This window comes from Aegilops tauschii, chromosome 2 (genome assembly GCF_002575655.3).
Source record: "Aegilops tauschii subsp. strangulata cultivar AL8/78 chromosome 2, Aet v6.0, whole genome shotgun sequence".
In the NCBI taxonomy this organism is placed as follows: domain Eukaryota; kingdom Viridiplantae; phylum Streptophyta; class Magnoliopsida; order Poales; family Poaceae; genus Aegilops; species Aegilops tauschii.
In genome coordinates, this window is record NC_053036.3 from 580028220 (window position 1) to 580099057 (window position 70838).

The 70838-nt window shown below is 46.0% G+C and overlaps 3 protein-coding genes and 1 long non-coding RNA gene across 6 annotated transcripts; 1 reads left to right on the forward strand and 3 right to left on the reverse strand.

Moving 5' to 3' along the window:
- Nucleotides 1-7971: 7971 nt before the first annotated feature.
- On the forward strand, nt 7972-11079 carry LOC109736830 (uncharacterized). Of its 3 annotated transcripts, none has more exons than XR_006670633.2 (4): nt 7972-9810; nt 9966-10055; nt 10132-10206; nt 10408-11079. It is a non-coding gene; the product is annotated as an uncharacterized lncRNA (long non-coding RNA). The 3 variants fall into 3 exon arrangements; XR_012203361.1 differs by having other exon boundaries at nt 7980-9810; nt 10329-11079; XR_002226473.4 differs by having other exon boundaries at nt 8012-9810; nt 10668-11079.
- A 5698-nt stretch (nt 11080-16777) lies between these two features.
- On the reverse strand, nt 16778-20721 carry LOC109736829 (zinc finger BED domain-containing protein RICESLEEPER 2). The gene is made up of 3 exons (XM_020296050.4): nt 20576-20721; nt 19772-20119; nt 16778-19431 (listed from the first exon to the last, which is right to left on the reverse strand). Exons 1-3 carry the CDS (start codon nt 20604-20606, stop codon nt 17183-17185), a joined length of 2628 nt encoding a protein of 875 aa, XP_020151639.3. The 5' UTR covers nt 20607-20721; the 3' UTR covers nt 16778-17182.
- A 1347-nt stretch (nt 20722-22068) lies between these two features.
- On the reverse strand, nt 22069-28475 carry LOC109736828 (methylmalonate-semialdehyde dehydrogenase [acylating], mitochondrial). Its single transcript, XM_020296049.4, has 19 exons — nt 28216-28475; nt 28047-28132; nt 27871-27945; nt 27602-27763; nt 27393-27471; nt 26786-26940; nt 26521-26584; nt 26020-26099; nt 25655-25720; nt 25029-25079; nt 24777-24928; nt 24584-24674; nt 23546-23626; nt 23394-23471; nt 23222-23257; nt 23103-23146; nt 22944-23022; nt 22525-22615; nt 22069-22427 (listed from the first exon to the last, which is right to left on the reverse strand). Exons 1-19 carry the CDS (start codon nt 28241-28243, stop codon nt 22321-22323), a joined length of 1605 nt encoding a protein of 534 aa, XP_020151638.1. The 5' UTR covers nt 28244-28475; the 3' UTR covers nt 22069-22320.
- Nucleotides 28476-32467: 3992 nt separating this feature from the next.
- Nucleotides 32468-36885, reverse strand: LOC109736827 (probable inactive histone-lysine N-methyltransferase SUVR2). The gene is made up of 8 exons (XM_020296048.4): nt 36450-36885; nt 35860-36334; nt 34208-35229; nt 33835-34100; nt 33648-33714; nt 33486-33536; nt 32914-33013; nt 32468-32805 (listed from the first exon to the last, which is right to left on the reverse strand). The coding sequence occupies exons 1-8, from the start codon at nt 36636-36638 to the stop codon at nt 32762-32764; spliced, it is 2214 nt and encodes a 737-aa protein (XP_020151637.1). The 5' UTR covers nt 36639-36885; the 3' UTR covers nt 32468-32761.
- Nucleotides 36886-70838: the final 33953 nt, after the last annotated feature.

Genomic DNA, 70838 nt, shown 5'->3' on the forward strand with positions numbered 1-70838 from the left:
TTACTCATATGGTCACTGCCAGAAGCCCGGCGCCAAGCTTAAAGACGGTGGGCCAAAGATGGGCTTAAGACCCGGAGATGGCTTAAGGCTCGTAGATACAACCGTTATTATGGTAGAACTTGTAGTGTAAGGCAAGAATAGTTGAGAGTCCGAGCCGGACACTCTTATGAGCCGGCCGGGACTCTGAGAGCTGCTGGGCGTCAGCCTCCCTATATAAAGGGACGACCCGGCAGCGGTTTAGGGACAAGTACAATCTCATCGAAAGCCAGGGATAGCGGTTTAAGCTCCCTGGTGATCGTAACCCTAATCAATACCACCTCAAACTGGACGTAGGCTTTTACCTTCACCGTAAGGGTCGAACCAGTATAAACCCTCGTGTTCTTCCTAGCTGCGATGGCTCCACGACTAAGTCCTAGCTCAAGGACATCTGCCGTGACAATTCCACGACACAAACCCTTCTAATAGGATGATCTAGTGTGCGTCAAGCCATCAGCAACAAAAAGGAACCCCAAAAGACCAACCTGCCAAAAACAGAATTGCAAATCTTTTACAACAATGACTCATAGAGCAAGCAACTGACAATGAAGGGACCAATAAGAGAAGCAATCATAATGTCCAAGGAGAAAAAGTGCACTCCAGGAGAGAAGGAACCGCACACAAACTCATAGAAGAGCAATCTGATAAAGAACTATAATAGGAAATCCGAAGAACAAAGTGCTTGCTAGAAGCATTTTTCTACATGAGCATTTTAAAAGTTGTCTTAGGTACTGACATGGCACCGGGCTAAGCTATCTAGAAGCGATAGATGATGGCGAGTAGAGAATTTGCAGAAGAGAAGAGCAAAAAATGCAATTACACCACCAAGGAAGCCAAGTAGTACCTGTTGCATGTTTCCTATCTGTTCATTTTACAGTCTTTGAGAAGTTTCACTGCCAATTTCACATGAACTAAAGCTTGCATATGCATACTAAGATTAATTTTGCCTCACACGTTGAAAGAACATGCGGTGCCCCCATGTTTGGTTTTGGTAATTAATGACAATCTCTATGGACTAATGGTTGCCTTGAGTTATATTTGAAGGGTTTGTCCATAGGCTTTTCTTGGGGTCCATTTGTTGGTTTCAAGGAGAGTTTGTGATGACCAAGGTGCTATTAAGGAATTATCCGAAGATTGGCCTTGTGAGTGTTGAGCTTATTGCAAGCATGTCTTGAAGAAGAAGTGTGTGTGATCATTCATGTTTACCTTCAAGACATCATCCAAATGAAGAGAGTTGGAAAGATTCAAGGTTGATCAAGACTAAGTCAAAGAGTGAATCAAGTTGATCAACTCACAAAGCGTAGAAGATGTACCGAGAGGGATCAAGCGATCCCATGGTATGGTAAGCATTGTCAATTACGCTTTGTGTACTAACCCATGATCTTCGTGAGAGTTCTTTGTGGGGTTAGGTTGCGGTGTGCAAGTTCAAGTGAAGCATCATGAAGAGATCAAATGCTTGAAGCCTGTCGTCCATTGTGGTGACAATGGACTTGTGAAGATGTGCGGAAGAGTGGCTCACCCATAGTGGAGTATGGGGGAGCAATCAACTAGTCTTCATCGAGCCAACGCAACCAAGAAAGGTGGTCCAACTTGAGGGAGTCAAGATCGTCATCATCTAGCTCAAGTGGACCATGTGCAAGGCAAAGGTTTGCCCTTGATAGGTTTTCTATTTTACAGGTCTCATGATGGTAGTTGGGAGACCGGGTTATAGGATCGATTGTCGTACTATCAAGGGGGGCTCTCAATGAGTAGCTTGATCGTATCATTCGTAGAGAGCTCAAACCATTGCATCCTTGCATCATCTTTCTTGGTTCTTGTTTGCTTCTCTTTGTGAGTTTTGGAGCTTTTGGTCATCTTGTTGACAAGCTCGAGTTCATCGAAAACGGAGTTCACTTGCATCTTCTATGATGTTTTCGATGTTGGAGGTTATGTCTGTTCTTCTCTGTTTTGATGCTACTCATCGTCTTGTTTCCAACAAGCTTGAGTTTGCTCAATTCGGAGCTCATATACAGAAGTTATGGCAGTTTTGGTTTTCCGTGGAGTATACTTGTTTTCGTGGAAGTGGCTTTAGGATGGCGCCAGTGGTAGTACCGCTGGGCCGGAGCGGCAGTACCGCGTATCGCCATAAGCGGTAGTACCGCTGTCCCACAGCGGTAGTACCGCCCATGGCCATAAGCGGTAGTACGTCTCCGGTTCCGCGCTGGTACCGCCTCGACTCGAGACGTGGTTTTCTCGTGTCAGGTTTAGCGGCAGTAGGAGCGGTAGTACCGCGGCTACCACCGCCCCTAGTGCCGCTCAATGGCCCTCCTCTCTGTTCCTTCTCCCTGTGCTAGTGGTAGGCGTTGTGCGCGGTCCCAGCGGTAGTACCGCTGGGCCAAGCGGCAGTACCGCTGCGGCCAACGGTAGTACCGCTGGCTCCAGTGGTAGTGCCGCTCATACGGCTCTGCCTCGCCCTCTGTTTTGCTCCGCTCTCCGTGTTCTACCGCCCGGACGGTAGTACCGCTCCCCTGAGCGGTAGTACCGCTCGTGCGCGGACTGAGCACATAACGGTTGGATTCGGGAGCCCCTATAAAAGGGGGTCTTCTTCCCCATTCAACCTTATCCTTTGAGCTCGTGTTCTTCCCCCATTGTTGACCTTCTTCGAGCTTGCTAACTCTCAATCCCTCCATGGATTCTTACTAGTTTTTGAGGGAAAAGAGAGAGGAGATCTAGATCCACATTTCCACCAATCACTTTCTCCTCTATGTGAGGGGAACCCCTTGGATCTAGATCTTGGAGTTCTTGGTGTTCTCCTTCTTGTTCTTCCTCTCATTTTCCTCCCTCGCATTAGTTGCTTCGGTGGGATTTGAGAGAGAAGGACTTGGGCACTCTGTGTGCCCTTACCATTGCATTTGGTGCATCGGTTTGAGTTCTCCACGGTGATACGTGGAAGTTACAAGTTGAGAAGCTTATTACTCTTGGGTGCTTGGTACCCTTGAGCTTGTTCCTCTTGGGTGCTTGGGCGCCCTAGACGGTTGGTGGTGTTCGGAGCTCAATCATTGTGGTGCAAAGCTCCGGGCAAGCGTCGGGGTCTCCAATTAGGTTGTGGAGATCGCCCCGAGCAATTTGACGGGTACCGGTGACCACCCCCAAGGGTTGCCAAAGTGTACGGGTTCGGTGACCGCCCCCAAGGGTTGCCATTTGTACGGTTCGGTGACCGCCCTCAAGGGTCCCTTAGTGGAATCACGGCATCTTGCATTGTGCGAGGGCGTGAGGAGATTACGGTGGCCCTAGTGGCTTCTTGGGGAGCATTGTGCCTCCACACTGCTCCAAACGGAGATTAGCATCCGCAAGGGTGTGAACTTCGGGATACATCGTCGTCTCCGCGTGCCTCGGTTATCTCTTACCCGAGCTCTTTACTTATGCACTTTACTTTGTAATAGCCATATTGTTTCTTGTCACATATCTTGCTATCACCTAGTAGTTTTTCTTGCTTAGCATAAGTTGTTGGTGCACATAGGTGAGCCTAGTTGTTGTAGGTTTTGTGCTTGACAAATTAACCGCTAGGATTATTCCGCACTTGTTTAAGCCTAAACCGTAATTATTTTAAAGCGCCTATTCACTCCCCCCCGCCCCTCTAGGTGACATCCTCGATCTTTCACACGTCATAACTAATATCAGTAACTAAAGAAAGTATGATACTTACCAAGGGAAAACCATGTGGGGAAAAACCTTGGGAGGTACCTCAGAATCTCTAAGGCTGCCAGGGAAAATAGAAACTTGCAGACAGCTTTGTCCTTCCATAGGGTGGTTCAAGATGATGGAGGCTGATGTTTATTTTGTTTTTTAGCTTCATACACCTAGGCAAAGTCTAGTGTATGTGCGGCACCTGATGTGAACCTATGATTTGTTTTCTGGCTCCTAATAGATATGACAGCGCTCGTGTCAATTATTATTTTTTAAAGAAAGAAAAAAAGAGCCAAATTATCCATATAGCCAATGTACTCAAGTCGAAGCACTCATGTTAACAATGTCAAAAGGATATCCATATACAGAAAACTGATATTACAATTATCAAAAGATAATAATAATATCTGGCAGCTAGTCAGGATTTAGGGCTAACAAAAATATCAAGTTAAGTTCATGGGAAAAGGTCAATTAAGAGTTGAATGCAAATATTAATAAAATGTCAGAAATGTAGCTACTTTACATGGTTACTCTTGACAGATCAGAACATACTAAACTCCATGGCATACCTCAGCCGACCATGCAAGGAAGGCACGCAATGGACAGCCAGTGTCCAATAGGAAGGCACACCATAGAACTTTAGATTTATTCAGTTTCTACAGTTTTTTAGAACACAAGGAAAGAAAGGGCCAGCACAACGGTAACTGCCTAGAGCATAAAAGACAACAGGCTGCACATATGTTGCAATCAAATACATGTAAATATTTAAAATGCATGGATAAACAAATGGTGGCCTGAAGTACTGTTAGGAGCTAGGAGACTGATAGATCAAGAGCAATGTATTTAAACACACCATTCATCTATTGCATCCAATAAGTTAAGAACATGTAAGCAGGCATGCAGAGGCGAAAAAGTGTAACTACTCTAGATTGGAATTTGAAATAAACTTGATCAGATTCATCCGCGTGAAGGAGGGTAAAATGGACCTGCTTTGACTAATGACCTGTCGAAATGGATGTAGGTGCAGAGGTTGATCCGTTGCTGAGGCGATCCGAACAGGTTTCTTCGCGTTGATCTGATCGGTGGCCTTTGTGCGCCTGGAAGCAAAATCTGTTCTGAATGACATAGGTAGGTTATCCAACTGGGAGCGAGTAGGTTGTTCATTACTTAAGCACAACAAAATTTAGAGAAAGGAACACATAGTGGCATGCTAGCATCATTGTCAGACTGAATTCCTTTAGCTCACCACCTAAGATAAAGACATACTGCAAGACCTATGATTCCATCTTTACATAAATTGAGAGACATATACCTATGACAAAACTACAAGCTCTACATTCGAGATGAATGCTCAGAGTTTCTTCAAGTTCATCGCAATTCTTTTGAATACGAATAAGAGAAACTTTTTGCACTCTTTTTTTAAATGAATAAAAGAACTCGTGTCATTCGATAGAACAGAACCTAAATAGTCAAATTTGATTGGTACTTACACTTTTCAGTTTCCAGAGTCCATGTTCTGGACAACATTGTCACAATGGATGCTCAGACCATCTCCCTTTATCGGTCAGCAGAACGGATTTTCAGATGTGGGCCTCTTCATGCCTGCTCCACTACTGCTGTTGCCACCTTGTGCTGGTCAGACCTAAACTATGCTACAAAAAATACAAAAAATAACACGTATTAACAGAGCAAGCTCCAAAAATCTACAGCAGGAAAATATAGATGATCAGAGCATTGAATCAAAGTGGATTTTGCTGCCGCGCCGCGGTTCGGTCAGAAGGCAACGGTAGACGTACAGATGAACTGGATCTCCGCCGTCGCTTCATGGTTAGTTGCTGCAACTGCCTCTGACTCCTCATGAATTTGGCTACAAGGTCACGCCTGATAGGGAAGTCCCAGCTTCACATTACCACTGTCAGGCTTTACTCACACCAGAAAAACTAGTGCCATTTACAAGGACTAAAGCATAACCCATTTCTCCGGTATCCTGATAACCTTGCAGTCTATTTGCTTTAGCTCTCGCGTCTTCATATGTCGACGCAGCTCTGCATAACACGCTAAGTTACCCTTCTGTATCCATGTAAAAATTAGACAATATCATGGTAATAAGAGACCTACTCGATGGTAAAACATCGCTCATATAATAAGTATGAACAGACACCAAAGAATGCATCCTTTTAAATATCCTTTTAAATAATTCCGAGGGCATCATGACTATTGCAAAGGCATGTACAAATAAAGACATGGCTAAGAGGAATGAATGTGACTTTCGGGATGTGAGAAATAAGGGCAGCATCTTCCGCATGGCATCTCTTGACCAGAAATAAGGGCAACAACGAGAACAACGAAATAAGAGTTCACGTGTCCACCTCGAGACTTGATTCACTTGGAAAAGAAACTGAATAAAATGGAGGTAAGAACTGGATAGGGCAAAAAAGATGGTACCAGTGATTGTCAACGTTGGCGAGGTTGCAGAGGTGTAACCACTGGGCTGCTCTCATCAGGCCACCCAAACCCTATCCATGAAAATATACAAAGTGTTAGAGAATTTAGATGCTAGACCCGCTTGTTGATATAGAGTACTACAAGCTTTACAATCTTATCCTTCTTAATCAATCATCAGCCAAAATAGCAGAAGACCAAACATCATTATTTATAAGCTTGGAACAGATTAGATAAAACCGAAGTGCAAAAGGATTATCCATGAAAATGCAATACAAGTTGCAAAATAGTGAAAATAGTGTGAAGAAATACATGCCTTCCTGTGCTGCTTGCCCTCCTCACCTGCCTGCTCCTTCTGGTGTCACCGGCATCCTACCCCTCCCTTGCAGCTCACCGCATCGTGACAGGAGCGCCACCTGGAGCTTTGCGCCCACCGCTCCTTGCCCCGTAGCTGGCCTCTCCTCCACCCAACAATGTGTGTGCTGCCGCATGGAGCTCCAGCCTCGCCCCTCCTCTCCTCCCCATCGACCTCAATAAGCAAACACAATGCACCGAAGGAGAAAGAGAAAACAATTTTATATGGATCCTGCAAAAGAAAGAAAAATAAGAACCCAAGAACACATAAGCGAGAGTACGTACAGGAGGGCACGAGGACGATGGAGACCATTGGTCGGAGTTGCCGCAGGTGACCAAAGCGGCGCTGGAGAAGGCGCAGGCAGCGGCGGCGGCACATCCGAGGAAGCAGCGCTAGAAGGTCAAGCAGCTTGTAGCAAAGTGGCGCTGGAGAAGGCGCAGGCAGCAACGCCGGCAGACCCGAGGAAGCAGCGCTAGAAGGTCAAGCAGCTTGTAGCAGGCGCCCTGACCGCCCCTACCGTGCGGTGCTGTTGATGGCCGCGTGGACGGACGACTGGAAGAATGCAAGGTGGAGGGGCTAGCATGGGGAGGAGCAGCTGTACGGGTCGACGGCGGCAACATGGGGGAGAGAGGACGAGGAGGAGGAGGAGGAGGCGGCGGCGGCGGCGGCTAGGAGGGAGGCAAGCAGGGGTGGAACGAGGGGAAAAGCAGGTCGCGTGAGTGCTAGGTTTTTATCTTGTCGATTGACAATCTTCCCTCTCTCTCACGCAGAAACCAGCCCAATTAAAGTGCATGGTGGGTCTGCGGGCAAACAAGGCCCACTCGTCATGCAGACAGAAGTGAAACACCCAGGTAAAGAGAAAGGGACTGTCAAGGTTTCGACACCACGGTAAAAGGTACAACGGGTACCAGATCGTGCGAAGGAGAAGGGCCGCTCGACGCAGATGGCCCAGGTTAGCGGGTAGTCTAGCGGTGTTTATATGTTCAATGTTGACACTATTGTCGAAAAGATGAAGGATTTATGTAAAGGTAATGGTCGCTGCGCCCCTGTGGATTTTTGTTATATGAAGAAACTAGTGTTGCTATTGTAGAAAACAAAGTTAGCCAAATCTCAACGGCTGGCTTCATAACGTCTCACCAGATTCAGATTTAGCAAACTTTAGTTGGGTTGCACTGTCATGTAACATAAAAATTGTTGCATCGGCACATCCAAATGCTCATAATGCATTAAGTTATATTTTCATGAATAGTGATAATGGCACACCAGTTAACACAAATGCTCACTTAAATAACAAAGCAAGGTTCTTAGCTCTAAGAACATCAGTATGGCAATTTCAGCAGACCAACATCAAGCAACCTTTTCAGCCTACCATTAGTGAACTTTGGACTTCCAGTGGAAATTCCAGTGAAAAGCAGCTGGAGATATGCAGATCATTGTACTCTTTCCAAGACTAAATTGTCCAGCCAAGAGAAAAAATAGCTTTCATGTATTAATTATGTTATAAATCTTCTACTCCCTCTGTTCCAAAATGTAAGTCATTAAACGAAATCCTAGTCAAATTTTTTTAGGCTACGAAATTCCTGGAGTTTCCAAATTTGCCCTCGCTCGCGACAAGAACAGATCACCTCTGACGGGTCGCGGACAGCTCACCCTCTTCCTCGCTCGCCTTCTTCCTCTCGTATCCACCGCCGTCGGCGTCTTCCTCACTGCGCCCCACCACGTTGCTGCCGCCGCCGCCTTGCTCCCGCATGCCTTGTATCCCTCCTCTATTCCACTGCCGCGCTACCACCTCAGTAGGTTCCGTGGAGAAGATGGTGAGGCCAAGGTCAGATTTTTCTGGCCATGGGCGGCGGATCTGCAAGCGGCAGAGCTGGATCCTTCGCTTCTTCGCCCCCCACCCTTATGGATTTACAACATCCATCCTTTACTCTGTCCGTGTCATTGTTGTTTACCCCTGGGAGTGTTTTTAACTTGAAAATCTCTGGTGAACTACCATTTGGAGTACATTTGCTTGCTCTATTAATTTTCTTGGATTACTCCATCTTGCTCTGTTAAGTACTCCATCTTGCTCTGTACAGTACATAGTCAAAGCTACTCCAACAGTACATAGTCAAAATTACTCCAACAAGATTGCTTGGAGTATTTAACAAGATTTAACTTGTCAACATTAACAGTATTTTTCAGTAAGTATTCTGTACATGCAAGTGTTCTGAACATGCTTCTGAATATTTCCAGATTCTGAACATGCAAGAAAATCTGCAGGAGTAAACAAGTTCTTTCAGTAGATATTGCAAGTGTTTGTTCTGAACATGTACTCTTACTGAAGATATTGCAAGTGTTTGTTCTGAACATGTACTCTTACTGAAGATATTGCAAGTGTTTGTTCTGAACATGTACTCTTACTGAAGATATTGCAAGTGTTTGTTCTGAACATGTACTCTTACTGAAGATATTGCAAGTGTTCTGAACATGTACTCTTACTTTGCTTGGAGTAATTAACTGGACATCTTGGAGTACTCCAATCATGAATTATTTGCAGAAATTCAGTGAAGTACTGTACTCGAGTGTGCATTAATTACATAAACTTGCTTGCTGTTAACTGTTGTAGCATTAGGAGTAGTTTTACTGCAGTACTGCTTGAACTACTGCAAGCATTAGGAGTACTGTAAATGGAGTGCTTGCATTAGGAGTAGCAAGTGCAGCAGTAGCCCTAAATCCAGTAGCTGCAATAATGAAACCTTTTCAAACAAAAATGATCATACAAATGGAGTAAAAATAACTTTTCAGTTAATTTAAATTAACTGAAGCTTTTCCAGTTAATTAAAATGAACTGAAACCTTTTCTGTTAATTAGGGAGGACAACAGTAGTATAGCACTGCAGCAGGAGTACTTTGTTTTAGAGTATTAACTGAAACTTCTTCAGTTAATTAGGAGTAGTAAGCAAGCTGATTTCCAGTACCAATTCCTTAGATTTAAATTAACTGGAGTAGTGTAGCACTTGCTCTCTCTTCTTCTCTTGTAGTAGAGGAAGAGGAGCAGCAGACATGATGAGATGCAGAGATAGTTCATCATGCCCATCACTTTGTTCAAGTGCCATGTATGTTCTTCAGAGAACATGGCTAATATTATGGGCTGCCACATTGGTCAGCTAACTTTGATCGATCAGCATTTTGCAGTTAGGTGAGTGATAATCCGCTTGTTGTGATTATGCAGCTGCAGCCTGTCTTCCTTGAACATGGGTGAAGCATATTTTTTGGATATACTCCCAAAAATATCATTGGTGTATTACTCAAAAGGAGATGGTTCATAAGGTCAGGCAGATACACGAAGCATATTTTGATCTTATGGGTGTATCTTGCAGTTTATCTAGCTAAAATTGGCTTCATATATAGGAGTACTTTGCTGCAGCACTTGTATCAAGCTGTTTCCTACTCCGATTTCCTGACATTTTCTTAATGTGGGCTAGGTGGTTATGACAATGAAGACAAGGTTGCCAGGGCTTATGATCTGTCTGCTCTGAAATATTGGGGGGCCATCGACGCACACCAATTTCCCGGTATGCATGACAACATGACTTGGTTCATGGAAACTAAAACTGTCGATGTGCATTTTCTTAATGTAAAGTACTCCAGATTAGTGGAAAATTATTGAGAGGTGGAGGAGATGTAAAGCATGACAAGGCAGGAATTCGTTGCACACTTGAGAAGGTAAAAAAAAGAAGGAGCCATTTTTCAGTCTATGATTTTTCAGTTTAGGTAAAAAAAATAGTCTGTTTTCAGTAGCTGTCTCTGATGATCCTTTAATGAGAAAAAGAACATGTGTACTCCAGATGACAGCATTTTCAGTCTAAGTACTCCAGGCAGAGGTTCTTTCAGAATTTTATTTAAAGTAAATCGGCGTGTCAACAGGATGGCAGAGGTTCTTTCAAAATTTACAGAATCGATTTGTGCTTCAAGATGACAGCAGGTTCTTTCAGAATTTTCTTTATTTTAAACAGCTCTCAAAATAGTATTGCTCCATCAGTAGAATCAGAATTTTCTTTATCTTAAAATCAGATTATGATTCAAAAAAATTCTTTATCCTAAACAACAGAGAGAGGAGATGACCATCATATTGTTTGTGCTTGCAGTGTTTCAGTCTATGATCATCAAATTGTTTGTGCTTGCAGTTATCTCCTGGAGTTAGTTTCAGCAGAGAGAGGAGATGAACCTGGGCAGCAGCCGAGCCTCAACCTGGGTGCGGGCGAGGAAGAGCCCAGCACCAGGTTGCCTCCACCTGGGCGCGCGCGGGCCAGGAGGAGCCCCTGGGCGTGGAGGAGGAGCGCCTGGGCGTGCGAGGACGCAGATGGAGGTGGACTGGAGCGCCTGGCCGGAGGCGGGGCGGGGCGGAGGCGGAGGTGGAGGGTGGGGCGGAGGTAGAAGACTAGGACCAGGGGTATTAACTGTTAGAGTTATAATATAGGTCATGTACCCCTTTGTATTTATCCCGTTGTATAAGGGGTTTCCTGCATATGTTCCACACCTGTACATGTATATATATCGGCCTATGGCCTCATGGGAATATAAGTTGCTTATTCCAAACATGGTATTAGAGCTTTAGGTCTCTTTTTTCGCACGTGCAACTCGTGCTACGATCCAATCCCGTCGCCGCCGTGTTTTCTCCCTCCCGCTCGAAGGCTCGCAGCTGTCGTCGCTCCCTCCCTCCCGCTCGAAGTCCCCGTCGCTGCTGCTCTCCTCCCGATCGGCCGCCGCCTCTCCTCCCGATCGAGTGGATCGCCAGGCTGGGCTGGGTTGCTGCTCTCCTCCCGATCGGCCGCCGCCTCTCCTCCCGATCGAGTGGATTGCCAGTCTGGGCTGGGCTACGGCTCTCCTCCCGATCGGCCGCTGCTGTGTGGTTCGCCAGGCTGGGCTGGGCCGCTCCCTCTCCTCCCGATCTTGTTCTGTCCAGGATCCATCCCGTCCCCAGCTGCCCTTCTCGCCGGTTTCCCGTGCCAGATCCCGCTCCCAGCCGCCGTCCTCGTCCGGCTTCCTGCTGACTTCGGATCTTTGCCAAATAAAATAAAAAATGTCTGCTGCATCGGGCTATGTTGCTGCCCCTCGCTGTCCGGTGATCTCCGATGGTACCAACTACACTGAGTTCGCTGGCTTCATGCGCATTCACATGCGTGGCATTCGTCTCTGGGGTGTTCTTTCTGGCGAGGTCTGCTGTCCGCCACGTCCGGTCCCTCCGGTGGCCCCCACTCCGCCGACTCCACTGGTTCTTCCTACGGACGCTACTCAGGCCGCCAAGAATGCGGCTAAGCTTGCTGATGAGACTGCTGATCGTGCTTATGATGAGAGGGTTTTGGCTTATGAGGAGGCTCTCCAGACTTATCATGGTGCTTTGTCTGTTTACACCCAGTGGCTTGATGATGATGCTCGTGCCGCAGCTGTTCTCACTGCTAGTGTTCTGCCTCAGTTTGCTTCTGAGTTTCTGGGTCTTCCTACTGTCTTTCAGATGTGGACCTGTCTTCGTCAGCGCTATGAGCCCTCTGGTGATGCCTTATACCTTTCTGTGGTTCGTCAGGAGCATGCTCTTCAGCAGGGTGACTCTACTGTTGATGACTTTTATGCACAGAGTTCTGCTATCTGGCGCCAGCTTGATTCTCTCCGCAGTGCTGGTTGTCGTACTTGCCCCTGCTGCCAGGCTGTCCAGGCCAACTTGGAGTTTCATCGCGTCTACGAGTTCATGTCTCGTCTCCGTAAGGAGTTTGAGCCCCGGCGTGCTCAGTTGTTTGCTCGTGGCCGTATTTCTCTCATGGAGGCGCTTTCAGAGATTCGTGCAGAGGAGACTCGCTTACGTGGTGCTGGTTTGCTGGAGGTTCCCTCTGTGCTCGCTACTCGGGTTTCTTCCACTCCACCTGCTGCACCGCCCCATTCTCGCTCGAGTGCTCCGCCGCTCTTGCCCACTCCTTCTGGAGGCTCAGGTCGCCCCCGTTCACATTGTGACTACTGCAACAATGATGGTCATATTGAGTCCCAGTGCTACACAAAGCGGAAACACCTGCGCAAGGCGCGATCATCCTCCTCAGGGACTTCGTCATCTCCCTCGACAGCTTCAGCCATTGCTTTGACTGAGCAGGATATTTTGAGACTTAAGCGTCTGCTCGCGGCTTCAGGTTCTTCCTCGACGGGTACTGCTGGTTCTGTGACTGATGCTTCCCGCAATGAGCACCCGCCCTCTACACAGTCAGGTACATCCCCATGGGTTCTGGACTCTGGAGCTTCTTTTCATATGTCTTCTCATTCTTCCGCTTTGTCTTCTCTTCGGTCGCTGGATTCTCCTGTTCATGTCTTCACTGCTGATGGTACTCCACTTTCTGTTGCTAGTAGAGGCCATCTTTCCACCCCTTCTTATTCTGTTCCTGATGTTGCTCATGTTCCTCGACTTACCATGAATCTATTTTCTGCCGGTCAACTTACTGATTCTGGTTGTCGTGTCATCCTTGACGTTGACTCTTGTTCTGTCCAGGATCGTCGCACGCACACTCTGGTTGGGGCTGGCCCTCGCCACCGTGATTTCAGGGTCTTTGGGAGTTGGACTGGCTTCATGTTCCTTCCGCTGCCACCACCATCGCCAGTCCCTCCGCTGCTGTCGCCTCTGTTACTGGTTCCTTCAAGCAGTGGCATCATCGACTTGGTCATCTGTGTGGTTCTCGGTTATCGTCTTTAGTTCGTCGAGGTCTTCTGGGGTCTGTCTCAGGAGATGTCTCTTTAGAGTGTCAGGGTTGTCGTCTTGGCAAGCAGATTCAGTTACCATATTCACATAGTGAGTCAGTGTCTAAGCGTCCTTTCGATTTAGTCCATTCTGATGTATGGGGTCCGGCTCCTTTTGCTTCGAAAGGTGGTCATAAATACTATATTATTTTCATCGATGATTTTTCTCGTTACACATGGCTTTATTTCATGACTTCACGTAGTGAGGTGTTGTCTATTTATAAGCATTTTGCTGCCATGGTTCATACTCAGTTCTCTTCACCCATTCGTGTTTTTCATGCTGACTCCGCTGGCGAGTATATCTCTAAGATGTTGTGTGGTGTCCTTGCTGAGCAGGGTACTCTTGCCCAGTTCTCTTGTCCTGGTGCTCATGCTCAGAATGGCGTGTCTGAGCGCAAGCATCGTCACCTTCTTGAGACGGCTCGTGCTATGATGATCGCCGCCTCTCTTCCGCCTCATTTTTGGGCCGAGGCTATCTCCACTTCCGCCTATCTCATCAACCTTCAGCCGTCCGCTGCTTTGCAGGGTGGTGTTCCTTTTGAGCGTCTTTTTGATCGTTCTCCCGATTATTCGATGCTTCGCTTGTTTGGTTGTGTTTGCTATGTTCTTCTTGCCCCTCGCGAATGCACCAAACTGACCGCTCAGTCTGTTGAGTGTGTCTTCTTAGGCTACAGTGATGAGCATAAGGGCTATCGTTGTTGGGATCCTATTGGTCGTCGGATGCGTATCTCTCGAGACGTGACTTTTGATGAGTCTCGTCCTTTCTACCCACGCCCATCTTCCTCTTTTTTTCAGTGCAGGATATCTCTTTCCTCACTTTTCCTGACTCACCTATCACCCCCGTCGCGCATGTGCCTATTCGTTCCACTCCCTCTGCTTCTCCACCCCTCGTCGATTCGCCGCCACCATCTTTCCCGGTCTCCTCACCTAGCATGTCACCGGATTCTACACCTTCCTCTCCGGTGACTTCTTCGTCGCCACCCCCCGATTCTACCTTGGCGATTCCTCCTTCTCTTGTTCCATCTTTTTCTCAGCATTACACTCGTCGTTCACGACCTGTGGATGCTTCCTTGGATGAGTCGTCCTCTTCCTCTCAGCCTACTTATGGCTTGCGTTCTCGTCCTCGTCCGCCTGTTGATCGCTTTGGATTTCCCACCGCTGGTGCTGCTGTTCTTGAGCCGACTTCTTACCGTCAGGCTGTTGTTCATCCTGAATGGCAGTTTGCGATGGCAGAGGAGATTGCTGCTCTTGAACGCACTGGTACCTGGGATCTTGTTTCTCCTCCTCTCGGAGTCCGTCCCATCACTTGTAAGTGGGTCTACAAGGTTAAGACTCGCTCCGATGGTTCTCTTGAGCGTCACAAAGCTCGTCCCGTGGCTCGTGGTTTTCAGCAGGAGCATGGTCGTGATTATGATGAGACTTTTGCTCCTGTGGCCCATATGACCACTATTCGCACACTTTTTGCCGTTGCCTCTGCACGCCACTGGTCTATATCTCAGCTTGATGTTAAGAATGCCTTTCTTAATGGTGAGCTGCGTGAGGAGGTGTACATGCAGCCACCACCTGGGTATTCTGTTCCTGATGGCATGGTGTGTCGTCTTCGTCGCTCTCTCTATGGCCTTAAGCAAGCCCCTCGCCCCTGGTTTGAGCGTTTTGCCTCTGTGGTCACTACTGCTGGTTTTTCAGCAAGTGCTCATGATCCAGCATTGTTTATTCACCTTTCTCCTCGTGGCCGGACTCTTCTTCTTCTCTATGTTGATGATATGGTCATCACTGGGGATGACCCCGAGTATATTGCCTTTGTAAAGGCCCGTCTTAGTGAGCAGTTTCTTATGTCTGATCTTGGACCTCTTCGCTACTTTCTTGGGATTGAAGTCTCTTCTACCTCTGATGGCTTTTCTATATCTCAGGAAAAGTATATCCAGGATCTTCTTGCTCGTGCTGCTCTTACTGACGAGCGCATTGTTGAGACTCCTATGGAGCTCAATGTTCACCTCCGTGCTACTGATGGTGATCCTCTCCCTGATCCGACGCGTTATCGTCATCTCGTTGGCAGTCTTGTCTATCTAGCTGTCACTCGTCCGGACATCTCTTATCCGGTTCATATTCTGAGTCAGTTTGTCTCTGCTCCCACATCGGTTCACTATAGTCATCTCCTTCGTGTTCTCCGATATCTTCGGGGCACAATCTCTCACCGTCTATTCTTTCCTAGCTCCAGTTCTTTACAGCTTCAGGCCTATGCGGATGCTACGTGGGCTAGTGATCCTTCTGATCGCCGTTCACTTTCTGCTTACTGTGTTTTTCTTGGCGGTTCTCTCATTGCCTGGAAGACGAAGAAACAGATTGTAGTTTCCCGTTCGAGTGCTGAGGCTGAGTTGCGAGCCATGGCTCTTTTGACGGCAGAGGTGACTTGGTTACGGTGGTTACTTCAGGATTTTGGTGTTTCTGTCACTACACCGACTCTGCTCTTATCTGACAGTACAGGTGCTATTAGCATTGCGCGCGATCCTGTGAAGCATGAGCTCACCAAGCATATTGGTGTTGATGCTTTCTATGTGCGCGCTGCTGTGCAGGATTAGGTTATTGCTCTTCAGTATGTGCCTTCCGAGTTACAGTTGGCGGATTTCCTGACGAAAGCCCAGACTAGAGCACAACATGGCTTTTATCTCTCCAAACTCAGTGTTGTTCCTCCATCATGAGTTTGAGGGGGGGTGTTAGAGTTATAATATAGGTCATGTATCCCTTTGTATTTATCCCGTTGTATAAGGGGTTTCCTGCATATGTTCCACACCTGTACATGTATATATATCGGCCTATGGCCTCATGGGAATATAAGTTGCTTATTCCTAACTTTAACGTCATTTAGCAGTTTTTCACCTGGTCGGAACAAGGTCCCCAACGACGTATATTTCGGAACGGAGGGAGTAGTAAAAGAACTTGTACTTTTTTTTCATATACTCCCCCCACACTAGGTGAGCGGGTGGTGTGGGGGTGAGGAGAAGAACAACACAACCAGCATGAGGAGCACCCAAAAGGCTAGAACCTGAACCAAAAACAGAACATGGCAGGCCACAGCAGCAGCCCCCAACCTAGCAACCCTCGCTCAGGCGCAAAACAGAACGTGAACCCTCCTCGGTTCGCCGTGATAGAGTTAGTTTCAAGAGCCGCGCAGATATCTTCAGGCGACTGGCGCTGCCAGGTCCCCTTCCTAAATTTTGTGTTCATCTTCAGAGCTTGACGCAGCTTCGCGGCTCCTGGGCGCAAGTGCCTGGAGAATCTCACCTCCATCCACCAACGCCTGTTTGTCCTCCGGCGAATGAAGACCTTCCAACTATTTCAGGAACACACAGGCCGTATAACAAACATACCAGTTCAGCAGGGAACGAATCCCCTTCCATTCAAAACGAGCATTATTTCTAATTTTCAGAAGAGCCAAGCACACAGCTGCACTCCAGTAAGGATATATGACAGAATTTTGTCAGAAGTCCATAACCAACGATGTGATAATGAAAGTACCAGAATGTGAAGCGTAAAATGGATTTAAAAAAGAGTATGAGAACAGTTACATGGTATCCTTTCCGGAAAAGTTCAGTCTTGCCATGGAACTTCATAAATTAAAGAACGTAACATCTAATGCAAACATGAGATTAAGCAGCATAACTATCGAAGCTACTAGCAGCTAACTGCAGATCAACATGAACATGCAAAGTTCTAACAGAAGCTTACTCTTTCAGCACCACCATCATAGCACACTACGTATCGCTGTAGTTTCCAAAACCAAGGAAGTCCATCGCATTGTTCCCACAAGCAAACAGAGTGAAGATCAATTCTGCCAATCAGAAACCCTTTTGCACTCAACCGCAGCATCGCGCTACTGGGTTGGTGATCATAGGATGGCGAGGTGTGTTAGTGATAGGACGTTGCAAATTTATCTCATCCAATCTCGACTACACACAAGTGCTTCAATCGTCTCGATGCTCAGTGTGCTCTGGTGCTTTGGAATTACTGGCCCGCTGCTACTGAATGCTGCTTCAGATTGAACAGCAGATGCCGGCATCGCTAAGACGTCCCGGGCAATAGCAGCAAGTGTGGGGTACTTTGTTGTGTGTTCCATCCACCATTTAAGAATGTCGAAATCGTCTTTTCTTGGGACTAGAACCTCCCCAAGGTAGTCGTCAAGTTCTGAAGACATCCGGCAATTGAGATGGTCATCCCAATCTTCCAAAGGATCATCATCATCATCTGCATCCAGAGCTGCACTACCTAAAAGACGGACGCCACTCAGCTGATCCGTGGCATTGTAGTATTCATCGAAGAGTTCCTGGACAGTATCATGTATTTCAGAAAAGTAGCCAAGCGAGTCTGTGCTGTAAGCCTGTTGCAGGCGAAATTTTATGAAGCTCATCTTGAATCTTGGATCGAACACAACAGGTATTGACAGCCACACGTATGAGTTTTGCCAGTACTCATCAAACGCTTCCTGCATCTCCATGACCAGATTAGCAATCTCTGCATGATCGTTTGATGCTTCTTCTTGCAGAACTGTCCTCACTTTCCATACCTCGCTGAAGTATACATTTGCTGTCGGAGAGCTAGGGCTAGAAATTACTTCGATGACACGATAAAATGTCCTCAAAATCTTGCAAATAGACCAAGTAGCTGTCATATCTTCTGGAGACAGCACTTCTGCAGCAGGAAACAACTTGTTGAATTGCAACACAACTTCAAGCCTAAAATATAACTTGTGCCACCACTTGGCATCTTCTTGCGGACATTTCAAACTCATCTGTGAAATAACTTCCAGAAGCTGCTGTTGCATCGATGATGAAGATGCACATGCCCCAAAGAAGTCCTTTACTATGTCACCAACAAGGAAAAGCATATATGATCGTCCATCAGAAACAACACTGTTTAGCATATCGTCCACACAAGCAATGTTGTACAGCTTGCCTCTGATGGGAAGACACCTCTTCTTTATGAGCATCTCCTTGAGCTTCAAGGTATTTGCATCATTCTTAATTTCACCAACTGAAGTCAAGCTCAAAATCTTCTGGTCAAGATTCCAGTCTCTGATTGCATCCCATATGACATTGTATGATCCACTTTCCGACTCTGGAACACAAGCCTCCTTGCAGTGTATTATCCTTTCCAAATTAGTAGGTGAGCACCAATACATGCCGAATTTGATTACTAATCTGTGAATTTTCCAGTCTTCAGTAATAAAATGTGCTGTCAAACAGAGGTAATTTACTGCTGGCTCAGGTCCATCATGAGTCCAGATGCTTGCTGATAGCGAGATACGCTGGGAGGTAAGTGCAATTTCATCCTTGACGTTTATCTTCTTCTTCTGAAACAGAGCAAGTAAATGTTCTTCCATATCACTGAGAGAGACTTTGTTAGTCATGGGACTGATGTTCTTTAAAATTCTTCTCATATCTTCATTCTCCACAATTGACAAAGGATAACCATGCAAAGTTATCAATCTGGCGATATCTTGATAAGGTGAATCTTGACCAAACTTGCTGGTGCTTATGGCAGTTGCATTAGTCATAGACGAGGTCTTCTGTTTCTTCAGCCCTGTACCATCTGGTGCTGGTAGGGATAGATGATCTGCCACCACTTGAAGGGGCCGATAGGTGATGCCACTGGAGCTGCTAGCCCTGCGGAGCTTGCTAGAGCATTTTGAACCATCTGGTGCTGGTAGGGATAGATGATCTGCCACCATTTGAATGGGCCGATTGGTGATTCCACTGGAGCTGCTAGCCCTGCGTAGCTTGCTAGAGCATTTTGTACCATCTGGTGCTGGTAGGGATAGATGATCTGACACCACTTGAATGGGCCGATAGGTGATGCCACTGGAGCTGCTAGCCCTGCGGAGCTTGCTAGAGCATTTTGTGATTTGAGCTTTCCTGGCAGGCGAAGACTCCTCTCGCACCCTGGACTTCAATTTAGGTAGACTAGAACGGTTACCCTTCTGATGACTGCGGTCATGCCCATGTCGTTTTGAACAGGCTAGAGCATGTCGATTCAGATGGCCTCCATGTTTGCTGAGGCGCTTGTGGCAATGGATGCAATCTGCACCCTGCAGTTTCCCCTCAACGAAGATGGGTGTGAAACCCTCCCACATTTTTGACCTCAGTTTTAGGGGACTTACTGAGCCTATGTCGTCGATCGTCACTGCAATAATTTCATCAACCAAACATGTGCTGAAAACTGGATTAATTCCATTCACCAAAACCATGAATACAATACGAATAGCTACTTTGTGCCAGAGTTCAATTATCTTAATAAAGGAATATTTGTGTATCCAGATCTTAAACTACACACTGCTAACTAACAAATCACTACTATTAAAATTGACTGGACACCGTTAGCTAGGTAATGCATGGAACCTCGATAGGCAAAAATGGACATTCCATTTGGGAAGTAGGAATCTACTACTACTGAAGTGTGGTCTACACACGGAGCCAAGTAGAAGGTAATGGCATGGAGCCTGAATAGGCAAAAATGAACATACCAATTGGGAGGCAGGAATCCTGTGGCGACATCCACTCCGTCACTTGGGCCGACGTCGATTCCGGTTTGGCTGGGCAGGTTTTCAGATGCCGGCGCAGAAAGCTATCCCCATTGTAGCCGAGGCGGTTGTGGCAGTGGAGGCAGTCTGCAAACTGAACCTTCCCATTCAGATAGATCGGCTGGAACTCCTCCCAAATCGGCTGCAACTCCTCCCGGATCGGCTGCAACTCCTCCGGCGCCACCTTGGACTGATTCTTGAGCTTCTTTCTGAGTGAGATGTCAGCACCATCAAATTTGACCATTGCCTTCATGCTGCCATCCTTCTCATGCTTACCAGGATTCCCCATAGCTTCACAGGCACTCAGTTAAGTATGAAAAGAAATCACATATCAGTCCAAGAAGAAAGCATCACATAATCTCAGAAGTATGTAAGAAGAAATCCATATAGTTCCAAAAAGAAACCCTACATCGATCTGAGCACATGGCATCCTCCATAATTTCAAGACCAGAGGGACACATACATATACTTCTTGCCCGTCCGCCAAAATAAAAAAACACATACTTGAGGATTCAGTCTCCCGGCCTAAAACCTAGATTACCGAGCGCGAGCACCCCAACACTACCACAATCCGAAGCATCCTGCTAAGCGGAAACTTCTTCCAGGCACGAAATGTCACAGAACTCGACCAAAAATGGCACCTTTTGCTTCGCAGTATGTAGCAGAGCACAGCGCGCGAGGGTTTCTTGATAAGCGCGAGGGGAAACAGAGCAAGGGGAAAGCAAAGCAGAGCGACGGCGGGCTAACCTGAACCGCCGGGAAGCGATCGCCGACGCATGGTGTGTGGTCCCGCCGGAGAACCGCCGCTCCTCGGCGGGCTCGCCGGGCGCTTCCCCCCAATCTTTCCCTCTCTCCTTCAGTGGCGAGAATGGGCTTCCGCTTCCTGGAGGAGGAACCACCTACCCTAAAGACGAGATGCGTGCAGGAACTGGGCTGTGGCTTCTTGGTGGGTCGGCCCTGTTAAAACCCATATAATCTATTGGTTCGGCCTGGATTCAAGGCTGGATGGGCTTCTATTGGGTCAATCTCATTCTGTCTTCTTTTGATTTCGGCTTTTATTCTGTCCTTCAAAAAAAAAAACTCTTATTCTGGGCTTCCACTCACAGGTCCTTCTACATCACTATCTATACCATTATTATTTCTAAAACCATGTCACCTATTTTGGGATGGATGGAGTAAGTCGTATGTCAGGGTTTGCTCGGAGAACTGCAGCGGCCGCCGGAGAAATTCCGGTCCCTTCGCCTTTGGCTGCCATCTTGACGCTGAGAGGTGGAGGGTCTCGAATCTTTAAGAATTATGTTTTCGTCGTCAACATCTAGTGGTGATCATAGTTTTGTGTGAATAAAGTTAATCTTTTATTTTATTTGGCAAATTCGATTATACAGATCTAATGAGTTTATGTTATTGTGTCAAGTTGTTTTTGCTGGTTTGATTATTTGTGAAGTTGGAATCTTACATCAACATTGTGATTTGTAGTGTGCACTTTGGTGGATCGTCTCTGGCCAAATACGTTATCACTCAAGGTTTTCCATCTTTTTGGATGGATGACTGAATGAGCTTTCAAAAACCTTTATTAGCAACCAAGTCCGTGTGGATGAAAGAGTGACAGTATCGATTTGCCAAAGTCTTGCAGAGACTGATAGCATAACAAAGATAATTTTAAAAGATTCCATTGCTTAATCATAAAAGGTACTTTATTTATTTATTTTGGATATTAGATCCAAATCAATGTATTTGTAATAGATTAATAGTTATGGGCATGATTTTCTGGACGCCTCAGTTTGATTAGTACACACAAGTTTTCTATCATGATTAACATTCTTCCATTGTTTTGTTTTCTGAAAGGTCGGCGGTGTTTGGCCCATGAACATCTTCCGTTAACCCCGTGTTTAGGTATCACCGGAGAAGACGATTAGATTATTTGCCACACTATTAAGATTTAGGCCCTGTTCAGTGTCGCTCTGCTCCACACCTCCGCTCCCAAAGCTAGTGAAGTTGTAGTTCAAAATGATGGAGCTGTAATTTCCTCACTCCGCAGATTCTGGGAGTTGGTGGATTACCGAACAGGGTATTAGATGATTTGCCCCAGGTACTGACTTACAGGGCCCCATCAATCTTTGAGAGTGGTGGGGTGATCATCAAATGGGAAAGTAAAGTGTGGGTTAAGATCTAATTTCACATAGAGGCCAGCAAGAGCTTCATTTCTAGGCCGCCTCCGGCCGCCATGCCCCACACGGCGATTTGGCTGCAAGTTCAGTGACAATGTAATATTGAGCCATTGCATGTTCACATTGATTTGGTCCCTGTACAAATACATGCTCTCCTGTGTGTGTGCGATTCGGTCGTCTAATCTGGGATTTTCTTTCTTATTATCGGCAGCACAATGAAAGACATCACAAGAGTTACCCTTAACGAAAGCAACTCCTGTGAAGCTTAAATTCCACATCAATGCCTGGGTTTATTTCCACATACATGAGCTAGCTCGGGTGACTTCACTTCTGCGAGGTGGGCATGGAGAGAGAAACGCGCTGGGGAGACGACTCCTTCCACTGCTGCGTGATGGTCTTGATCTGGGTGAAGAACTGCACGCCCGCCTTGCCTGCGCAAGCATCCATGTTTACGGTGTTAGTTATGCCCAGATGAGACTCTAGGTAGTCTGCTGGAGAAGGATGATCAAGTGAGATTAGCAGGCGCACCGTAGAAATTCAAGTCTCCTGCGAAGGAAGCTTTGCTGCCCGTGAAGGAGAAGAATGGCAGGGGTACTGGGATTGGCACGTTGATACCCACCTACAAAGGAAAGCGATACATTGTGATTCATACGGGCAGTACTCTTCTAGGAAAGTTATATATATATATCTAAATGTTCATGTGTGTGTTTAACTTCAGGTTATATTCTACTCCCTTCGTCCCATAATATAAGAGCGTTTTTTACACTGCACTAGTGTAAAAAACGCTTATATTATGGGACGGAGGGAGTAATATCTAGCAAGAAACAATACACGACTAGGTTTGACATTTTCTCCAAAACGTTTTCAGACCTTGTAATGTAGGAGTACTACCCAACTACTAGCTTACACGATTAGGTAACTAATCCATCACAAATGCTATGCAGTACCTGGCCAGCTTCAATGTCCGTCTGAAATTTCCTTGCTGAGACACCAGATGTGGTAAAGATGGAAGCCCCATTGCCATACCTGAGGACGATTTGTAAATAAATCATTAAACTGCAACCAATGCTTTGCCTATATGAGCTCACAGGAGAGACAAAAATTACTTGTTTCTGTTTACAATTTGTATGGCATCATCTAGGCTCTCTGCCTGCAATTAATTGATAACACAATCAGCATAATAAAAATTTAATGGTGTCAAGAGAAGGAAACAAGTTTGTTATACCTTCATCAAGAGAAGAACTGGACCAAAAATTTCCTCCTGTTTCAAGTTTTCCAGGTTTCAATCAGATATAACAAGGCAAATGATCGTCCAATTCTATCTTGGGAAGGAAAAAGTGGGTACTCTTTTTAAAAATAATGTTAAAACTGATGCAAAGTAAACATTCTAAAAATACCTGGTAACACTTCATATCACCTTTAACATCAGCCAACACAGTTGGACCAATAAAGTTGCCATCCTCAAATTGAGGAACCTGCACAGCGCATAGCTATCAGGCATACCAGGAATTGCACACAGGCAGTTCAATAACTGAATTCTTAAAATTACCACAATCTCCCTCCCATCCAGCACAAGTCGAGCACCACTGTCAGCACCACTTTGGACTAACTTGCAGATGCGGTCCTTGGCCTATTGATACCAAACTGTTAGGGCACAAGATTCACCAAGAAAACAAAGGGCTCTAATACCAATCTAGAACTCCCTCCAGTTCCCAAAAAGCAGAAGTTTTGGTCATCGACATGGTCTACAACCACAACTCTGGTCACTGTTTTTCTGTATATAAGTCCTAACAAAATTATGATATCATGGAAGTACTTTTGAAGATAATTCCTAAGTTCTAATCCAAATATTTTAAAATATAGGTAGACAAAGCTTTTAAAGAGTCAAAACATCGACAATCTGTGAACTGGAGTAAGTGATATGAATCCTGAGGTCACAGAGAAGCCCCCAAAGAGAAAAGTGGCTGTTATATTATCAAGCTAATATTTACGATAATTTATTTCTATGGCCCCAATGTGGGCCTTAGTAGCTTAGCCCCACACAAAAAACTCAATTAATCACAAACATAGCAGTGGCAGTGGCATATATATGTGCTCCAGGCAGAGATTATGACAGGGGAACTACTAGTTACCATTGCAATGACTATGAACGTAAATCTAAAGCTCATGATACATACGGTCAAACCCCAAAAGCTAATATGTTTCTGGAAAGGCTATACCATATGTCAACAGTTCATCATGACAAAAACAGGTGTAGCATTTTTTTTCAATGGGATCATATTCCATACAGAGGCTATACGAAGATTACTCACTCAACATTTCATGATTAATTCTTCTAAATAAACTTGAGTGGTTAATAAGTAACTACTGTTCTATCGTCCAATTTTAAACAGGTAATCAACCGGCCTTTTGAAGATCTAAACTTCACAAGATCTCTTTTTACCCCTTAAATTTGGAAGTTTGAATATCCTCCGACAAAAAAAATGATCCTATGTTCAAATATTCAATTTTAAAAGAAAATATCAGTATCCATAAGTAGGAAAATATGAATAACATGGGTACAAAAACATGTCCTAAAAAAGCAAACCTGTCTACTGATCACTGGACCAAGATCTGCATCATTAGCTGTTCCGGTATTAACTACAAGGCTGCTTGCACGTTTGACTAGTTCATCCTCCCTAAAACAAAAGATAAGGTTGACAATGCTTCCTCAAAATCTGACCCCAAAAAAAAACTTTAGCCTAAAAAACTTGTCTTGGATAGAAATCGTAGAACTCTACCATGGTTCTGAACCTCCAACAAAAACAGCAGTGCTCAATGCCATGCACCTTTGCCCAGCTGCACCAAAACCGGCAGCAATAAGGGCATTCAATGTGGCATCTCGATCAGCATCAGGAAGGATAATGGCATGATTCTTTGCACCCATGTTACACTAAAGGAAACAGAAACCGTTATTCTGAATTATACTGCTTAGAATGCAAAAGGCATGGAAAAATGGTTATTCAGGAAGTCATGATTAGAAGCAAACCCACCTGAACACGCTTCCCACTCGCAGATGCTCTAGAATATATATGCATACCTGCCTGAGAAGGAGAGAGAGATCAGAGATAGCACAACTGCTAGCTAGCTCTGAGCAACAGGAGTACAATAGCAATTCTGATATGGGGTTAAAACTCTAATGTAAATGATCAAAAATAGAACTCATAAGTTATAACTGCACATCTCTCTTTTTTCTGCACATCTCTCAATACAAGAGAACACATGCCATTAACACGCTTCTTCTATCAATGCAATGATACGCAAGCTTTGCGTATTCGCGGAAAAAAAACATGCCATTAACACGAATACATCAACAGCAAGAACACCTGTATTGGCACAAAAAACTCTTATTTGCATCTTGGTAAATGAATTTATTGGTCAGCACAGTAAGCTAATTAAGTTTTGAAACACTACAATAACACATAAAAAGATTTGTCATGTGTGCATGTGATTGAGAATGCATGCATATCCTTGTTTCTACAGCGAGGTCTGGTTGATGACCCAAGAGCGGAAAACAAATATGTCGATACGTATCGGAAGAGCAGAATATTAGTTAGATGGTCGATGCAGGAAAGTGTACTTGTAAATCAAGGTTCAGGGAGATCATTGATCCACTTACTGTATTGGAACCAACAAATGATACTGCCTTAATAGCCTCGTCATCACAAATATTGTTGACAACATCCTGATAAAGTAAAACAAAATGAGAACCAGGTAACCTAAGAAGCCTAATAGATTCATGTATCCAGAAAAAGCATAAAAGGTTCATGTATCCAATATGAGCAGATAATTCTCCAGAGGAAGTGTGAAGTTTCAAGATGTGCTGCTTTGCCGGTGTTCCAAAGAGTAAAGACAATAGGCTTTGCCCACAAAGTATCAATCATTTTATGTGTTCTAAAATGAAACAACACCAGGCATCAGCAGCACATGAGAAGCAAATTATCAAACCCAATGACAAGCTAAAAAAAGCTAAGAATACCGTACATGGGTACCATGAACAATGTTCAACACACCCTTTGGTAAACCAGCCTCCATCGCTAGCTCCGCAAGCATCATAGCAGCCCCTGTTGACAAATATAATACCATCAAATCTCAAAATTAACTGTGTGCAGTCTTTCTGTCAAAATGGCCGAGAATTAAAGCATTTTAAAGGACCGCCATTTACAATGATACATGGTACTTTAAAACGTGGCAAATGATCAAATCCCTCCTTCCAGAGTTGGAAAGCACGTTTCAAGTGTGATATAAATTATGCAATAGCATTGAGCCCATCTCTATATCCTGTTTTGGATTCTTGGTCAATATCTTTGTCCTTTTGCCCCCTGTGAGCAGGATTTTAGGCCGTTTAGGCCTAGTTTGGCAGCACAGTTTTTTCAAAACCCTAAAAATCTAAAAACCTCAGTATTCCAATGCATGGGCAACGAATACTAGAGTTCCTAAAAACCTCAGCAAATTGGGCAAGAATACGATGGCAAAAGCAAGCACCTGGATCCTTTTCTGATGGCTTTAGAACAAAAGTATTGCCACAAGTAACAGCTATGGGGAACATCTGCATCCAAAGAACATAAGAAAACCCGCACGATCAAATTTTCTCTCCTGAGCTTATATTACAAAGAATAATAGAAGACATTAACAAACAAAGTTACTGACAGAATAAGGTCAGGAAATTGTACAGGTGATACACTCTAGAGTCCTGGTAAGTAATAAGAACAAAATCTGATGTTAAAGAAACAGTGAAAGTCAGGCATACCCATAGGGGAATCATGGCAGGGAAATTGAATGGGCATATCCCAGCACATACGCCAAGTGGCTCCCTAATACTAAAGGTGTCAATCCCATGAGAAACATTAGATACGTATTCGCCCATTTGCAGTGACCCCATTCCACAAGCATGCTCCACCACCTCTACAAAATTAGAAGTTTGATTGAAATCAAAAAACTTACAGCCAGTGTGTTAAATAACCAATATAACCAAGAGGCGTCTCACGAAGAAAATGTCACTTCACAGAATCAAGCGTATTAAGGGCAAATAAAAGATACTCGTGGCATCGACATGTCCTGCAATGTAGAAGGTGTGCAAAATAGAATACCATGTCTTAAACTGCATACATGAGGATATATAACCTGCTATTATGTGGATGATTTATTCTGCTTACTGACCGGTTTGTGTATCTTCTAGCGGAATAGTGTTACTGTTACATATTCCAAGCATGAACAGAGAATGTAAACTCATCAGACTTGCGGATTGCCCGTGGATCAACTAACATGAATGGGATGTTAAGATAATTATACTATCTATCTAACCAAGCAGAAAAGGGCGAAAAACAAGTGTAGTGGTATGAAAATTGAAAACAAACCTAGACCACGGAATACATCACCCCAAGCATCTTTCAGCGTCTTTCCCTGCTCGGTTGTAATGTTCTCTGCCAGCTTATCCTAGTATTTATCACCACCAAATAAGCACAGAATTAATCACCACCAATGAAGCACAGAATTACTGCAGCAGGAACCAATAACTGATGGTTTCTATTGATGAAAATCGGAAGAAGTTCAGAAATAATACTACCATGTTGGCCCGGATGAGCTCCTGGTATTTGAACATGATGCGCTGCCGCGCCGTGACTGGCGTGCTCCGCCAGCCTGGGAAGGCGGTCCTGGCAGCGTCCACCGCGGCCCTGAACTCGTCGGCGGTGGTGAGCGGGATCCGGGACACCACCTCCTGCGTCGCCTGCGACATTGGAATGCCCGCGTCACATCACATCTCCACAGCTATAAAATCGACCAACTCCAACTGAAGGAGGGACCGACGGGCCGAGAGGCAGGAGGATGGCTTACGGGGTTGGTGACGTCGACGTGCTCCGTGGCCTTCGACTCGACGAAGTCGCTGCCGATGAGGAGGCGCACCCTAGGCTGCGAGTGCGAGGAGGCGGCGGTCACTCACACCAGGCGGAAATGACGCTTACACGGATAGGAACAACAGATTGGGGGTTCCGAGAGGGGCGTGCGCGTACCGGCGACGGCGAGGTCCCCTCGGTGAGCCAGGAGGCGGCGGCGGTGGATAGCGGGGCGGCCATCGGTGACCGGCGGAGGCCGGAGGCTGCGACGGGGAAGGGGTCAGGAACCGCGTGCGGCCTCAGGGGATGGAGGACGGGGAGGGAGAGAGGGAGGGGAGCGATCTACCTGAGCGGAGGAGGACGGCGCGAAGCATCGTCGGTCGTCGGCGGCGGTGGTTGCGTCTGGGAACAGGGGTGTGGAGTGGAGCGGAGCGGTGACGAGGAGGGAGGGAGGGAGGAAGAGGGGAGGGGAGAGCGGAGTGGCGACAGGCGAGGAGTGGTTGTTGGTGTCGTATTCGTGGTATCTGCCACCCGCCGATTAGGCTGCGCCGCCGCGGCGGCGGAGGAGATGGGAAGGCAGGCGTCACGGGATTCTCTTTCCAGCTAGGATACATATCTCTATCTCTGTCATTTAATTATTATTAAACTCCATCCGTTTTTCTAAATATAAAGATTTTAAATACGGACTACATACGAAGCAAAATGAGTGAATCTCCACTCTAAAATAGGTAAATCCGACGTTATTGGAGCAATGTATGCATCAGATCTAAGATAACGAAGGACCGATATTCAATGTTTCCGCCATAACTCGCTTATAGTGGACTTAAAAATCTTAGTTAAGTACCCGTGCGCTGCTACGGGATGAAAAATATATTTGAAGAGTGTGTGACCTCACTCTGTGCGTTCGGTTTTTTTGGTTTTACATGGCTCGGTTTATACGGTTTTTTGGTTTGTACGGTATTAATACTTCAGTAAATACGGTATGAAATTAAAATATGGTTCGGTTTCGGTATATGCCAAATTATTTCGGTATGGTTTCGGTATATACCATAATAACCAAAGTTGACGCGAATTTGAAAATGACGTAATAATAATTTGCAAATTTATGACTCAAAACACATACTATTTTACATAAATAGTATATAACTATATATGTGTATATGCATGCATTGATTCATCTATTGATGGTTATGGACGTGCTTAGCATTTTAAAAAGAAAAAATGACTATGTTACAAGAAACAAGTATGTGCTTAGTAGGGAATTTGACTCATGTACAAGAAAAATGACAACTTATATGGTTGTTCATCTCAAGAAATATAAATTTATTTTTACTTCGGTTTATTCGGTTAACCATTCAATTTTTCGGCCTATACCATAAAAATTAAAGTTCAAATCGGTATGAAAAGTTCTTACCATACCGAAACCAGAAACCATAAAAACCGTAAAATTGATTCGGTTCGGTTTATTTTCGGTATGGTTTTTCGGTTTGCTTTTCATATGCACAGAGTGAGTGTGACCGATTGTCCTCGGCCACCGTAGCATTGACTGTGTTATGACGTTGATGGCTAATTATTCTGAATGCATGCTAAGAGGTAGATTATGAGGCTGCTGCCAATGCATGGGTGCTTAGATGAGGTGCTAAGCGCATTAAATAGCTTAGCAACTATACTCCACAATGCATAGGTGCTTAGCTTATGGTTGCTAAGCTTGCTTCATTTAATGATTTAGCAACTAAAGCCTTTCATGTATTGGTGGGATTCTTTTCTTTAAATGTTTTGCCTATGTTCACGCGCTTAGCATTGGTTCTTTCTGGGGTCACCAAACTCATCTCTCTCCTCTTAAATAACTTGCCACATCAGATTTTTTGCCTACGTGGAAGGCTTAGCACATGTACAAGGTGGAGCATTGGGAGGGGCCTGAGTTATTTTGGAAAGAATCTCTACTGTTATGGAAAATACGTTTGGAAAAAAATGCTTCTGCTAATTATTTGCATGCCTAGTTATTCCCTGACTAATAATTAATTAATTATATTAATGACTCGGTTTTCAAACTGATTTGGCGCAAAAAATGTCTGTTTAAATAGACCTAATTAATTGTATTTGTATTTAATTGTCTAGCAAATTAATTAAATTAATGGCTTGATTTTCATATTAATTCGGTGCTCGGTTTTCAAATTTGTTTTTGTATTAACAACTGCATGCGAAACAATGACGTATTAACTCCCTTTAATAGTAGAGATAAGTAGAATTTCTTTTCTGCCACGCAGAACACTTCATCAACCAGTTCCCGCTCCCACCATGTCCATCCATCAATTTCTTTTCATCCAATAGGTCTTTTTCCACCATGCCATATTAACCGACTCAAGGTTCAACGACGACAAGCATGGCTCCGGGACACTGGTCCTTAAGCCCCGCGTCATCGGCTCGTTCTGGTGGTGCCAGTGGGCGTTCAATGGCCCAAGGATCTCAATGTATTTTGTACTATATTTGGAATGCTTTTATGGTTTTTGTGAACTTTATAACAGATCTGAGAGCATCTCTAGCGCCCCCCCCCCCCACACACACACACACCAGGGGCTGGAAATAGCGCCCCCCTTGGACGAACCGGAGATAATTTTGGCGTGGGGCGATCGGGTTTCCAGCTGTCGCCCCCAGTCGACGTTTTGTAAATATTTTTAAAAACATACTCGGCCAAAATTCGGCAAACAAGATATAGATTCGGCGATATTTAGGCGTTCCACAATCTTTTTGCATATTGAAAACATAATGTACTAAAAGGAAAAAAACTGCTGCTGACAGGCCTACAGGCCAAAGAGCTTGCTGAAGGCGTCGTAGTCGCTGCCGCCGTCGTCCTCCTCCTTCTCCTTCTTCACACCGCGTCCGTCCCTGCTGGACCCCTGCCCGGGGTCGCCCTGGCAGATTGGTTTGGCCGGCGGTGGCGCGTCGTCGTCGCTGTCCTCGAGGACGATGACGCCTCCCTCATCGCGGCCACGGCGCCGAGCAGCGATCTCCTCTAGGGCGCGGCGCTGGCGCTCCATCTCCAGCCGGGCCCAGTCCTCCCGCGCCCACTTCATGGCGGCCTCGTCGTCGAGTGCGGTCATGTCATCGTGCTCGCTCTTCATGGTGGCGAGCCCCGGCTCCGTCTTCGGCTTGACGAGGCGGGAGGTAGGAGCCGAGGAGGCACAGCCGCCCTCGTTGATGTCGAGGGCGGCGCCGCGAGTGCGCCGGCCGAGCGGCATTTCCACAGGCTCGGCCTTGACGCTGATGAGCGCCGGCAACCCGGAGGAGTGGGAGGAGCAACGGGAAGAGGAGGAGGAGGACCCGCCCAGCATGCGCCTCGGCAGCCACGGCCCGCCACTCCGGCGGGGGGCCGGGGCCGGGGCCTTCGGGTACTCGAGCGGCGGATCGTTGCCACCCTCGAGGTACTCGAGGACGGCGTGGAGCGTGCGGCCGAGGGCGCCCCACCACAGGCGGCGGACGTCGTTGTTGTTGCGCCCCCTTACCACCGGCGCGTTGTTGGTGGAGGCGAGCCGCTCCTCGTGCCGGCGTTGGAAGTACGTCGCCCAGTGCGCGTGGTTGTTGGCGGCGTACTCCGGAAGGTCCCGCTCCTCCTACGGCAGAGAGGCCCGAACACGCTCGATCTCGGCGTGGAAGTAGACGGGGTGGTCGACGTCGGGCTGCAGGGGGACTGGGACGCCCCCGATGCTGAGACTCCACCGCCCTGGCACGCGCATGTCAGGCGGCGCCGGGTAGTTCGCCTCGTGGAGGAAGTGGGCTTCCCACTCGTGCAGGTGGCGGCGGCCGAAGCCGTTGGCTGTCGCTCCATCGCCGAGGAACCGCTCTCCCATCGGCGGGCCGTGCACGCGGTGGCTAGACGGGGAGAGAGGGGAAGAGAGGGCGTCGGCGGCGAGAGAGAGGGGCTGCGGGCGAGTGCGTCCACGGGCGAGGTAGGGGGCGGCTTTTATAGCGGCCGGGGGGGCGGCAAACGTATGTACGCGTGGCGGGAGAGGGCGCGTCACCGCACTGCGCCGCCTGTGAGGAATCAATGAAAGGCTGATCCGGCGGCAGCTTTGGCATTGATTCCCTGCGGGAAACCGAGGCGATGAGGACGACGAAGGAGGCGAGTCGCTGACTCGGCGGGCCTGCCGTTCTCTCGCGCCAAAAACTATTCCCCTGGCGCGCCGGGTTCGGCCTGGATCCGCCGTCGTCAGTTTCGGGCCTAACCGGTGAAAATTGGGCTCCTGGGGCGTAACTGGGCCGTTTTTTCAACGTCGGTGCTAAAAAATGGTCTGGGGGGCCTGGCTGGAGATGCTCTGACAACGTTTCAAAAGGAGAGGAGGTAGCACCAAACACGTAGGAAGGGAAGGAACCGGCACGGCAGCAGCGCTGCCTGTGTTGCGTATGTTGTGGCTCTGCTACTCCTGAGGGAGTAATGAGCTGAGTTACAACCAGCAAGATTGTACTGGAGCACGGCAGCTGAAAGAAACGGTTTCAGTTCAACAGCAAACCAAGTCAGCCCACTAGGATTGTTTCCAGTTGAGTGCGAGGTGTAACATACAAATACCCATGAAATGTATATACACATCTGGACTAGTAAGTAGTGCATCTTGTTCTATATTAATAACTAGAGCGAGCGAGGTCACTTGATCCCATAGTTCCATACACATATTACCTTTACACAGAGGAGAGGAGCCATCGTCTCCTCCGCCTACCATACCATCCATCACTTGTCCAAAATGCACACGCCAAACTACCTACGACATACATACATTCTTCCACTTCCAGCACCTTGCTTGTGACATTACTACTTGATTACCCTAGCTAGTTGGTTAATTAGCCCTTCCTAAACAAGCAACCATCGCATCGCATCAACAACCTTCTAATACCTCGGCTCATCCCGCGGTACCGGTAACTCTGCTCCTCCTCCTCTCCTTCCCTGCAAAACAACCCAAAAACAATCAGTACTGGGTTAGCTCATACGCCTTCAAAACAAACATGCAGACACTCTTCCAGGACAAGCGATGACAAACAAACAGGCGCGTACTTAGAAGGTGGCGCCGGCCTCCCCGGCAGTATCTGCTTCCACACAGGCACTCGAACGCTTTCATGGGCTGCCTCTCGTCGTCGAAATCGATGCCGTAGTCCTGCAACCAGCAAACAACATCTCACTAAATATTTCTCTTCTGTTGCAGCTCTAGTGTCCAAAGTGTAAATACATTTTTTTTCATCATGCAGCAGAGACGCACTTTCTACTTCTTACTGTAAAAGATAAGTACTGACGGACGAAAACAAATTCTTGGGGATGGGATCAGTAAACAGAAGATAAAGTCAACAGTTGTAAACACACATGATTGTGATCAGAGATATAGTACTAGCATTGATGCGGTCATGCGAAGGAAATTCTACAAAGAAATTGATCACTGGATATACATGCATTCAGAGAGAAGACTTGAGAAATAGAACAGCAACCTCAACCTCACTTAGACAGCAACAACCTATACGATGAGATTCATTAACCTTTGCAGGTACACAGGATTTGGTAGTCTTGCTCATTGAGACATTTGTCTATATGAACAAAGGTTGCATCAATATCAAGAAACTATATAATGCACATACCCATGTCAGTTCCTCAAAAGCCTCCACCTTCTTGCTTGTGAAGAATGCAACCTGTTTTATGAACAAGAAAATGAAAATAAGATCATCACCTTGGTGTGCCCATCTTATGGTATTTTCAGAGACTGGTACGGGTACATAACAAAGTTGTTGAGTGTAGCTTACATGATAATACTGATGATCAGGGGTCTCCACTTCAACAGGAATCATGGCTAGATTTGCATCACAGCATCTACATGGAGTGTTTCAACCAGATTTTTTTGTAAGAAGACAATTAAAAGTTAAGCCTCTTTCCCTTTGCTGTCATTTAAAATGAGCATCATAAACATGGCTGTTAAGAACAAGCGCACACCTGTGGTTGATGAATCTGCCAACATTCCCATAGAATGTTCCATCTAGGCATAAAGCCTTTTCATCCTTCGGCTCCCCTCCAGAACACCAACCGGCATCCAAAAGTATTGGATGTGTATACCTAGCATTCTGCATATTTTGAATGGCCCTTTCATGCAGTTCTGTATTTGTTAGTATCTCCCCAGCATATTCACAAACAAAAGTGCCTTTTGGCAAATCATCGAGTGTGCGGAGCCCCCAACCCCTCCCTTCTTCGGTAAAGAACACCTAGTAGATAATAAAAGTACCAGTCAGGATGCTGCACATGGCAAATAAAGGAAATGTGCCATTATAGTGCCCCAACATTCTATGTTTACAAAAACATTAAATGTCACCTGCAGATTGCATCTTATGCCACGTTGAACCACACGGTTACCGCATTGCATGCTACAGCCACATTTGCTCCAGCATTCCTTGATGAATTTCCTAACAAGGTGGCCCCTGCAAGGCTCTGGTGAAGCTTTGTTTCTAGACCTCTCAAGCGGGCAAGTTTTACAATACACCCTGTGATGTTCTTCTGGGAATCGGTTCATAGAGACACATTCATCAATGAATGCTGGCTTAACCAAACCGTCCAGTGTGTATGCATATTCACCCCCAGTTTCTCTTGCACAAGCACATGGTGCCGGTGCGGACAAGCAGTTGCCAAAGCATTCAGGGCAACAGTCTTCACTGCCAATCTTTGCAAGAAACATGCTAACAAGAGCATTCTGGGATACAGCGTTTGTTGGCATATAATAAAAGGAAGGTGGGCATTTCTCTCTGCCAGATTCATCTGCAATTGATATCCTCACATTTTCTTCTCCCTTGGATATATCAGTTATGTCATGGATAGTCTTCGATACAGAAAGTGCCAAATGGTGTTGCTGGGCAAGGGTTGAATTTGCTGGACCACTCTCCGAGCCTTTCGAAACCAACAGTTCTTCTCTAGCTTTCCGTTTCCTATTTATAGCATTCTCTGACAAGCTGCCATTACCAACAGTATCTGATTGCGTATTATGCTCCACAGTATGTTTAGTGCCCAGTTGCACAACACACTGGCACATCTCAGTCATGAGGCCGCGAATGGAAAAATCAGGAGGAAGAACCTTGTGAGAGCGAAGATATTTGTTCTCAACCATCTTCAAAACTGCTTCCAAAGCAGGCATGTGGAACTTTGATGGGTCTATACTGAATTTCAGAGACATCTTAACATCACCCCTAGGGGATGATGCTATATCAACATCTAAACAAGGTGCTTCCTTCACATTTCCATCTCCAGATCCCGTTCCATTGTTTATTGTGCTGCTTGCTGGCTCTACCGATAAAGTAGGCATTTCCCTATCTCTGCAACGCTGAGTTGTCCTGTTTTTATCACCTATATAAAGTTAAAAGTTCAAAAGAGTAAGACCATTGCTCAGAAGAAAAAAAAATAACAGCAAGATGTGATTGATTAAAGACTTATTTAACATGTTAAAGCAAAGGTTCAGCAGGTGGAACCTCAAAAGTGCAGAAAGCCTTATTGAACATGTTAAGTTACCAAGCAAAGGTTGCAACCAATGTTGGGAGCAATTGTGAATATAAGAGTCCAGATGAACAATATACGAAACTGAACCGATCAATTGAAAGGTGTATGTTCTCTAAATGATGCTAGCAACCCCAACTTTATGCATGTGGAAAGGTATATCACAAATTGTATGAACAAATCCTGATTCTGTACTTAACATATCTTCAATGGTAGGGATGCTAAAGGACAAGTGGCTTACTGAACATAAAGTGTATTTTTAAGCATGATATAAGGCCAGGATAGCACGAAGTGAAAATCCTTTCTTCTACTGTACAACACAAAGAACTACTGCTTAATTGGTTAAAACACTAAAATGACCACCCAGTGCATAGACAATGTCAAAATGTCATGATCTGAAAATAAAAGACAGGCAATATGCTTAACGTGTTGTCTACAGCACCGGGACAAAATGATGAATGAGTTCAGATTGTCAGTGCGAACCTTCTGAAATCTGTTTAGGATTTTGGTCAGGCGGAGGCAATGCCAGAAACTCCGAGGAGGGCGCGCTGCGCTTGCGCGAACGGTGAATCAGGCCAGGTTGCACATTCAGACAGTCCACTGCATCCATGTCGACAGGTTCAGGCTTGGGCTCTCTCAGGAAGACAGGCTGCTGAAAATCTTCATCCATCATCTGCATCTGCATCTGCCTCCGCTTGCTCAGCGCTCTGGTCTGTGTAGGCGAAGCGGCTTGAGTTGGGTGAGGGCCAAGGGGGTTTGCTCTGGAACCAGTCCCTGAGCGCGGTGCGCTGATGTGGTTATCCGGGTCCTTGCGGACGACGGCGAGGGAGGTGGAAGGGCGCTGGTCGTCGTCCTCCGGCGTGAACATTTCCGGCACGGTGCCTGTCTCCTCCAGCTCCAGATCGAGCTCCTCCTGCCCCTGCACCTGACCCCCGCCATTGGCTGGGCCGCCGTTGGCCTGAAAGCAGAGCAACCATTTCATCAGCTCCTCCGACAGCGGGGGTTCTCGGTATGGATGGATGCCGGAAGGGGGGCAGGAAGGAAGGAAGGGAGAAAGGGAGAAAGGGAGGGACCTGCTCGTCGAAGATGGCGTCGGCAAGGGCGCGGTAGGACTCGGCCTCGATGAGCTGCCAGTTGTCGTCGTAGAGCTCGACCAGGCGCTTGAGGACGGGGGCGGTCTGCTCCCTGGAGATGCCGAGGAGCTTCATGGCCTTCACGGCCCGCCGTGCCCTCACGTTGCGGTTACCTCGGGAAGAACCCATCTTGGATCCGCTAGGACCAGATCCGATTCACAGCGGCGTCGCCATTGCTAGGGTTTGCAGGAGAAAGCTTGGGGATTGGCCTGGCTGGGGTTTGTGGGCGGTGGCTGGCTGGTTTGTTTTCCCCTCTCGCTTCCTTGGCGATTCGTCGAGTGTCAGTCGCTCACAGTGCTGCGGAGTGCTGATCGGTGGGTGTGGTCGGTGGAAGAAGACCAGAGGACGCCTCACTCCTTCACTGGCTACTCTACTCGTCTTGCTCCTATCTCATCCAACCAAGCAATTACTATGTGTTGGTTAGAGCATCTCCAATAGATGACGTATATTTTGGTATTTTGAATTAGTGATATAAAAATTTACATCATCAAAAAAATTACAACTTAAAAAAAGACTCAACTTCAACAGATGATGCAAAACGGAGATGTAAAAGAGCAACTCTAATAGATGGTCCAAAATAAAGATGTAAAATTCTGGAAATGACCAACTACTACTTCATCTCACCATAGTTCAAACATCAAATTCAAACATATAGATGACATAAATTTAAACTAGCAGAACTACTCGTCGTCCGAGGGCATCCAGTACGACTCTTCGGAGTCATCCGAGAGCCCCCAGAACTCCTCGTCCTCCTCCGACGATGACTCGATGAGGATCACTGTCGAGGGGCTGGCCTCGTCCTCCTTCTTCACCTCCTCCTCCTTCTTCTTCTTCTTCTCCTCGGCATCACGCTTCCAGTAGAACTCTTGCTCGGATTGGACGTACTCGGGATGCTCCTGCGAAACCGAGCCATCACCGCCTCGTCGCTATCGCCGGGAGTGACGACAACCGCCAGTCTCTTCTTCTTCTTCTTCGCCGGCATGGCATCTCCTCCATCCATATGCCCTGCGGCACGAGCCACTCCGCCACCACCCAGGTCTCGATCTCCGGGAAATTGAGGTCCGTCTTCGGCTGTCTGGTACGCCACACCGCCACGTCGTAGGCACGCGCGACCTCGTCAGCGGTGGGATACGTGCCGAGCCACCAACACCGCCCGGCATCAGAGAAGTCCACTCTGAAGTTCCCGGAGGGCTCGCCCTCACGCCGAAGAAACCCGACTTGCCCTTGGCGTCTTCTTCGGCGCCAACGGGGGGCGGCGGCGACCGGAGCGAGTCGGGGCGGCGGGCGGGTGGAGAGAGGTCGGGGCGGCGGCTGTCGTTGTCAAAACCGGCGGATCTCGGGTAGGGGGTCCCGAACTGTGCGTCTAAGGTCGATGGTAACAGGAGACAGGGGACACGATGTTTACCCAGGTTCGGGCCTTCTTGATGGAGGTAATACCCTACTTCCTGCTTGATTGATCTTGATGAATATGAGGATTACAAGAGTTGATCTACCACGAGATCGTAATGGCTAAACCCTAATGTCTAGCATGTATGATTGTCATTGCCTCTACGGACTAAACCCTCCGGTTTATATAGACACGGGAGGGGCCTAGGGTTGTACAGAGTCGGTTTACAGAGGAAGGGATCTTCATATCCGAACACCAAGCTTGCCATCCACGCAAAGGAGAGTCCCATCCGACCACGGGAGGAAGTCTTCTATCTTGTATCTTCATGGCCCATCAGTCCGGCCCACGTCACATAGGTCGGACGCCCGAGGACCCCTTAATCCAGGACTCCCTCAGTAGCCCCCGAACCAGGCTTCAATGATGATGTGTCTGGCGCGCTGATAGTCTTCGGCATTGCAAGGCGGGTTCTTCCTCCGAATACTTCAAAGCATCTGATCCGAAGAGTTATACTCGGCTTTCCATTTAATGTCGTACCCCTTGGCTTTTGCGCCTCCATTGCTTCGGCTTCCACGTGTCGAGCGAACATGAAAGGTCAGAGTATTTTTGCACATAACACCCTGGCCATGTAAGAAAGCCGTATATTTAAGTAGATTGGATCTCAGATGCCATCTCACACCAGGCGGAAAATCCTTAGAGCTTGCTAGGAGAAACCATTCCAGCATGGCTAGCGTTCCCAGTTCTTCCTCCCGCCCTCATGGCTCCGAAAAAGGCGATTGGGGGAAATGTTCAGTATCCCATGATCAGCTGAGTAAGCTTCAAACGCAGGGATTCCTCCCCCCCCCCCCCCCCCCCCCCGCGGATCTAGTCCCCGTCCGGGCAGGATTAACCACTTTCACAGGCGAAGCCCTGGCGGAAAATTTCCCTAACCCAACCAGGGAGGAGCGAGTGTGCTTCATATCTTTCTTAATAAGAGGCGTCGGGTTTCCAATCCACCCTTTCCTCCGAGGTCTCCTGGAGTACTACAGCCTCTAACTGCACAACCTTACTCCGGCCTCCATCCTACATATCACGAGTTTTGTCACTCTTTGCGAGCTATTCCTGGGCTGCGAGGCCCACTTTGATCTATGGAGGAAACATTTCTGCCTCATCCCTCGTACCCAAAAGGGATCCGTATTCGAGGTGGGCGGCGCTGAGATATGGCGCATAGCCGGGACCAGATACTTGTCCGGCACGCCGAAGAAGGCATCCGAAGACTGGCCCTCAGAGTGGTTTTATATTGAAGATGTCGCTCTCCTCGACCCAGTCTGAATGGGCCTTCCCGAATTTTCCAGCGCTCCATTGAAAAAACGCCACAGCTGGCATCCTCGGAGCCTCGAGGAGGAAGACAACGCAGAAGTCCGGCAATTGATAGGCAAGATACGGACACTTGCCCAGTCCGGATTATCAATAATCGAGGTAATGGCAACTTCCATAGTGCGAGGTGTTCAGCCGCTCCAATTCAGGGGGCTCCCTATGTGGCACTACAAGGGGGAAGATGACGCCTCACGCTGCGGACGAAAGGGTCCGGATTCCCTCACTGCCCTAGCCACAATACTGGCTGATCTGTATAAAGGGGAGAAAGAGGAATTCACTCGTCTTACGCGCCGAGAGGGATTTTCCATGTACAATCCTCCTAGCTGAGTGAGTTTTAATCCCACGACTTTATTCAATCCTCTCCCCGAGTCATGTTTAACTGACAATAACCCGTCCGTTAATAGGAATGGCGGAGGGTTACCGCGGGGATCCATAGCCCCGCTCCACAGCCGGAGGACCATAACCGGGACCTTGATCCCGGATTCGAAGAAGATCCAGACATATTTGTAGAGCTCAAAGAGGGAGTCTTCTACCGGGCGAGCTATGATGGTACAGAAGTGGCCATCACGGCCGATTCTCCCGGCCTCCTTCCTGCCTCATACATAAGTAACCAGGAGACATTTCCTCCGAAGGAGCTTCCTCATTATGCCTCACCCGCCGTACTGTCTTGTGCTCCAAAGGGGAGGCGCTCGACGCGTCATATTGCACCAGAGTCGTCTCAGAAGAGAACGGCGCCTGCGCCGGGCGGGTCTTCGAAGAGAAAGGCAAATGACAACACGGCCAAACCTTCACCAAAGAGGCATGGCTTTAAATATGCCCTATAGCAGTCACATCGAACCATGACATTGTCGGCTGTGTTTTATTAGGAAGAGCGTTCGCCGGACCGTGTCCGAGGGGCCTGCCGGTCGCGCCCCCACCAATCAAGTTCCAGACCCTGCTTCTAGGGCGGGGGCAGACACGGGAACAATGTCGGATTGTCCTCCTTTAGAGGATTCAGATAATGTATCCGTCACGAACTCTGAAGTAGAGAGTGCCATGAATCATCGGCGCCGGAGGGCCGCTCTTCGCGACCCCGGATTTGCTAAAGAGGTGTTCGACGCCTTCAGCTCGGCTGATGCGTACATCCGAGCTGCTCGGGATGGGCTTACCAGGGCCACTGACCAGTATTTGAAAGATGTGCGGGTAAGTACGCATTGTACAGATCTGGTAATCATGTACCAGTAGCCCCCAAGACTTGAAACAATTGAAACAACTGATTTAAGGATCAATGTATAATCAGGTACTCACCGAGAAGAACAACATGTTATCTCATGAGCTGGAAAAGTGCCGGACTCAGCTAGCTGTTGTTACCGCCGAACTGGAGAAGTCCAAGGAGGCACCGCCTGGTAATGTTCCCCTCCATCCAGAAAAAGTATAATCATGTACCAGTAATGTTAATACTGTTACATTTTTTATGACAGGATCAGTAGATCAACTGAAAGAGGAACTGAAGGTCGCGCAGGCGGGTAAACAACAGGCCGAAAGGCAACTGGCCGCAGGCGAACGTGTATTGACACGGGTCAGAGATGATAAGAACAAGCTACAGGATTCCAACACCCTGTTAGGCGAAGAGCTAAAAGATGTACGAGCCCAGCTAGCGGACGCCGTAAAGGAAAATAGGAGGCTACGAGGCGGCATATTCAATATGCTTTTGAACCTACCTCTGTGTAATTCGGCAAAGAAATGAGCTGATAGATTTATGTCTGCAGGTATGCTGACTGGCCGTCCCGAAGAGGAAGTGTCCGGATCTCAAGGCGGTCTGCTGCAAGAGCTATCCCAGGTGCACGAGCGAGCTCGACAAGCAATGCGGAGCGTTGCCAAGGCTTTGTGGCCATCCGCCTCCCCTCCAGGAAGTATGGAGGAGCTTGTAAAGCTATTCCAAGGAGCTCGGCGGCGCTTTCGATTATGGAAAATATCGGCCTACCGAGAAGGTGCGCGAGAGGCCTGGGCCATGGTGAAAACACGGTACACCAAGCTTGATCCGAATCATATGGCCCGGGTCAGACCTCGGGGGTCAGATGGACAAGAAATTCCAGTTAGTTTGGTATATGACCAAGTAAAGATAGCCTCCAAGTTTTTCCAACAGGATTGTAAGCTAGACAGCCTGTCAAACGACATAGAGGAAGAAGTTTTTGAGTCCAAGTGACTATGTACTTCAATTGACAAATTTGTCCCTAGCCGGATTGTAAAACGATTGTCATGGCAGACCTTTTCGCTTCGACCTCTGGACACGAAGGTGCAGAGTGTTTCCGAATACCGGATCGGCAATATAGACCGGGGTATGCGTGGAAACCAGGCGTAGGGGTCATAGTTCCTTGAAAAGACAAGTTGTATCCGGCTAGCTATGTTATATTACATGTTGATTGTAAGAAACATCTTCCAGGGAGAATAGTTTCGTTAAGGGTTCCTTTCCCTGGGTGAACATGCGTTAGTATGCATGCCCGAACTGTGATTGAAAAATCGCAGTATACGTAACATCTGGGGGTTCACAATGTAATTAGGGTATAACGTCTTTAGTCCGCCGACCGAATATTCCCTTAAGAACGCTAGCTTTCGGCTTCACCCAGTCTGAGGTACAAGTCCGGATGACCCGGCTGTAAAAGTCATAACGGTGCATATAATGATGAAGAAAAGGTACATATGAGGAAAAGACACATATGTGGTGAGCTTGGTGCTCGGAAAATAATAATAAGCTTCTGTAGAAGAAGCCCCCAGGTATTATGAGCGTATACATTTAAGGATGTGTACGTCATAGGTGCGTGGTTTGGCCGCGCAAGAGCTATAGAGCTAGAGAAAAAATTAAAGAGAGAAAAATGGAAACAAAGGGAGAAGGAGACGAACAAAGAGTACGGCTCTAGGCGTAGAATCTTCGGAGTCTGGTGGCATTCCACAGGTTCGGCTCTAAGCGATTGCCCGATGCATCACGCAGGAGGTACGCTCCTCCAGTGAGAACTTCGTCTATGATGAAGGGACCCTCCCACTTGAGCTTGAGTTTGTCCTTTTTCTTTTCTGGCAAGCGTAGAACGAGTTCACCGACATTATAAGTCTTGGCCCGCACTTCTCTGCTTTGGTATGTGCTAGCCTGTTGTTGATAAAATGCTGAACGGGCTTTGCAACGTCGCGCTCCTCCTCCAGGGCATCTAGACCGTCTTGCCGATCAAGCTCGGCCTCTCTCTCTTCATACATGCGCACCCGAGGTGAGTCATGAATGATGTTGCAGGGCAAAACGGCCTCTGCGTCGTACACCATGAAGAATGGTGTGTATCCAGTAGTGCGATTGGGCGTGGTCCGCAGCCCCCAGAGTACAGAGTCGAGCTCCTCAACCTAGTGCTTGTCTGATTCTTTCAAAGACCGCACTAGCCTGGGCTTAATGCCACTCATGATAAGACCATTAGCTTGTTCGACTTGACTGTTTGTTTGTGGGTGATAGACGGAGGCGTAATCGAGCTTAATGCCCAGGTTAGCACACCAGGTTTTCACTTCATCGGCTGTGAAATTGGAGCCGTTATCGGTGATGATGTTGTGTGGGACACCATAACGGAGCACGACACCGGATATAAAGTCTATCACTGGTCCGGCTTCGGCCGTTTTAACTGGTTTGGCCTCTATCCACTTGGTGAATTTATCTACCATGACCAGTAGATATTTTTTTATTATGGCTTCCTCCTTTAAGGGGTCCGACCATATCAAGCCCCTAGACCGCGAAAGGCCAAGTAATGGGGATGGTTTTTAGAGCGGTAGGCGGCATATGGCTTTGATTGGCGAAAAGCTGGCATCCGACACAATGCTGGACAAGGTCCTGTGCATCTGCTCGGGCCGTCGGCCAAAAGAAACCTGTACGGAAGGCTTTACTTACAAGGGCTCGAGCCACGGCGTGGTGACCGCCGAGACCAGCATGGATTTCGGCCAGGAGTTGCCGTCCCTCTTCTTCGGAGATACATCTTTGAAGGACTCCGGTAGCGCTTTTCTTGTAGAGCTCTCCGTCATGGACCTTGTATGCTTTCGAGCGCCGAACAATGCAGCGAGCCTCATTCTGATCCTGAGGTAGCTCTCGCCTATTAAGGTAGGCCAAGAAGGGTTCGGTCCATGGGGCAATTACTGCCATTATTAGATGGGCCGATGGTGTTATTTCGGTGGCTGGGCCCCTGATGATATCGGTATTGTGTTCGGAATCTGGGGGTATAATCGGATCTGGACTGGTGTTGCTGCTCTCACCCTGCCACACCACGAATGGCTTGAAGAGCCTTTCCAGAAAGATGTTAGGCGGGATGGGATCACGCTTGGCGCCAATGCGAGCAAGGACATCCGCCGCTTGATTACTTTCTCGAGCCACATGATGAAATTCGAGTCCCTCGAACCGGGCTGATATTTTGAGTATGGCGTTACGATAGGCCGCCATCTTCGGATCTTTGGCGTCGAAGTCTCCATTTATTTGGGATATTGCGAGATTTGAATCCCCGCGCACCTCCAGGCGTTGTATGCCCATGGAGGCAGCCATCCGAAGACCGTGCAATAAGTCCTCGTATTCGGCTGCATTGTTGGAGTCTGTGTATAATATTTGGAGTACGTACTGGACTGTGTCTCCAGTGGGGGACGTTAAGACAACGCTCGCTCCTAAGCCGGCCAGCATTTTAGAGCCATCGAAGTGCATGACCCAGTTGGAATATGTGCCGTACTCTTTAGGGAGTTCAGCCTCTGTCCATTCGGCGACGAAGTTGGCCAATACTTGGGATTTAATGGCTCGGCGTGGTTTGTATGTTATGTCGAATGGCAGGAGCTCAATGGCCCACTTGGCAATCCGGCCCGTAGCGTCGCGGTTGTTTATTATGTCATTGAGTGGTACTTCGGAAACCATCGTGATCGAGCACTCTTGGAAGTAGTGTCGTAGCTTCCGGGATGCCATGAAGACCGCATATGCTATCTTTTGGTAATGAGTTACCGGGATTTGCATGGTGTGAGGACAGTGGATACGTAGTATACCGGTGTCTGAAGTGGGAATTTGTGTCCATCCTCCTCTGCTCAATGACGAGCACGACGCTCACCACCTGGTGTGTTGCAGAGATGTATAATAACATCGGTTCGCCGATGTTCGGCACGGCCAGGATTGGGTTGCTCGCTAAAAGAGCCTTTATTTCTTCCAGTCCGGCCGCTGCCGCATCCGTCCACTCGAAGTGGTCAGTGCGTCGGAGAAGGCGATAAAGTGGCAATGCTTTTTCTCCTAATCTGGAGATAAAGCGGCTTAAAGCTGCCACGCATCCGGCTAATTTTTGGACCTGTTTAAGGTCTGTTGGTGCAGCCAATTGTGACAAAGCTCGGATTTTGGCTGGATTTGCCTCAATTCCTCTATTGGAAACGATGAAGCCCAGCAGTTTTCCGGCGGAACACCAAAAACACACTTTTCTGGATTGAGCTTGATGTCATATGTACGGAGGTTGTCGAATGTGAGACGCAGGTCGTCTATTAATGACTCGACGTGCCTAGTCTTGATGACGACATCGTCCACATATGCTTCAACTGTCTTGCCGATTTGTTTCTCTAGGCATGTTTGAATCATGCGTTGGTAGGTGGCGCCGACGTTTTTAAGCCCAAAGGGCATAGTGTTGAAGCAGAAAGGCCCATATGGGGTAATGAATGCTGTTGCGGCTTGATCGGACTCCTTCATTTTGATTTGATGGTATCCAGAGTATGCGTCGAGGAAACACAGTGAGTCATGTCCTGCAGTGGCATCAATAATCTGATTGATGCGGGGGAGGGGGAAGGGATCCTTAGGGCAGGCCTTGTTGAGGTCTTTGAAATCGACGCACAGGCGCCAGGATTTATCCTTCTTTGGCACCATCACCAGGTTTGCTAGCCAGTCCGGGTGTTTTATTTCTCTGATGAATCCGGCCTCGATTAACTTGGCTAGCTCCTCCCCCATAGCTTGTTGTTTGGGTTCGGAAAAGCGCCGCAGTGTTTGCTTGACCGTCTTATATCCCTTCAATATATTGAGGCTGTGTTCGGCCAACCTGCATGGGATTCCTGGCATATCAGAAGGGTGCCAGGTGAATATGTCCCAGTTCTCGCGTAGGAACGCTCATAGTGCAGCGTCAACCATTTGGTCCAGCTATGCCCCGATGGAAGCTATCTTCTTGGGGTCCGTCGGGTGGACTTGAAATTTGACTATTTCGTCTGCTGGTTTGAAGGAGGTGGATTTGGGTCGCTTATCAAGGATTACGTCGTCCCTATCCACCGTGGAGCGTAGTGCGGTTAACTCTTCGGCCGCGAGGGCCTCAGATAGTGCCTCGAGGGCCAGGGATGCGGTTTTGTTTTCGGCGCGGAGTGTTATGTCCGGATCACTGACGAGAGTGATAATACTGTTGGGCCCGGGCATCTTGAGCTTCATGTACCCATAATGAGGTATAGCTTGAAAGCGCATGAATGCGTCTCGCCCCAACAAGGCGTGATATCCACTATTGAAAGGGGCCACCTGGAAGGTTATCTCTTCGGACCGATAGTTCTCCGGCGTGCCGAATACCACGTCGAGTGTAATTTTCCCCGCGCATCATGCCTCCCGGCTGGGAATGATTCCTCGGAAGGTCGTATTACTTTGCTCGATGCAGCTCCTGTCTATTTCCATTTTATTGATCCTATCCTCGTAGATGAGGTTTAGCCCGCTGCCGCCGTCCATGAGCACTTTAGTGAGCCGAAAGCCATCCACAATTGGATTGAGGACCAAGGCGGCTGGTGCTTGGACTGACCGGAATTATGGTTCGTCACTGGCATTGAAAGTTATGGCCATGTCGTTCCAGGGGTTTATTGCTGCGACTTGGCAGACTTCAGCGAGGTCGTGGAGTTCCCTCTTGCGCCGATTGTTTGAAGTGAAAGTCTCGAAGACCGTCAATACTCTGAGGTTGTCGTCCTTCGGGTTGCGTTGCTCTGAGGTGTTTTTGGTGAGGATATCCTCGCCGCTCTTGGTCACCTGCCGGAGTATCCAACACGCTCTAAGGCCGTGGGTTGGTACGGTATCCGGTGTTGTGTGTATTTTGCATGGCCTATCGAGCCATCCCTCCAGAACAGTTCCGCACCCGTAATGGGCTTAGTTTTCTTCACTATGGGGCCAGGTGCCCCGCGAGGGTGCATCCTTTTTGCCCGCCAGAGGGGTTAAGTGGAGACCTGTGGTTCCCAGCAAGCTGTCTAGGTTTTCCAGGCGCTTTCCATTGCGTAGTACTTCTGTACTATGGTCGCCAAGTCAGCGAAGTGTAATACGCGACGACGGTTGATGGCGTTGAGGATTCCTTCGTGTGTGCAATTATTGCAGAATACTGAAATCGCGTCCTCGTCGCGGCAATCTTTAATCTTGTCTTTGACAAGGAGGAATCTGGCCCAAAAGTGATGGACTATTTCCTGAGACTGTTGTCGTACGTACATGAGGTCGCATATATCCGGAGGGCCAGAATTGCTTGGCGAATATTGCTTGTGGTGGGTGGGTGGCTTTAAATCCGAACCCTGACCCAATTTGGAGTCCGGAGTTTGAAAAACTTCCGAGCTTATTAGTTCGGGCTCCGAGATGTTAAATGATTTTCTAGGCTCGACGCCCGATTCTAGGTTCGGGGGACCGGGAGTGTCATCCCACAGACAGGTATCCGGCTCTTCGAGATCGGATATCCGAGCATAACTCGTCTTCAACATTGGGGGAGAGTTGTTGTTTTGCTCCTCTACGACCGCTATCTGATGGGTGATCGGCGCAGATTTGATTTCTCTCTGATCGGGTTTAAGCCCAATCTGATCATAGTCTATAGCGACCCCATAGCGGCGATGCGATCCAGGAGTTCGTTTAAAGATGACAACTCTGCCGGATCCATCCGTTTGGAGTATTCGGAGTCAACACGGAGACGATTTTCGATGACCTGAGAAGTCATCCTCGGCTTGACAGCCGAATGGGCGGTCATGGTAAAGCCGCCCAGCCGGAGAGTTTGGCCCGAGGCCAAGGCTCTTCCGGAGCTGATATTGTCCTTGATAACAAGGCGAGCCATCGATCCTGTCTTTGACGTCACAGCGGAACTCTCAATGAAAGCACCAATGTCGGTGTCAAAACCGGCGGATATCGGGTAGGGGGTCCCGAACTGTGCGTCTGAGGTCGATGGTAACAGGAGACGGGGGACACGATGTTTACCCAGGTTCGGGCCCTCTTGATGGAGGTAGTACCCTACTTCCTGCTTGATTGATCTTGATGAATATGGGGATCACAAGAGTTGATCTACCACGAGATCGTAATGGCTAAACCCTAATGTCTAGCCTGTATGATTGTCATTGCCTCTACGGACTAAACCCTCCGGTTTATATAGACACCGGAAGGGGCCTTGGGTTGTACAGAGTCGGTTTACAGAGGAAGGAATCTTCATATCCGAACGCCAAGCTTTCCATCCACGCAAAGGAGAGTCCCATCCGGACACGGGAGGAAGTCTTCTATCTTGTATATTCATGGCCCATCAGTCTGGCCCACGTCACATAGGCCGGACGCCCGAGGACCCCTTAATCCAGGACTCCCTCAGCGGCCGAGCGGGGTGCGGGCGGCATCGTGCGGCGCGGGGAGGTGGCGTGCGGGAGGAAGAAGGGGGGAAGAACTGAAGGGCGGTTGGGCATTGGCGCGCGGCCGCGGTTTTCACATCTTCTGCCTCCGGAGATGTAAATTTGCACCGCGAGGTGTTGTATTTTACATCTCCGAGAGGTGAAGATGTATTTTTTTGCGTATGGACCATCTGTTAAAGAGCTGTTTTTTGCCTCAGAAGATCCAAAAGTTGGTTATTTTTACATATGGACCATCTATTGGAGATGCTCTTAGAGGGACATGTGTGGACATGGGCATTCCCTATTCAGCTGGACCGGGGTAGTTATTTTTTCTATTCGGTTGTGTGGATAAGGTTAGCCCATGTTTTGTTTCGTTAAAAGGATGAATCATGGTTGGGATAGCCATTTTTCTGTTTTGTTGATGGGTGAGGTTAGCTCATTTTTCAATATGAGACAATCAAATATGATATGAGAACATTTGTAGAAAATTAGCATCATACCCAAGAAAACTAATCAGTAATGCAAGCTAACTTTAACTTCAATACACATCATATTCAATATTTGCACATATAAAACACAAGTGCATAGAGCTCATAGTTCGACATTTCATATAATACTAGATCAAATCTATATAGTTATACAACCCATGCATAGTTTAATGTTTTCATTCTAATCAAAAGAACAAGTCCATACAACCCATGGCTCCATTGTTTTTGTTGTCATCAAAATCATAAGTCAAACACACATATAAACACATCATGCTTCGGCTTCAGGAAATGTACTCTTCACATACCTAGAGGTCCAAACCTTTCTTTGAACATCCCCCAAGACCTTGAATGTCGTTGCAACACGAGGATTGTCAACCAAATAGGCATAGTAATGAGCAAGGAAATCCACATCAAAGCCAGCAGTTCTTTCATCTCATCCCAAAGGCCACCAGTGGTGAGGTTAGCGTTGCTAGCTAGTTTCTCAATGACAACAACAAGCCTTTCACTTGAAGCCATTATGGTTGCAACCATCCTGTCTTATATAGAAGGATTAGTTTTGGCTTTCTTCAACTTGGGAGCAGCTGACTCGTCACAAGTGTGTGATTGGGCAACCTCTTCATTTGTGGTAGCAGCTTTGTTGGTTTCCTATTCTTCAAGATCAATCACCTTTGTAGCTAAAGGGTCACTTGAGCCTTTTGCATATTGCCCCGTAGCCATGCTTGCTCCAATGATAATCATCATCTCCTCATAATGTTTAGTAGGCTTGTTCAGGAAGGATTCATCTTCCTTGTGGTCCCTTATTAACAAAAGTAATCATTTCATCAAGGAATGGGAGTACAAGTACATTCCAGCTAATGCATGAAAGAACACATTTCAACAAGAATTTGGCCATAAAAGTACTCATTCCAACAAATAAATGGAGTATAGATAAGTTTTAGCAAGTGACAATGCATGCAAGAAATCATTTCAGCAAGAATTTGGAGATAAAAGTACTCATTCCATCAAGGAAATGGAGCAACAAGTGATAGTGCATGAAAGAAATCATTACAATAAGTATTAGGAGATATGGAACCAATTTCAACAACCATTTGACATTAGAGAACTCATTTCAGCAAGTATTTTGGACAAATGGAACAATTTCAGCAAGTACTAAAGGGCAAAAAAATAGATACCTTAATGTGGTTTGTGTAATGCTCATGATCAAGAACAGTCATACAGTTATCTTCTTCCCAAAGTGCAGCACTCAATGATTTGAGGTGCACTATTTGTTTATACTTCCCCTTCCATGTCCTTGTGTGATTTGTGATGTGGGTTCCAATCAAGTCGGTGTGCTAAAAATGTTCATGTTGGGGAACGTAGCATGCAATTTCAAAAAATTTCCTACGCTCACGCAAGAGCGAAACCCTCGTTTTGTGTTGCTGAGACATGCGCCTAAGGAGAAATTGCCACCGAGTGACATGCCAGCGCTACTACTTGATTGAGTGCCAACACGTAGCTGTGCTTTCAGCAAGAATCTCACCATTGGGAGCCGGTGCCTTTCAAAGCACTTTCACGTGTGAACCGAAGTCGTCTTGCCCAAGACCCACGGAGACCTACCTATAGTGACGTCAAAGTACCAATGAGCATGGAGGTTTGGTTGAAATTGGTTACGACGACGTCGAGTTCTAGGATATGCATAGCAACGAGAGGGGGAGAGTGTGTCCACGTACACTCGTAGACCGAAAGCGGAACGTTAGGTTAACGCGGTTGATGTAGTCGAACGTCTTCACGATCCAACTGAGTTCAGCACACGTTCAGCTCGATGACGTCCCTCGAACTCTTGATCCAGCAGAGGGTCGAGAGAGAGTTCAGTCAGCACGACAGCGTGGTGACAGTGATGGTGATGTGATCCGCGCAGGGCTTCGCCTAAGCACTACGATGCTATGACCGGAGGAGTAAACTGTGGATGGGGGCACCGCACACAGCTAAGAGAACAATTGATGTGCTATGGGGTGCCCCCTGCCCCCGTATATAAAGGAGGGGAGGAGGAGGAGGCCGGCCGGAAGCGCGCGCCGTGGGGGGAGTCCTACTAGGAGTAGGATTCGCCCCTCCCCCTTTTCCTTTCTTCACCGGAGGGAAAAGGAAGGAGAGGGAGAGGGAGAGGAAAGGGGGGCCGCGCCCCCTCCTCCTTGTCCTATTCGGACTCCCTAGGAGGGGGGCGCGTGGCACCCCCCGCGGGCTTCCCTCTCTCTCCTTAGGGCCCATGTAGGCCCAATACTTCCCCGGGGGGTTCCGGTAACCCCGGTACTCCGGTAAAATACCCGAACCACTCGAAACCATTCCGATGTCCGAATACTACCTTCCAATATATGAATCTTTACCTCTCGACCATTTCGAGACTCCTCGTCATGTCCGTGATCTCATCCAGGACTCCGAACAAACTTCGGTCACCAAAACACATAACTCATAATACAAATCGTCATTGAACATTAAGCGTGCGGACCCTACGGGTTCAAAAACTATGTAGACATGACCGAGACACATCTCCGGTCAATAAACAATAGCGGAACCTGGATGCTCATATTGGTTCCTACATATTCTACGAAGATCTTTATCGGTCAAACCGCAATAACAACATACGTTATTCCCTTTGTCATCGGTATGTTACTTGCCCGAGATTCGATCGTCGGTATCATCATACCTAGTTCAATCTCGTTACCGGCAAGTCTCTTTACTCGTTCCGTAATGCATCATCCCGCAACTAACTCATTAGTCACATTGCTTGCAAGGCTTATAGTGATGTGCATTACCGAGAGGGCCCAGAGATACCTCTCCGATACTCGTAGCGACAAATCCTAATCTCGATCTATGCCAACCCAACAAACACCTTCGGAGACACCTGTAGAGCATCTTTATAATTACCCAGTTACGTTGTGACGTTTGATATCACACAAGGTGTTCCTCCGGTATTCGGGAGTTGCATAATCTCATAGTCAGAGGAATATGTATAAGTCATGAAGAAAGCAATATCAATAAAACTTAACGATCATTATGCTAAGCTAACGGATGAGTCTTGTCCATCACATCATTCTCTAATGATGTGATGCCGTTCATCAAATGACAACACATGTCTATGGTCAGGAAACTTAACCATCTTTGATTAACGAGCTAGTCAAGTAGATGCATACTAGGGACATTCTGTTTGTCTATGTATTCACACATGTACTAAGTTTCCGGCTAATACAATTCTAGCATGAATAATAAATAGTTATCATGATATAAGGAAATATAAATAACAACTTTATTATTGCCTCTAGGGCATATTTCCTTTAGTCTCCCACTTGCACTAGAGTCAATAATCTAGATTACAAAGTAATGATTCTAACACCCATGGAGTCTTGGTGCTGATCATGTTTTGCTCGTGGAAGAGGCTTAGTCAATGGGTCCGCAACATTCAGATCCGTATGTATTTTGCAAATCTCTATGTCTCCCTCTGTAAGGGCATATTTCTCCCTAAGTGGTTTTGGTGATTGATGACAATGCATTTGCGGACTAATCGTGTGCATTGAGCATTTCAGATATCTCATGTCTAGGCACAAGACGATTGGTGCCCCTCGGAGCCTATCGAAGACGACGTTTCTCTATGTTTCTTTTCGGTGGATTTGAGTCGTAGGAAAGCCGTACTATTAAGAGGGGGTCCGCTTCGGAAAGGTTAGGGTGGAATCATCACGTACACATATGTTCCTTTGCACCACCTTTCCTTGCTTCACTGGAGCACCGGTTGTTCCCCTTGTCGTTGTGAAGATGAAGGCCTCCTAGTGCTACTGGGATGCGGCGTGCGATAGTACTGCTCAAGGGAGTAGTGGTACCGCAGCTGGCCACGATAGTACCGCTCCTAGCACGCGGTAGTACCATGGCCTCTGGCCCAGCATAGTTGCATGAGCGGATGTAGGGCGGAAGTAAATTTTTACTTCTGCACCCTACGCGGTAGTACCGCTCCCTGTGAGCTGTAGTACCGTGCCGGATTTTTGCACTACCGAAACTCAACGGAAGTAGCCACAAATGTAATTTTATTAGTCTGTGCCTTCCCAGCCCAGAATGAGCCCTGCCTTGCGGTAGTACCGCAAGGGCGCACGGTAGTACCGCAAGGGCGCACGGTAGTACCGCTCCGGTGGTTCTACCGCTTGTTGCCTTGTGCAACAGGGCCTCACCTGGCTCCTGCCGCACGAGCGGTAGTACTGCACTTCCCAGCGGTAGTACCGCAAGCCTGTGCGACAGTACCGCGGGTGTGCGGTAGTACCGCATGTCGCGAGCTGAGTTGGTGGGTAACGGTTGGATTTGTCCTCACACTATATAAGGGGGGTCTTCTTCCCCAAGTTGACCACCTCTTCCTCCCCCAAGCTCCATTGTTGCTCAAAGCTCCATTTTCACCCGATCTCTCTCCCTAGCCAATCAATCTTGTTGATTTTCTAGGGATTGGTTGAGAAGGCCCCGATCTACACTTCCACCAAGAGAAATTTGATTCCCCCCACTAATCCCTTGCGGATCTTGTTACTCTTGGGTGTTTGAGCACCCTAGACGGTTGAGGTCACCATGGAGCCATATTCCATTGTGGTGAAGCTTCGTGGTGTTGTTGGGAGCCTCCAATTGAGTTGTGGAGATTGCCCCAACCTTGTTTGTAAAGGTTCGGTCGCCGCCTCCAAGGGCACCAATAGTGGAATCACGGCATCTCGCATTGTGTGAGGGCGTGAGGAGAATACGGTGGCCCTAGTGGCTTCTTGGTGAGCATTGTGCCTCCACACCGCTCCAATGGAGATGTACTTCCTCTCAAAGGGAAGGAACTTCGGTAACACATCCTCGTCTCCACCGGCTCCACTCTTGGTTATCTCTTACCTTTACTTGTGCAAGCTTATATTGTGTTGTATCCTTTGCTTGCTTGTGTGCTTGTTGTTGTTGCATCATATAGGTTGGTCACCTAGTTGCATATCTAGACAACCTACTTTGATGCAAAGTTTAAATTGGTAAAGAAAAGCTAAAAATTGTTAGTTGCCTATTCACCCCCCCTCTAGTCAACTATATCGATCCTTTCAATTGGTATCAGAGCCTCGTCTCTTTATTAATGACTTTGCCGTCCGAAGAGTATGGTTGACACCGTAGACGGTGGGGAGGAGCACTCCGGTGTGAATCCATTCTCATCTACGGCCGATGGGGGGACCTCGGTCTCTCGTGAGGAGTTCAATGCAGCTTTGGACACATTGAAAACCTCCATGACGACCGAGGTTGAAAGCATGTTCAATAAGTTTTTAGAAGGCCTTAAATTTCCACTGCACCAATGAAAGTGGGTGATCCCGCTAACAAGGTGACGGATGCTAACTCCGACAAGGGGGAAGCTACTAGTGACAAAGTTCCTTTATCTAGTGGTAGAAGTGGAAATGGCATCTTTTCCCATGTTGAACCTCCACTTACTTATGGAGGACCGGTTCCTTCCACTCATTTGAATCATGTTGGTCCTCCTAAGCTTGTGAAAAATGAGGATTTTGCCTCTGGGGTCTATCGCTTTAAACGTCATTTAAATCATAGTTCTACTAACCTTTGGAGAATTATTGAGCAAGGTTTCTACCCGCATGACCCAAGCAACTTCACTCCTAGAGAAGCCGCTGATCATCAATTCAACGAGTCCGCTCTTTGCATTCTCCAAGAGGCCATCCCTCCCGAAGACATTGTGCATCTCTGACCTTTCACCGTGGCCAAGGAAGCATGGCAACATATTGTTTCCATTTACAAGGGAAGCGTAAGCATTCAACACTCCAACTATGAAGTGGTTCAAGAGGAAGCCGATGAGTTTGCAATGAATGAAGATGAAGAACCTCATGAGCTTTACCAGAGATTAACCACTCTCCCGGTCTCACTCCGAGATCTTGGGAGCAAGGATACAGATGACAATTGGATCAAGCGCAAGTTTCTCAAGGCCATGATGCCTTACCATAAGGCCATGTCCTCCGTCATCCGTCAAAGGCCGGACTTCCACACCTTGTCCTCTAGTGAAGTGTTGGATGAGTTTGTCGCAATGAGGATCTTGGACAAGATCGCCGACAATGCGGTGTTGCGTTCTCAACGTACAAAGAAGCCCAACCTTGCCTTGAAGGCCAAGGCTAGTGTGGAAGAAGAGGATGAAGAGGAAGAAGAGGAGAGTAACCCCGAAGATACAAAATATGCTTATCATGAGCACATGGCTCTTGCTTCAAGGCAATTTTGGAGCAAGAAGAACTCAAGGCCCAACTTCAACAAGAACAACTCAAGTGGCACCAAGGGAAAGCAACATGTGAGGACATGTTATAATTGTGGCAATGTGAGCCACTTTGTTGCGGAGTGCCCATATGAGAAGAGGGAAGACAATGGTGGCAAGCTCACTCGAAAAGACAAGGCCAAGTCCTTCCCCAACAAGAACAACTTCACCAAGAAGACTCCTCCCAAGGGGTTGGTGGCACAAGAAGAGTACAATGAGGATGATGAAGACGGTGAGACGGTTGCGATGGCCTCCGTTGCCATTGCAACAACTCCACGGGTGTCCCTCTTGGACTCACCTAACGAGAACATCACCGCCAAGTGCCTCATGGCCAAAGCCACCAACAAGGTAACCCCCAACATCAAAACTACCATCATCAATAATCCTTCTTTGACGGATTGCATTGATGAAAGTGAGGGGTCTAATGAGGAAGAAAATGAATTTGAGTCTTTTATGAGTAAGCTCAAGGTAAACCCAAGAAGCACTTTGTTGCTCTCTTGGAACAACTTGGTGAAGCCAATGACATGACCGAGGCTCACAAAGAAACCATCTCTAAGATGGAGGGGCATAGTCATGACTATGCCAATGAGATATCGGATCTCTCTAATGCTCTTGAGGAAGAGTGTGGTCATCGTTTGGCTCTTGAGGAGTCACACAACGATGATCATGATAAATTGAAGAAAGATCTAGATCATGCTCTTGTTGTGTCTCGTGTGCTCAATTCTGAGAAGGCCAAACTTGGGGTTGATCTTGCTAGACTCAAGGAGGAGTTTGATATACTTGACGAGGCTCACAAGGCCTTGAAGGGTACTCATGCTAGCCTTAAAGAGTCTCTTGATCAACTCCAAGTGAAGCTAACCAAGGAGAAAGCCACTTTTCCCCATATGGTTTTAATTGATAATGCAAATGCTACTAATCCGTGTTGTGAGCATGTGCATCTTGTGGAGGAGAATGCCAAGTTGAAGGAGCAACTTGATAAAGGCCTTGTGTCTTGCATACAAGGTAAGAAGAACCTCAATGACCTTTTGAGCAATCAAAAGGAAGTTGTGGGCAAGGAGGGAATTGGGTTTTCACCCAAGTCCAAGAACAAGAAGAATGACAAGGCCAAACGACCTCCTCCTCTCAAGCAAACTTTTGTGAAGGAGGGAGAGGGTGCTCCTAAGGAGAAGAAGAACAATGAGAAGGGTGGTGGTGTCAAGAAGGGCAATGCCACCCCTTCCAACAAAGCCGACGACTTTAACCCTTCTTATGTGTTATGCCGTGCTAGTGATGGACATGTTTATGCTAAATTTGTTGGATCTCCTTATGATTACATTGAATGGTCTATTTGGGTTCCCAAGACCCTTGTTACTAACATCAAAGGACCCATTACAAAATGGGTACCTAAAACCAAGCATTGATCTCTTGCAGGTGTTTGCTTCCGGTGGAGGATCATGGTTGCTCGATAGTGGAGCCACAAATCATAGCAAGGACTTGGTGGTGGACGTGCACAAGATTTCATCTATGCCCACCAATGTCGAGTGGGGTGATGCCTCGTCTTCTAAGGTATTGGGTCTTGGCAAGGTTGTCATTTCTCACGATCTCACGATCGAGAAAGTCATGCTTGTTGAGTCCCTTGCATACAATTTACTTTCTGTTCGTCAACTTGCACTCATGGGCATTGCCACTTTCTTTGATATTGATACTGTGGCCCTCTTGTGGAGCAAGACTCTTAAAGTAGCCTTTGTTGGGCATGTCGAGAATGGTCTCTATGTGATTAACTTCTCGGAACGACCCACTAAGACCGCGACATGACTAATGGCTAAAGTTGAAGTGGGATGGCTTTGGCATCACCGTTTAGCCCATGTCAATATGAGATCTTTGCAAAGTCTTCTCAAGGGGGACCATGTCCGTGGACTAACAAATGTTAGTTTTGCCAAAGATCGTGCTTGCAGTGCTTGTATCGAAGGAAATCTACATGAGAAGGCTCACCCTCCCACGACTATCATATACTCGAAGAGGCCCTTGGAGATCCTTCACTTGGATCTCTTTGGACCTCCATCCTTTGATAGTCATGGGGGTAGAAAGTATTGCTTGGTGATTGTGGAAGATTATTCAAGATACACTTGGGTATATTTCTTCAAGAGGAAGAGTGAGACCCAACAAACCGTCATCGACTTTGCAAATGAAGCTCAACGCCAACACAATGCAAAGATCTTGACGATAAGAAGTGACAGCGGCACCGAGTTCAATAACTACACCTTGGATGAGTTTCTTAGTGATGAGGGGATCAAGCATCAATATTCTGCACCTTACACCCCTCAACAAAATGGTGTAGCGGAGAGGAAGAACCGGACGTTGATGGATGCGGCAAGAACCATGATGGCGGAGTTCAAGTCTCCATACAACTTTTGGGCCGAAGCCATCAACATCGCTTGTCATTCATCCAATCGGCTCTATCTCCGCAAAGGCTTGAACAAGACTCCACATGAGATACTCACCGGTAACAAGCCCAACCTCAAGTACTTCCGGCTGTTCGGGTGTAAGTGTTTCATTCTCAAGAAAGGTATTCGTTTGTCTAAATTTGAGGCTAGAGCTCATGAGGGCATATTTGTTGGTTATTCTACAAACTGTCATGCTTACCGTGTCCTCAATAAGTCCACGAGACTTATTGAGGATACGTGTAACGTGGAGTTTGATGAAAATAACGGCTCCCAAGTGGAGCAAAGTGGTACTTGTGATGTAGGTGATGAAATTCCACCCCAAGCCATAAGAAGAATGGGTGTTGGTCATACCCTACCCATTGAGGAACCCCTTGTGGCCAAAGGAGAAGGACAATGTTCCACTCAAGTGGAACCATCACCAACCCAAGACCCACATGCTTCCGAAGAACAAAGTGAAGGCCCTCAACCAAATGAACAAGATCAAGGGCAAGATCAACCTCAAGATGGTGGTGAACCACCATGTGATGCCCAAGATCAAGTTCTCACCACCGAGCAAGTTCAAGATCAAGAGCAAGCTTAAGATCAAGAACAAGCTCAAGACGACGCTCAAGATGATCAAGTTTCCGCTCCTCAACTCTCTCCCGAGGAGGAATTGGAGCGTCGTGCCGCCAAGATTGCATCCAAGCTCACTACCAAAGATCATCTCATGTCGAATGTGCTTGGAAGCTTAAGAAAGGGGGTAAGCACTCGTAGACAATTAGCAAACTATTGTGAACATCACGCGTTTGTTTCTTGTGTTGAACCCCAAAAGGTCTATGAGGCGCTCGAGGATCCGGATTGGCTTAATGCCTTGCATGAAGAATTCAACAACTTCGAGCACAACAAGGTGTGGAGATTGGTGCCAAGGCCAACGGGGAACCATAATGTCATTGGAACCAAGTGGATATTCAAGAACAAGCAAGATGCTCATGGAATTATCGTTCGCAACAAGGCTCGTTTGGTAGCACAAGGCTACTCCCAAGTTGAGGGTATCGACTACGGTGAAACCTTTGCTCCCGTTGCTCGCCTTGAATCTATTCGTTTGTTGATTGCTTATGCTTCTCATCATAACTTCAAGTTGCAACAAATGGATGTGAAGAGTGCTTTTCTTAATGGTCCTATTAATGAGTTGGTGTATGTCAAACAACCCCCGCGGTTTGAGGATCCCTATTTCCCCGATCATGTGTACCAAATCGATAAGGCACTATATGGCCTTAAACAAGCCCCACGTGCGTGGTATGAGCACCTTACCGAGTTGTTGCAAGATCGTGGGTTTGAAATTGGGAAAATTGACCCCACTCTTTTTACTAAGAAGGTCAAAGGGGAGTTGTTTGTATGCCAACTATATGTTGATGATATTATCTTTGGTTCCCCTAACAAAGCTTTCAATGAGGAATTTGCCACTCTCATGACGTCAAAGTTCAAGATGTCCTTGATGAGAGAGTTGAAGTTCTTTATCGGGTTCAAAATCAAGAAAAGAAGAGAAGGAACCTTCATCAACCAAGCCAAATACACTCAAGACATGCTTAAGAGATTCAAGCTAAGTGATGTCAAGCCGGCTTCCACTCCAATGCCCGTCAAATGCCAACTTGACATAGATCCCAATGGTAAAGCGGTGGATCAAAAGGTATATCGCTCCATGATTGGCTCCTTGCTTTACCTTTGTGCATCTAGACCGGATATCATGTTGGGTGTGGGAATTTGTGCACAGTTTCAAGCCACACCTAAGGAAAGCCACTATGTGGCGGTCAAGCGAATCTTTCGATATTTGGCTCCTACCCCAAACTTTGGCTTATGGTACCCAAGAGGAGCTAACTTCAACCTTGTGGGATTTTCGGACTCGGATTGGGCGGGAGACAAAGTGGATAGGAAGTCAACTTCCGGAGGGTCACTGGTACGCGTCGGTGCTATACAAACGGTTTTTAACCCCTTTTCGCGATGGCATTTGGAACCGTCGCCAAGTGAGTGTGGGCGATAGGGGGGTCCTTCCCACATGACCCAGAAACCGTCGGGGATATGCCCTCCTGGCACACACGCTCGGCAAATGAGTTCGTGTGCGACCGGCGAGCGCTCAAATATGGAAATACATACAGTAGAGCTAAAAAATACAATTATACGGTGAAATTGTTTCCGGTCGCAAGTACATCCCACACAGTCAGTCCCCGCTAAACATTTCCGTTCGTATGTACATCCCACACAGTTGCTCCAAGGAAAACGTTTCCGTTCACAGGTACATCACACACAATTTTTCCCGTTAAATTGTTTGCGTTATTGAATGTATCACACACGGTCCATAGAAGAAACTGTGTGGCAAAGGCTGTCCATCCCACACAGTTTTTATGTGGTAAACGTTTGCGCAAGGTGGCCTAACGCAAATAGTTTTCAAGAGAAAGTCGTGTGTGATTGTTCATTGATCCAACACAGTTTATTCCTAGAAACTGTGTGCGTTGCCTGAGGTCATCGCCCACGGTATTTTTTCAACAACCGTTTGCAATAGCAAGACCCAATTAGCAGGCTAGTTCGCCATTAGTAGGCTAATTGCCCTATTATTAATAATACATTTATTAATCTAATTGACATTCATATTAAGCACATAATATATTTCATTTCCATATTAAGGAAGCATAATTTCATAATTGAAATACATCAGAGTACAACATGATATAGCTTCAGCGCTCAGCTACCCCATTACACAACTGCACCAGCACCAAGTTTCACATGCAACATGTAGAACCTTTCGAAATTAGCATCATAGACGGTATATAGACAAATGCATCTCATTTGGAAAATTGCTGAAGCGGAAGGCGAATATTGAGCCTTCATTCATGTTGAAGGTCTTTGCAACTTTAGGCCAGTGCCTGTGGATGATTGACCGTCCGTCCTTCGTCCTCTTCAGGAACACTTCAATATTGAACCGTGGGTGTTGTATGAAAACCTTCCTCGCCTCCTGACCATAGAGGTGGTTTGAGAGGTAATCATCAGTGAACTGCTTTGTAAAGGCCTGAAAACAAGGATGTGCATAAATATGATACGTCTCCAACGTATCTATAATTTATGAAGTATTCATGCTATTATATTATCTGTTTTGGATGTTTATGGGCTTTACTAAACACTTTTATATTATTTTTGGGACTAACCTATTAACCGGAGGCCCAACCCAAATTGCTGTTTTCTTGCCTATTTCAGTGTTTCGAAGAAAAGGAATATCAAACGGAGTCCAAACGAAATGAAACCTTCGGGAGAGTTATTTTTGGAATGGAAGCAATCGAGGAGACTTGGAGTAGACGTCAGGGAAGCTTCGAGGAAGCCGCGAGGCAGGGAGGCGCGCCCCCCACCCTCGTGGGCCCCTCGTGGCTCCCCTGACCGACTTCTTTCGCCTATATATATATCTATATACCCTAAAAACATCGAGGAGCACAATAGATCGGGACTTCCGCCGCCGCAAGCCTCTTTAGCCACCAAAAACCAATTGGGACCCTGTTCCGGCACCCTGCCGGAGGGGGGGAACCCTCACCGGTGGCCATCTTCATCATCCCGGCGCTCTTCATGACGAGGAGGGAGTAGTTCACCCTCGGGGCTGAGGATATGTACCAGTAGCTATGTGTTTGATGTCTCTCTCTCTCTCTCTCTCTCTCGTGTTCTTGAGGTGGTACGATCTTGATGTATCGCGAGCTTTGCTACTATAGTTGGATCTTATGATGTTTCTCCCCCTCTACTCTCTTGTAATGGATTGAGTTTTCCCTTTGAAGTTATCTTATCGGATTGAGTCTTTAAGGATTTGAGAACACTTGATGTATGTCTTGCATGTGCTTATCTGTGGTGACAATGGGATATCACATGATCTACTTGATGTATGTTTTGGTGATCAACTTGCGGGTTCCGTGACCTCGTGAACTTATGCATAGGGGTTGGCACACGTTTTCGTCTTGACTCTCCGGTAGAAACTTTGGGGCACTCTTTGAAGTTCTTTGTGTTGGTTGAATAGATGAATCTGAGATTGTGTGATGCATATCGTATAATCATACCCACGGATACTTGAGGTGACATTGGAGTATCTAGGTGACATTAGGGTTTTGATTGATTTGTGTCTTAAGGTGTTATTCTAGTACGAACTCTTGAATAGATCGATCAGAAAGAATAACTTTGAGGTGGTTTCGTACCCTACCATAATCTCTTCGTTTGTTCTCCGCTATTAGTGACTTTGGAGTGACTCTTTGTTGCATGTTGAGGGATAGTTATATGATCCAATTATGTTATTATTGTTGAGAGAACTTGCACTAGTGAAAGTATGAACCCTAGGCCTTGTTTCCTAGCATTGCAATACCGTTTGCGCTCACTTTTATCATTAGTTACCTTGCTGTTTTTATATTTTCAGATTACAAAAACCTATATCTACCATCCATATTGCACTTGTATCACCATCTCTTCGCCGAACTAGTGCACCTATACAATTTACCATTGTATTGGTGTGTTGGGGACACAAGAGACTCTTTGCTATTTGGTTGCAGGGTTGTTTGAGAGAGACCATCTTCATCCTATGCCTCCCACGGATTGATAAACCTTAGGTCATCTACTTGAGGGAAATTTGCTACTGTCCTACAAACCTCTGCACTTGGAGGCCCAACAACGTCTACACGAAGAAGGTTGCGTAGTAGACATCAAGCTCTTTTCTGGCGCCGTTGCCGGGGAGGTGAGTGCTTGAAGGTATATCTTTAGATCTTGCAATCAAATCTTTTTGTTTCTTGTTTTATCACTAGTTTAGTTTATAAAAGAAAACTAAAAAAGTGGAATTGAGGGTACCTCATATGCTTCATCTTTTTATATCTTTCATGAAAATAAGGATTCCGATAATTGTGCTCAATTGCTAGAGGAAGAATGCATTAGAATGTTTGGCACTAAATCTTTGAAAGATGAGCATGATTGCAATGTTGTTAGTATGAACTCTTTGAATATCCATAGTACTAATGATGATTGCACTAGTCATGATGAAAATGTCTCTTATAAGCATGTCAACTTTTGTGGAATGCATAGAGTTTGCAAGTACACACCAAACAGGGAAGATAGATTTTGCAAGAGGCATAAGTATTTGGAAACTAAATGGTTGCAAGAGAGGCTAGATGTTTGTGCTGAAAATTTAAAATTTCTTTGCCCTACTTGTGAACTTTGCAATGAACGTAGTCATTTAAATCTCTAATGCAAATTGTTTCATGATCGAATCGTGTCCAAAAATTGTGATGACTTGATTTCCCTTGCACATCATAATGAACTTAGTTTGCTTTTGGGTTATGAAGAAATGAAACGTAGAACTAAGCATATTCCAGAATATAACCTTGAGAAATTCCTCGATATTGATCTAGAAGTAATTTTTATGTATTGTGCGGTGAATTGCATTGAAAATCCTTATATTGTCAATTACATAAAGAAAAGAAAACAAGTAGAGGATGAAGAGAATACTAATGAAAGGGAAGAGACTTCCCAATATCCTCCTATTATTTCTTATGATGAATCAGGCAACGTGGAGGAGCCTTCTATTCAACCCATCTCATTAATAAGGAGCTCCAAAAAGAGGGTCAAACCCACACATGACGTGAAGAAGAAAAAGAAAAGATGGAGAAGTAAAGGTAGAAAGGTATCCCTCCCAAATGATGTTGCTCCTATTACTCATTGTGATGATGATAATTGCTATACTCTTTGTGCTATCCATACTATTAATGATGAGAGTGATTATGCTTATGATATGAAAAGGCCCAAGCTTGGGGATGCTATGTTTGATGAGAATGACATGTTTGAGAATATATTTGCTGCAATTAATGTTTGTCCCAAGCTTGGGGATGCTATGTTTAATGAAGATGATATTTTTAGCCTCCCAAGTTTTGATGAGCAAATTCGTTATGATGATAGCATGCCCCCTACTTATGATGATTATATTGATGAAAGTGGGTTTGGAAGAGTGTCAACTTTAGGAAGTAATGATCCCAATATTTTGGAGGATGTTGAATCTTATTGTGATAATTATGAAAGTGGATTTGGAGAGGTCATGACTTTATTTAGTAATGATTCCACTATCTTGGAAGAGGTTTCAATCGCTTATGATAAGAACAAAGTTGCTGCCTATGATGATTATTGTGATGATACTTATGCTATAAAAAGTAGTGATGATTATATTTATAAAACTTGTCATGATTATGAGTACCCTTTCTCTGAACATTACTCTTTTAATGTGGAAACAATTTATAGTATTCGAGTCTCTTATGATACTCCCACTATTCCTAATGAGAAGAAATTTGCTTATGCGGAGAGTAATAAAATTTCTATGCAAGTAGATCATGAAAAGAACGCTTTATGTGCTGGTTATATTGTTGAATTCATTCATGATGCTACTGAAAATTATTATGAGGGAGGAACATATGCTTGTAGGAATTGCAATAATATCAAGTTTCCTCTCTATGTGTTGACAATCTTGAAGCTATGCTTGTTTTGCCTTCCTATGCTAGTTGATTATTGTTCTCATAAGTTGTTTGCTCACAAAATCCCTATGCATAGGAAGTGGGTTAGACTTAAATGTTCTAGTAATATATTCTTCATGATGCTCTCTTTATGTTTCAATTCTTATCTTTTAGGTGAGCATCATTGAAATCATCATGCCTAGCTAGGGGCGTTAAACGATAGCGCTTGTTGGGAGGCAACACAATTTTATTTTTGTCCTTTGCTTTTTGTTCCTGTTTAGTAATAAATAAATCATCTAGCCTCTGGTTAGATATGGTTTTATGTTTTAATTAGTGTTTGTGCCAAGTAAGACCTATAGGATCTTCTTGGATGATAATTATTTGATCTTGCTGAAAAAGACAGAAACTTTCTTCTCACGAAAACAATTGTTAAAAGATCACCAGAAAGTGATAAAAATACTGATTCCAATTGCAGTAGATCAATAATCAAATTATCCAGGTCTTCCTATTTTGGCAGATTTTTACGAGTTCCATAAGTTTGCGTTTGATACAGATTACTACAGACTGTTCTGTTTTTGATAGATTCTGTTTTCTATGTGTTGTTTGCTTATTTTGGTGAATCTATGAGTAGTATCGGAGGGTATGAACCATAGAGAAGTTGGAATACAGTAGATATTACACCAATATGAATTTAGAATGAGTTCACAACAGTATCTAAGTGGTGATTTATTTTCTTATACTAACGGAGCTTACGCGTTTTCTGTTAAGTTTTGTGTTGTGAAGTTTTCAAGTTTTGGGTAAAGATTCGATGGACTATGGAATACGGAGTGGCAAGGGCCTAAGCTTGGGGATGCCCAAGGCACCCCAAGGTAATATTCAAGGACAACCAAGAGCCTAAGCTTGGGGATGCCCAGGATGGCATCCCCTCTTTCGTCTTCGTTCATCGGTAACTTTACTTGGAGCTATATTTTTATTCACCACATGATACGTGTTTTGCTTAGAGCGTTATTTTATTTTGTTAGTATTTGCTTTCTGTTATTTAGCATAATGTTTTGCATCTCTATTTTCAATAAAAATGTCAAGGATAGCCTTTACCATGCTTATTTTGCAAGTATACATGTTGCTGTTTCAAAACAGAAAGTTTACCGCTGTTGCAAAAATTCTCTAGAAGAGCCAGAATATGATAAAATGTTGAAACTTTTTTCATAGTAAGCTCTGATAAATTTTCTATAGTGTGGTAGAATTTCATAATGTTTGGAGTTAGGGAAGTATGATGAATCTTGCATTCTTTACAGACTGTACTGTTTTGGCAGATTGCTGTTATGTTTGCATTATTTGCATATGTTTGCTTGTTTAATGATTATATTTGAGGATAGGAGTATCAAATATGCAGGGGCATTTAGTATGCAATGTTGAATAATAATTTTAGTGATTTTTCACAATAGAAAATGATAAGGTTTTTGCATTGGTTTATACTAACTTATCTCACGAGTTCTTGTTGAGTTTGGTGTGGATGAAGCTTTCGAGATTTAGGAAACCGTGATATAAAAGGAATCAAGGAGACGCAAAAGTTCAAGCTTGGGGATGCCCAAGGCACCCCAAGATAATATTTCAAGAAGTCTCAAGCATCTAAGCTTGGGGATGCCCCGGTAGGCACCCCACCTTTCTTCTTCAACAATTATCGGTTAGTATCGGTTGAGCCTAAGTTTTTGCTTCTTCACATGATGAGTGCTATCCTTGAAGTGTCGTTTTATTTTGTTTTGCATGCCATTTGAATAATATCCCAAGATCTGAAATTCTTAAATGAGAGAGAGTCTTCACATAGCTACATAATTATTTAACTACTCACTGATCTTCACTTATATCTTTTTGGAGTAGTTTGTCATTTACTCGTGTGCTTCACTTAAATCCTATGAGTAAATGGTTGAATGATTTGAATGTCATAAATCTGAAATTATATAAGTTTCATATGCCTTTCCCATGGGGAGTAATGCCTTCACATATAAGAAGTAGAGGTGGTAAATTTTTTGAAGGTTAGCAAACATTGTATTGGTCACTTGAACAATTCATGAAAGAATATTGAAGGAAGAGAGATTTCACATATAAATATACTATCTTGGACATCTTCTATGATTGTGAGCCCCATTAATTATTTTCAAACCTGAGCAAATTAGTTGAAGTTGGACAAGGAAGACAACATAATGAGTTATGCTTGGGTATATTTGTATTGAAGTTATATTGTTATGGATCCTCTAACATGTGGTGCTTGCTATTTAGAATCCTTTGCTGGCCAAAATGTCTGTACTAAGCGGGAATACTGCTTGTGCATCCAAATTCCTTGAACCAAGTTCCTTCCATGAGTGTCCACCATATCTACCTATATGCGGTATTTACCTGCCATTCCAAGTAAATTTGCATGTGCCAAACTCTAAACCTTCAAATAATAATCTGTTTTGTATGCCCGAATCGCTCATGTAGCGACCAGGGGCTGTCAGTATCTTCCATGCTAGGTGGGTTATTCTCACGATGAGTGGACTCCGCTCATCATTCACGAGAAAATGGCTGGTAAATGGGATGCCCAGTCCTATGATCAAAAGATAAAAAAAAATTCGCAAATAATTTAAACAAACTCCCCCAGGATTGTTGAAAGTTGGACGACACCCGTTGTTTCAGACAAGCCGTGGAGTGTGATTGTTGGTGGAGGGGGAGTAAAATCTTTACCTTTCTGTTTGGGAACCGCCTATAATGTATCTAGTATGGAAGATATTGGGAACTCTTGGTCGTTATGTTGACAATGAAAGCATACCTCTCAACATTATTTTCATCTTTGTTTTAGCTTCGAGTTCTAGCACCTCTGCAAATCCCTGCTTCCCTCTGCGAAGGGTCTATCTTTTACTTTTATGCAAGAGTCAGTAGTATTCCTTCTCATTCCAACCTACTCTTTAGTTGGCAAGCATCATGTGATGGAAAGATCTAAGCATATATGGCCATTCAAATATATTTGATCATGAATTATTATTGTTGACAATTATCTATATGATAAATAAGTTGGGAGGCGAAACATTAAGCCCCTATCTTTCTCTTTGTTCGATGGATGCTATTTGTTCTAAAAATATGCTTTGAGTGGTAGCAACCATGGAAGACTATATGATAGTTGAGTATGTGGGATTTGCTAAATCAAAGCTCTTACATAGAACCTTCTTGAAAATAAGATGAATTGCAATTGTTTGATGACTGAGAACTGTTTGTTAGTTTTCAAGAAAGTTTATGATCTATACTTTAACATGTGAATAGCTTGTTACTTGATCTTGAGAAGCTTTATGATATGAGCTACTGTTATGACATATAATGATGCTAGAAAAGGTGATTGAAATTATCATTGATCAAACTTGTGCACCTTCTAGCATTCACACTTCATAAATTATTTCTTTTATCATTTACCTACTTGAGGACGAAAATATCTTCTCTATATTGGAAATGGGGCAAAGGAATAAAAAAAGGCAAGGTATAATAGTTAGTACCATCTTGTAGTGAACTGATGTCTTCTTCATTGTGCAGACAAAGATCTTGTTGTTTTTTGTCGCTAATTTCTTTATCCTAACAATCTTTCTGAGTTTCTTGATTTGATTGATATTCATGGACAACTCATTTCCCCATATGCAAAAAGGGTCGAACAGTGGGTCAAAACCTCTGACGGCAGGACCTACATGTGCAAGACCAAATTGTTAAAAACCAAAATATTAGAATGGTTCCTGCAATTGCACAATAATGTGCTATTAGACAACGGACCATGCACGTGCTAACCTCGATTGTAAACCTCCGTGCTTCCCATTGTTTTCCTGCAACACATATAAGGTAGTTAGTCATCAGGTTAAGTAAGGGTTCGCATGCTATCAGTAAAATATGTTGATGAAAAATAAGCATATTGCAGATTCATCAGATTAATTCAAGCCACATGGAAAACCCATTTATCCAAACCAAGCATGATTAAGAACTAGGAAATATAGCACTTGTATATGTTTCTCATGTATTAAGTGCAGCCAAATTCGATTTATTCCTCACATGCACAACAATACAAAATTCTACCCACGACAATTGGACATCGCATTGCAAAATTGAACCAAGCAGTTAACTAAACACCAAAACAAATAAACCAACATTAATTGAGCACCACATTGCACAATATAACATACTCCTAATAGAAGATCAGATAGTTAACCAAACAGTTAATTATAGCCAATTGTAGCAATTGTATTTGTTTCTCATGTATTTACTACAGCCAAATTCAATTTATTCCTCACATGGTATACAATAACAGAATGCACCCACAACTATTGAACATCGCATTGCAGAATTGAACCAAACAGTTAACTAAACACCACAACACAAATGAACCAAACGTTAACTGAGCACCACATTGCACAATGTATAACCAAACCAAGCATGCTTGACAACTTGGAAATATAGCAATTGTATTCGTTTCTCATGTATTTTGTAAAGATAATTTCGATTTATTTCTCACATGGAAGACAATCCAAAATTGCAGCCTGAAGAATTGAACATCACATTTGCAGAATTGAACCAAACAGTCAACTGAAGATGACAACTAATTAACAAAACAGTTAATAAGTGAGCACCACACTGCATGACATATAGAACATATACACTAGAGCAACAAATTGCATGGTAAAATTAGATAGCACAATTCACTAGAATTTGTGAAGGAAAGGCAGGAGCAGCACACGCAATGGGTAAACCGAGCATGCTTAACCGGCATAGCTAGCCAATGGCAAGGTGCTCCTCCAAGATCTGGGGGTCGGCATGAATGGCAGCCATCGCGACCTCATCTGCGCGTGCGGCCGCGATTTGCTTCTCTGCTGCCAAATGCTCCTTGAGATCCTGGCTATACTGCGTGCACCATGGCTTAGGGCCATGCTTATTTGGTGGAGGGGTCGGTGATTTGGGTGGAAGGTGTCGCGCTCGCACCGGTGGTCGGGGCATGTGGGATGTGGATGGAGGAGGAGGATGGGGGTCGGGTGTGGATTACCTGCCTGGATAGACGAGGCCGAGCAGCGTGAAGGGGGGTCGCCGACGAGGAGGCGGCGCTGCAAGCAAGGAGTGAAGGTTTCAACTTGGAAAGGAAGGCAGAAACAGGGGAAATGTGGCTTTTGGTAAGGGGGAGGGGGCGGGGAGGTAGATATTTCCGCGGAAGCCGAAAATTTGGAATCGCTTCAGCAAAAAAACTGGCGCGCAAAGTGTCATCAGACACGGTCCCTTATTCAGAACTGTGTACGATATGTGAACATCACAAATGATTCAGATAGCTTAACCCGTGTGTGATGAGTTTGAACGTCAAAAATTTTGGTTCGAATTTCCATGGTTACAGTGGTCATCCAAGTCATTGCATAATTTGGATACACAAAGGAGACTACAGCACACCCACGCTTCTTAATCGAGCAAGTTCAGCAATTAAACATAGCTAGCTGACCTAAACATTACTCTAACAAATTAAAAACCAACGCTCTTAATTAAACAAAACAAAGAGTACTACTATGGCTGGTGCTCGTCGATCTCCGTCGCCGCCTCCATGTCCAGCTCGCGCCCGACGGTCTCATGGGGATGGAGCTCCATGGCATCCATTGCACCATACTAGGCAAGCATCTCGCCATCCGCGTCCGCCATCTCTTTGGAAAAGGCCGGCACAAGCTGGGCGTGGGCGGACGCGATTTGGGCTTGGACGGGCTCCGTCGTTGCAAGGTATGCGGCTGAGGAATGGACGGCTGCTCGAACGCTCTCGGCGATTGCTAGCTCTTCAGCCGTGGGTTGCCGACCGTTGTCGGAGAAGCTTCGTTCGATTTGTGCGGTGACCACCAGGAGCTGCGCGTGGATGGCCTCGACATGGTCGTGGGCGGCCTCCATCAGGGCTAAGGCCACCGCTGCGGAATGGACAGCTGCTGTGCCGCACTCGCCAGTTGCTATCCCCGAGGCAGATGTTGCTGCCGCCACCTAAGAAGCAACAACGACCGTTTGGGCTGCCTTTGCCGCCCGATCGCAGATTGTGGCCGCGCTCATGCACCTTGTTAGCACGCGCATGGCGGCTGCGGCCGCGCTCTCGCCGGAGTGGGCCATCGAAGTTGCCCTCACGACGCGGGTCCACATGCCCATCTTTCACCGGCGACGATTGAACAGTGAAATGATATTTGGGGAGCGAGCTAGTGTACTTGAGACGCCGGCTGTGGACTATAGCCGACGCACCTTCTCGCGTAAGCCGTAGGCGTACTATACACCGACGGTGCTCCAGGATATTTTGTGCTGCATCTCACACGGTTGGTGATAATAAACTGTTTGCGATCTACTTGATTTTTCATCTTGATTTGAATTACGTAATGGGGTCACAACGGCAATGGGCGGTGTTTGAATTGCTAGACCTTTTATCTGGAGTGAACATGCAACTATATGTGTGTCGTAAAAGAATTGGAATTATTCATGGTTCGTTTGAACATTTTATACACTAAATTGGGTTTCTAGCCATTTCAGGTGCACAATTCAGAATTAAACTACATGCACATGCTCCGGTGCACCAACATGGGTTGTAAAATCATATATGTGTCCATGGGTTTATGCTTATCTCCCATGCAAGAAATGGGGATGAAATTCGAACACCACGACACCGTGGCTCTCTGGCAAACGTTGACGTACTTGCTTTTGTAATTCTAGTAAATCCAAAATTCGTCCGAAATTCATGAAACTTGGCATGCTATCATGGAGCGGCAACAACATGCCGTGGTAAAATTTTTGTCCCATTTGGGGCAGGTTTGGGTATAAGCTTCTCATAAACCAGAGCTTCACACAATAAGTGTGATGGTTTCGGTAGGGAACGTTTCACCCTTCTAGATGAAATGATATCCGTTGCCTCTTCTCGATTTCAAATTTTTTCCTAGTGTGAACATAGAACAACAAGAGTGCTTTGTCAATTTTTGGGATTTTTCGAGGTTCGCTTGGACATTTTTATGCATTAATTGAGTTTTCTGTGCATTATTCAAATTTTAACAACAGGCACATGCTCTAATGCATATGAATTAGTTGAAAATTCAAATATGTGTCCTTGGTTGCCTGCTTAGGTCCCATGCAAGAAATGGGAATGAATGTCAAACACCCTGCCACCGTCACTCGGCCGCAAACATTGAGATACCTGGTTTTAAATTCTAGTAAATCCAAATCTCGTCTGAAATTCATGAAACTTGGCATGCTATCATGGAGCGGCATCAACATGCCGTGGTAAATTTTTTGTCCCATTTGGGGCAGGTTTGGGTATATGCTTCTCACAAACCAGAGCTTCTCA

Excerpts from the sequence above, each read along its gene's own strand:
- LOC109736829 (XM_020296050.4), bottom strand. The coding sequence starts at position 20,606 with ATGCGTCGGCGATCGCTTCCCGGCGGTTCAG. Across the intron at positions 20,120-20,575 it reads ATCGCTTCCCGGCGGTTCAG|CTATGGGGAATCCTGGTAAG; the intron begins GTTAGCCCGCCG and ends GTGCCTGTGAAG. Across the intron at positions 19,432-19,771 it reads GGATTCCTGCCTCCCAATTG|TGACGATCGACGACATAGGC; the intron begins GTATGTTCATTT and ends AAATTATTGCAG.
- LOC109736828 (XM_020296049.4), bottom strand. The coding sequence starts at position 28,243 with ATGCTTCGCGCCGTCCTCCTCCGCTCAG. Across the intron at positions 24,929-25,028 it reads CGAGTGGGAAGCGTGTTCAG|TGTAACATGGGTGCAAAGAA; the intron begins GTGGGTTTGCTT and ends TGTTTCCTTTAG. Across the intron at positions 23,147-23,221 it reads CAGTTCTTCTCTTGATGAAG|GCAGAGAGCCTAGATGATGC; the intron begins GTATAACAAACT and ends AATTAATTGCAG.
- LOC109736827 (XM_020296048.4), bottom strand. The coding sequence starts at position 36,638 with ATGGGTTCTTCCCGAGGTAACCGCAACGTGAGGGCACGGCGGGCCGTG. Across the intron at positions 35,230-35,859 it reads TCCTAAACAGATTTCAGAAG|GTGATAAAAACAGGACAACT; the intron begins GTTCGCACTGAC and ends AACTTTATATAG. Across the intron at positions 34,101-34,207 it reads GCATAAGATGCAATCTGCAG|GTGTTCTTTACCGAAGAAGG; the intron begins GTGACATTTAAT and ends ATTATCTACTAG.